Source organism: Lepidothrix coronata, unplaced genomic scaffold, assembly GCF_001604755.1.
Source record: "Lepidothrix coronata isolate B3197 unplaced genomic scaffold, Lepidothrix_coronata-1.0 Scaffold50, whole genome shotgun sequence".
NCBI classification, from domain to species: domain Eukaryota; kingdom Metazoa; phylum Chordata; class Aves; order Passeriformes; family Pipridae; genus Lepidothrix; species Lepidothrix coronata.
In genome coordinates this window covers 5,192,747-5,264,835 of record NW_016690230.1, presented here as the reverse complement: position 1 = coordinate 5,264,835, position 72,089 = coordinate 5,192,747, and positions in this window count along the sequence as shown.

The following is a 72,089-nucleotide window of genomic DNA, read 5'->3' as shown; positions in this document are numbered from 1 at the left end:
TTTACATGTTTCTCTTTCGAAACACACACCTCAAGGACTACTTGCTAGTTGAAGTGAGACATTTCTAAAGGAACAAACAGGAGAAATTTGAGATTCCATGCCCTCCAGATGCCAGTCCAGAATTCCATTGGTTGCCCACGTATCATGTACGTATATACAAACATGTTTCTAGCTACATGTGGATACCTCAATTGCTAGACATCTACAAGGTATTACATGTATTTCAGAATCAATATTCACTGTAGGAATATATGAGTGAGTGAAGTTTCTAAATTCTCAGAGGAGATTTAAGCCTAGATTTAGTTGCCCAAAGAAATGCTTTAATTGTCATTTGATGTGCCCTGAGATATTCTACCCAGCCTATAGTTTTCACTGTGGAAGGATAAATTATCTTCTAGAAGTCTTGTGCTGTATCATCCTTCTGAGTATGCCTTGAATTCCAGAAAGTGTTTCAAATTACTCTACATGACAATGTCTAAACAATAAACGCAGTGAATAAATTTGTTTGCAGTCTAGAAAACTGCTCATCTCACTAAATGTAGTATAAAATTAAAAACCCTCTGGATTCCAAGGATGTCCTGACTATACCTTCATTGCCTGTAATGGTGGTTTAGCCATCTACCCCAAATGTAGAGAGCTCTCATAGTCATGTAAAATTAGGTCTCTGAACATGGGAGAAAATTTCATCCTAAATGGATTTCCCTTATTACAGGAATTATAGAGATTTGTCAACAAATTAAACAAGTGGTATATTTATTACTTCAAACCAACACCCTTTTTATGTCTATAAGAATTAACAAACCTAACTATAACTATTTGCATTGTAATGTAGAGTTTTTGTTACATATATATGAATTACTTTGGACTATTGGTGCTACCACAGTTTAAGTAAATGTTCAAGTAATATAGAATTTGCTTAAAATTTAATTTTTCTTCTCTAAACCCATATATTTCTAACTAAACCTAAACATATATTTCATTATATTTAATTAATTTAATTCTGCAATTCTTGATAAATTTACATTTGAATAGAAGATGGAAATCAGTGTTTCAACTGCTTGTTAGAAAGTAAAATTATGCTCCATGTGTTATCCATAAAAATTGCCTTACTTTAACAGCAAAACCAGGAAAATTCTCTAAGGGGTTAAATGCTTAACACTGGCCTTTAATACACAATACTCTTGAGTGAGTAAAAAAACAGAGGTATTGTAGACATTAGAGGAGTAATATATATATATATTCTCCCTCATGTCCTGTAACTTGTACTCATCGTAATATCTACTCAGTCAGACTTGCAATTCTGAAGGAATCATTACAGGTCTTATAGTATAATATTTTAGTCCTTCACAAATCCTGTAGGACAATGTTACATGTGGTTTAGTCTTATAGGATTACCTCACAGTCATCTAGAAATCCCTTTAATCCATCAGAAAAATCCTTAGGATTGTTTTGTAAAGGCACAAAGAGACATAGCTCTAACCAAGCCTCACTCACAGAGCAGTTCTCTCAGGATGTAAGAATCACATCACAGTTTCATGCAATGTTGGTGGCATTTTCCATTTCAGTTTAATAAAGGCTTTTGGTTTTATGGTTTGAATTCAAGCACAGAGAATATGTAAAGGTTTACATTGGCTCAATTTATTGAATAGTTTAAGGTGATCTGCTGTATGTAACATCTTAAAAAGAAAATTCATTTGCCTAGTAGTTGTAGCTACAATAAGATTCAAGTTTAAATAAAAGTGATCCCTCTAACATCTGGAATCATCATCAGATTGAATCCTAACCTAGATTTCTGAGTAAATACCTTTCTCAAATATAATTGATGAATTCAGCTACCATCAGTCTTTAATAGAAAAAAATTATCTACAGAAAGAGTCTGGGAAAACATGGCAACAATGTGCAGGTGTATTATATATATGTGCACACAGTAAGAGAAAGGTGATTCGCTACGAGGAAAACTCATTCCTATAATTAGATGAATTTTTAAAGTTACCAGTAGAAAAGTTTGGAAGAGTTTGAGAATATATGTGTATGCATATGTACATATATTTTCATCTTTGGACAGTGTCAAAGTGTGCAGGGCTGTGGTTTGCAAAATCTATCTGGAGTTTCAACTGTTGAAGGATTTGAAGAACAAGAAGAATTTCTATAGGTACGAAAGGAAAACCAAGAAAAAAGTAGGCCTGCTGCTGAACTGGGCGGACAACCTGGACAAAGACACCAGAAAAGACTGAAGTGCTCAACATCTTCTTCAAATCACTCTTTATTAATAGACTTGCATCCAGCAGCCTGATGTTCCTGAGGCCCAAGCACAAGTCTGAAGCAAGGAAGACTTGCTTCTTCTTGAATTAAGCTAAGGAAGGCTTACTTAAAGGTGGAAAAAGATCAAGTTAGGGAACATTTACCGAAATTGTCTGTAGAGAACTTCATGCATTTTCATAATGTACACCAACAAGTGCAAAAGAAGCTGACCAATGTCTTTGTGAGGCCACTCTTGATTATGTTTGAAAGAACATAGAGGTCTGGATTGATTCCCAAAAACTAGAAGGTGGCAAATAACACGTCTGTCCTCAGGAGTGACAAAGAGGAACTACAGAACAGACAGCAGCATTTTCAGACACATGAAAGACAAGAAGCTGATTTGGAGTAGTCAGCATGGATTAGCAAACGGAAATCATGTGTGGCCAACCTGATAGCCTTTTATGATGAGATGACTGTCTTGGTGGCTGAGGGGAGAGCAGTGGATGTTGTTTATTTAGGGAAATATTCAGGGAAATGTTTTAGACTGTCTTCCCTACTACCCTTATTGATGAAGTGGTGAAATAAGGACCAGATAAGTGGACAGTGAGATGGACTAAAAAATGCCTGAACTAATGAGCTCAAAGGGCTGTGATCAGCAGCACTAAGTCCAGTTGCAGTTCGGTCACTAGCAGTGTACCTCAGGAGCTGATGCTGGAGCTAGCACTTTTCAACATTTTCATTAAACACTTTGGTGTACCCTTAACAAATCTGCAGATGTTATAAAACAGTGAGAAGTGGGTTACACATCAGACAGCTGTATTGCCAACAGAGGGACCTCAACAGGCTGAAAAAATGGAATCAAAGGAAAATGCAAAGTCTTGAACCTTGGAAGGAATAACCTCTCACACCATTAGTTGAGGGCTGACTAGAGCACTTTTTGGAAGAGAAGGCTCAAGGGCATCCTGTCAATGCTTGTAAACTCCTGATGGGTGTAATTAAATTTCAGTCCAGACTCTTTTCAGTGGTAGCCAGATGACAGGACAAGAGGCAATGGGCACAAACTGTAGTACAGGGAATTCCACTAAACTTAAAGATTTTTTATTTTTTTTCTGGTTTGCAGATGGTCAAACACTAGAGTAGGTTACCCAGAAAAGCTGTGAAATATCCATCCTTAGATATATTCAAAACCCAACTGGATGCAGCCCTGTATTATTATCAGAAGAAGGAATTACTATGATTTGAGTGCCAATTTATTTTTTCTATTTTGTTTTCTAGTCTCCAGATTTTCAATAATTTGGTGTAGAATTATTTATTATTCAATAACGAAATATTTACCTCTGTTGCAAAAAACCCCAACAAAACCCAACCAGATAATTTAATTTATGTGAGGCTTTTTTATAAATGCTAACAGTCAATAATAATGTATTCATTTTTAGGAATGAGATTGGATAATTAAGCAACAAATATAAATTGGCATGAGTAAGAAGACATCAAATTTATAAGGTTTAATATTCGATCTTAATGTTACTTATTTTAGTAGGAAAACAAAATTTTAGAGTCATAAATAATTAACTAAACATTAACTATTATATTTATCATTCAGGGTATCTGGTCAAGATTCCTTTTCTAGTAAAAAGGATCCACTTCAGCAGTGGATCCCCACAAAGTCTTGCTTTCTTAGTAATATCCATGGTCTTTATTCATAAATGCAATGACAAACTCCAAAACTTTATACTGCCAGAACCACAATTTAACTTAATTATGAGATTAGAGATGACAACAAAGCCTCAGCGGCTATAAAATCCGAATTTGTAGCAGTATATTATTCTCTATTATTATAAGTTTAACAAAATAAATGCAAATGCAACACTGTATGCCAGGCAAGTCTGAAACAGTTTATAATTTTCATTCCTCTTCTGAGATTGGCTTCTGGCTCAATATTTAAACTTTATTAAATCACTTCAAGTGTCTGAACATTGGTTCTCAAATACTTGAAAAAAAATAAGTGTTTATCTATCTTTTCTGCTGGAACTCTTTAAATAAAATCTTTTACAGGGATAAGAAGTTCAATATATGTTCTGCATATTATTCATGGACATAGATGGTATTGCATCCACCTACATGTCATCAATATTTGAGCATGCTATATAAGGCATTACAGAAGTGAAGCACAACTTGTCCAGGTCAGAAATTTCATTCAGGATATTTTGAAATCCACAGGCCCCTAACTCCAAGCAGCCATGGTCCAAGGTCCCAGCAAGACAGTTTTTTCTGTACCACAAAGGAAAAGTATCCAGGTCATGGATCACTGGGTCTTGTTTTTTGAGCCTAATTTTGCACACCTGTCAAGGCGGAATGTAGCTGTACTCATTATTAGAAAGACACAGAGCAGTGCAGGGTTAAAGGTAACACATGAAGGTGCTGATAAGATGTCAGGCACAGATGTCCCTTAGTGCAAACAGTACAGTTGTTCAATGGGCTAGTAAAATTTTTCTCACTGCATAGTGGGATTCCAAGTATTAGCTGAGCTATGTAAGTGTAGTTGTTTAGGGAGAAATTGAGTGATTTCAGCTGAAGGTGATCTTAAAAGTTACTCAAGTATTCAGTCTTATTCTTGTCTGTTTTCCTTCACCATGATGTGGTTTGTTCTGGGACAAATGCTGTACTTTGAAACCTTAGTCAACATGTTAAACATAAATTGCATATTTATCAGTGGCTTGCATTGGAATGGAGACAGCCATCTGAGTCTTCTTCTAATAAAGAGTACTTCTGTTAGCATATAGTCAAGAGACTATAAAAAGTGAAATTAAGCTTCCTAAGCATCTGACTTAGGTAAAAAATGTCACGGTTTAGTGGGCCAGATAAATGTACATCTGAAGTCAGAGAAATTAAGTATCTTTCATGGTGCTACCCTGAACAAGATGTGTAATACAAATTTGCAATATTTGACCATTTACTTCCATGTTTATGAGCTGGAAATTTGAATTTGTACTGAGATCATCAACCTACAAGAGTAAACAAAGGAGAGTTCTGCTTGCAAAATCGTAAAGATATAATTGTTAAGATTTGAGGCTTTTCAATTGTTGAACTGCAATTATTGAACATTACTCAAATTAGGAAAATTTATTAAATTTCCACTCCTTTAAGTCTACTTTTTTATCCTTTTACTAATGTCTCTATCCCGAGTTTTACCCTAACCTCAACCTTGAATGGGATAATTTTTTAAAAATATATATTTTTTAAAAATAGTCATTTATATGACTTTTCACATTATAAGGAGAACCATACAGTTCCAGAACAGAAATTATTTTAAGATCTTCAGAAAGCATGAACTTATGAACATTGTGAATTTCAATGAGTCCAATGTACAATAAAGTGAGACGAGAGAATAAAACCAAGTCTGTTGTTTCATCTATATGACTCAGACAATTTTCTTTTCCACTTCAGGCAACAGTTATGCTAAACATATCCTGAACCATGACCTACAGGAAGAGTGATCTCTCATTCTTTTTCTCAGAATTAGAAACCCTTGGTAGCTTTCCAACATGGGTTGATGTCCACCTCATTGATCTTGCATCAGAAATATGTCAAAAAGGACATTGCAAAACTCAGGATTTACCCATCCCTCAGACTATCTTGTCTTTTTTTGTTTTGGTTTTTTTTTTTTTAATTCAGAAATTTATTACTTCCTTAAGAGGAAACCATTTTTTTAAAGCAATTATATTTGAGAGAACTGTCCAAGCTTCCCACACGTTTACATTAAAATTTCTTCCTTTCAACACCAAATCTCTCAAAGCACAATTGTATGTTCTGATGTTGCTGGTCTGTCACACTAGTTATCACTTTGGTTGCTTTACTAATCTCACCACCTTTCTCCCCCTCTTCCCTTATACTTTCCAACATATCAGGACCAAGCCTAGTTTTTTAAAACTTCAGACCTTCACTGACTGCACAGAATTCATGTCTTTTTCTTCAGGTGCCCTGTCATGTTTCAGAAATATATCTTCTATACAGAAAGCTGTTTACATGAATGGCTGCCCACAAGCTTTCAGCTTGTTCCTGTTTGAATTCTCATGTTTTGGGTAAATACACCGTCTTTTCAGAACTTAAAATGGAAAGTGTGAATCTTCTGTTTCTGGTTTTGTGGGGTTTTTAAATTTCTTTGTTCTTGCCAAAATGACTATACAACTGAAACGTAGGGGCCTAATCAATTGCTGGATTACTAAATACTAATATTCAAGGTATTTGGTCTGGCATCTAGACACTGTTTCCAGGAGAACAAGGTCTTTCTCAGCTCTTTGCCATACTGTCAACTCCATGAAGATAATTTGCTTATAGTAAATGATTCCAATGGTATGAAGCTTCTGAATTTGGGTAGATAAATCTGATAGAAAGGATTTGGCACATTCTCACGAATGAAAACAATACTCAGTGTTCAACTACCTTAAAACACAGATATATACTATGCACATGTCATTAAAGCATGCAGAGTTTGGATTTCTTGCTTAATATTTGAAAACAGATTTGGATTTGGATTAAAAAAGAATGTTTCAACTTTTAATAAAGGCTTCTTCTAAAACCATTTGAAGTCAATTGCAAGAGTCCAAAATTACTTCTGCTTTGAATCTAGTCATAAATTGCATTGCCTATATATCTTGGACCATTTATCCTACTGTCTGTCAACTTTTCAGTCTGTAAGAAAGTAATTTTTCACTGTTCTTAGTAATGTTAATTCCAATCAATATTATGTTATACACCATACATGCAAGCTTTTCCTGGAGAGATGCAAAGTAGTAACAAGTATTCATGACAGTTGACACTATCTCTGAAAGCCATGTTGATTACTAAGAGAGTCAAATATGGATTTATTAAATATAAAATTAAAAAAAAAAACAAACCTTGAAGTGAAATGTCATATTTCATACAGACACTTAATACAAGCAGAAATTACTTTTACTTCATGGAAAATTAAGGAATTTTTTCTTCCTATTAGCATTTCAATTGAAAACATTTTCACTCATTTCCTTCTTAATGGAAGTATATAAATAGCAATAGCCTTTAAGTACTGCTTTTTTTTTTAAGCAAAAAAAATTTTTTTTTGCATTAAGAACCTTAATAAAGTTTCTAAATAGTAGCTGTGCAAGCAGTAAATCAATAAAATTGTTTGTTTCAGTTCAACAAATATATATTGATTTTCATGCTGATACATATTTATGCCCGGATCAGTTCTCAGCACTATTTACTGATGGTCATTTTGAGTAGAAAATTCATGCATAAAGTGTAACAGATTCAGATAACTTTTTTTAGGCTAACAGTGCCATATTTTCTGAAATTGTGTGGTTCTACCAAAAAAAACCAAAAAAACCCAAAAAACTCCTTCATGCAGGGATTTGGATATTAAGAGCTTATGTTTTGAAAAGAAATTTGAGTATTGCAAGAAAAGTAAACTACCAAAAGCCAGGAAGATCTTAATGAAGGCTAAGTGGCATGAATAGATAACTGATCACAGTATAGCTAAAGCAATGCTTTTGTGCAAAAAACGGGAATAGTTCACACGTGAGTGGAATCATTCTGCAGACTTCAGGACTGATAATGAATTATAGGTTGTTATTGAAGAGAGAATTAGTGGATATGCTTAATTCTTGTCGATTTTATTTGAATTTCACCAAGTAGCAGATAAACAGCTTGCAGAATGGATTGTCAAAAGTAGTGTACCTTGTATACCAATTTAACTCTCTTTATTTTCCTGAATTATCAGGTTTTTAAATATGCATAACTTCCCAATATACTCAACTATTGAGATGCCAAAGATAATTAAGATATTTATATTGTTTGAAATGGTATATGAAGTGATATATGAAGGTGTCATTTTAGAGTGGATTTTTAGTTGTTTATTAAAATCCTTTCTCCTAAGGCAGAATGTTGAAGTTAGAAAACTGCTCTTCTATCTCCAGTCAATGACTTTCATTTTATCAATATTACATACATTTAGAATATATTTTAAAATGTGGATCCTAACAATTTTTACTTTAATGTATAAAATGTTGTGGTTGTGTTTTTAACCATGAAATCAGAAGTTATTGCAGTAGTTGCTCTAAGCTTATTATGACGGGCTCCTTGTGTATCATGGCATTAAGAGTCAGAAAACTCCCAACTAGTAATATTCAAATGATGAAAGAAGTGTTTCTTACTCTTATATGTGAAGCAACAGAGAACTTAATGTAGATTCACAGAATTACGTTATTTTAAGAGGATAGAAATAGACATTTGTCAGGGACATTGGAGAAATGCGGATATTTTGAATTTATGAACTGAATTCTTTTATGCAGAAGAAATTGCTGATCTATGTAGAGGCTCAACCTTCCTCAGCTTGTTTTTGGTTTTGGGGTTTTTTTCCTGTTTTGTTCTATTTTTTCGTTTTGTTTTGTTTTTTTTTCTAATCTAAGACAAAATTTTCCAGAGTTTGACATAGTTTTGAGGGGGACCCTCTGCTTTTTTTTCATTTCATGCTAAATATAGAAATGAAATAAACCTTGACCTGTAATCAACAAAACCAAGTAAAGGATTAATGGAATTGCAAATGTAAGGTTATGATTCTTTGAAATAAGTTAAACCAAGTATTTTTCCACTCAATAATGGACTATGTTAACACTAGGCAAAAAGCCAAGACAGGAATAAGATGAAAATGCTCTCCCTATTAAAAGAGCATCTAAAACCACTCTTAATAGTGACTATAATGTATTTGTAAGCATTTCTTCATCTTTCTTTAGAAAAATTAATATAAATATAGGTGCATCTGCCTGACATCAGGGAAACAGGAAAAGATCTACTCATTCTGGCTTAATCCTGGCCTGGATGAGTTAGGGGATCACCAGATTTACACAAGGATTTACACATAATTGCTAGTGAAAATCTCAGGCTAAGACACATTTTTAAAACTAACAAAATACTTTTTTATGAGGAAGAACTTCTTTACTGTATGAGTGACCACACTCTAGAACAAATTTCCCAGAGTGATTGTGGAGTCTCCCTCACTGGAGATATTTGTTTTAGACACCAGATCAGTGTTTATAGGGGCAGAACCACCTTGTAGGGAGCGTGTGTGCATGTGCGTGTGTGTGTGTGTGTGTGTAGGGGGAAGGGATGGGTCGAACCTCACAGAAGTAGGGTGGCATCATATCCCTCATGGCAGGCCTCTGGAGCCTACATGGGGAAGCCCCGGAGTAGTTGTCAGTCACAAACTGCCTGGGAAAACTACAACACATCACACCTCCTGGAGCCCCTAAGCCCGGCTCAGATTGGCAGGGATAGTGAGGACACTGCCCGTCACCCTGGCCTGGAACCCCCAGAGTGACTGGTGGGTCAGAGACCTGCCTGGAGGGATTGGCCATAGGGACCAGAGCAGATAAAACCAAAGGCATGTGTTTACCTTGTGTCACAACCCCGTCACTTGGACTTGTGAGAGCTGGTCTTCTACAAGGTTTCAGTGGTAGCTCTCTCTCCCTCTTCTCTTTTTGCTCCCTCTGCTTCTCTTTCTCTGCTCCTTTCTTGATGCTTAGGGTAACTTGGAGTTGGATGGATTGTATTTTAAGTGTTGTGGTTTTATTGGATTTTGACTTAAGTGTTTTAGATTAATATGTACTGGGTTGGTATTGTCGTGGAACATTTTTTCTAACTTCTGTAGCACCCTTTTTGAACCTTTGCCAAGTCCTCTTATTTTCTTCCCTACATTAATAAGGAAACCCCTTGGGAAAAAGTCTGTGGCTTATTCTCTTGATGCTATCTCAAGGTATTGGGGCCTCTAGTGGTCTAGTGGTTAGGGTGCAGGACTCTCACCGCTGCGACCCGGGTTCGATTCCCAGCCCCCCGGGCAGATGGAGCTCGTTAGCCCTGTGTGGCAATCCATCTAAGAGAAGGTCACTCTAAACAAACCTACATTCTGAGACCCTCACTGCCACTGTCCAAGCTTGCTCGGCCCCAGCAGATGAACCTCAGGATTAAAGGGTGGGCTCAGTTCAGCGCACGCTGTGTCTCACCTAAAAAATCCACTGCGCAGGCTCGAAGGGTTAATGACCCTTTCCAAATCTTCGCTCGCGAAGACTGGCCATTATTATTATCTCAAGGTATTAAAGAATCCTGTATCTATATTTTAAAGTAAAACTCCCAGCTGAGTCCATGAGCCTGCAGCTCCGGGGCTGGAGTCTTACAGATATTCAAGAACCATCTGGACCCAATCCTGTTCAATATGCTCTGTAATGACCCTACTCAAGCAGGGAAGTTGGACCAGATACCCCACTGTGATCCCTTTCCAACCTTACCCATTCTGTGATTCTATGATTTTTGTTAGGACACATCTATTACTCTTTTACAAATATAAATGTACCAGACTGAGCAGCTTCATTATAGACAACTTTGAAGATATCTAAAGTAATGGAAGATTAATTCCACTTCGGCTACTTTTAGTGGTAATTTCCATAAGCATTTGTGGTATGTGAAGGTTATGTAGACACTTGGAATGTAAAGTCATATGATTTGTTAGCCAAAGACATGTTGGTTAATGATAAAAAACAAATATAAGGTAGGGAAAGTAAAGAAAAACCAACAACTAACCAACCAATGAAACAAACAAAACCCCCAAAACAACCAAAACCCAAAGAACAGCTGCATACACAACTCCCAATGAGTAGAAGGCAACAGAGACAATGAAAAGGACTGTAAACCTCATGCCACTGACTGTAGGGCTGTCAAAGAAACTCCTCAATCATAAGCCTTAAGAGGTTCACACAGGACTTTGCAAATGGTAAGAAGGGGGAAAAAGACTGTCCTGGGTCTCATGGAAAACAGCAAACGTGAGTACACATTCAACTGGTCTGAAGTTCACGTGCTGTGACATGCCAGTGGCACAGAATCACGTGCTACCATCACACTTCTTATTCTAAATAATAAAACTTGAAAAGCAAGTGAGCCTTTACAGGTGAGCAAATGCAGAAATTCAGTCAGGACTTCAATCTTCATTCTGGAAAGAATGGCTTTTTTCTATCATGTTTCAATTCTGCATAAAACTAAATATCTTTATTATAATTATCTGGTTTGACTTACTATGTGTTTTTTATGGTTTTAAAAACCTGTCTTCTTAGCTCTGTATCTTCAATCACAATTCAGAAGATTTTTGCTTCTTTTTTTTCTTATCCCTTTGTGGGAGGGAAGAGAGAGAGGGAAGAATTGTTGACCCTTTCATATCTTAGCAAAAAATAGATCAAAACCCCAAAGGTTTTGAAATAAATACCTCCTTCTCAAATTAAGAATCATAGAACAAATTATTTTATAAAATCTTTAAGTATTTAAAATTTTCAGTGCATTTACATTCAACATTCTTCAAAACATAGGCATACACACACACACAAATCCAGCTCCATGCAGGTACTTTAGGACCTTGCCTAATGTCAATCATCCTTTCTTCAATAGCAGGGAATGGAAAAGCAGGATGATGGTTTTACTTTGGCTTCTGTCTCCTTTCAACTACCCAGCTGGAAGAGCTCCTCACTGTCCTTGAGAAACTTCTGGACTAATTCCAAGTTTCTATATGCATAAGAGGAGAGCAAGAGCTATAATTAGTGGTGCGATTACTGAATGAAATCAGAGATTTGCTGGATAGCTTACAACTAGGTGACAGAGAAGGAGCAGATATGATCCTTTTATAACATAATAAAGATCACAGGAGCAAATTTTTGTCTTCTTTCTTCTCTGCACACCCTCTATCTTCCTCAAGAAGAGAGAATGTGTTAAGAGAGAACAAGTTCACAGGTATACTGCTTCATTGACCAAAAGATCACATAGCAATGTCCACTGAAATTCACCCACAAAGCTTTCAGCTCCTTCTTGAGAAGAATCCATATGACATAGCACCTAGCTCTGGATCTCCACTAGGCTCTATGTAGTGCCTCTGTAGCTGTATAATATGATACTGTTTTCTGCACTTTCCTCGCTTCACTGTTAGGCATAAAGGTGTCACGGCATGGCAACCCACGAAGGCTGTTCTTATTTTATTTTTTTTATCATGAATCTGAATGTATGCACTGCTTGCATCTTGCTGTGACATAAGAGCATATAAGAGATAGAGGTATTCATTCGAGAAAGCTAAAAGTAGTGTTGTCTTATCACAATTGTCTTTGGAGGTGAAGCAAAGTATCCACGGAATAAAGCCTACACATTGTTTCAGAGAAAAGGAATGGACAAGCTGGTGTAGGGACCAAGTGAACAAGTAACAGGAATTATAAGAGTGTGGCAGGGAGGTTGAGAGTGAAGTGTTACTTTTTCCTTTAATTCTCTTTTGCTTAGTAGGATATATGTAGTTTGAGAAACTCATTATACTCTGTACTTGTCTGCACCTCCGTACTTGTCTGCACCTCCATACTAGTCATACTAGTGCTCATAATAAAGTTTTAGAGCATTAAAATGCTTGGTGTTAATGTCATACTTTTTGAAGTATCATAATTGCAATGTCATTACTGCTCCTGGCTGGGCAAAATACTGTCACTGATATAAATAGTTCAGTCCTAATACTGGTTGGTGTAAATTGGTACAGATGCAAAGACTGGCAAAAACTTAGCTGCCAAACAGAGCAGATGACTGTGTTCTCATTCTGTCTTTTTGTCAGTGGGAACATATGTAGTTTTTCCCAATGCAGCTGAGAATTTCACTGAATGTAATTCAGAAGAATACTGAGATTTTTACCTCTCCCTTACATGTTTGGAATTGGCCAATGCACTGAAAAGATTTTAGATGAATGCTGACAGAAAGGAAACTGGATCTCCTTAGGTCTCATGATCTGGCCAAAGGCTCAAAATATTAATTTTGACTGTTCAGGATGAAAGGAACCAAAGCTGTTTAGTTTACCTACCTTAAAATGAGATTAGTTTTAACTATGGTACATAATGTGTATATACATCTTGAGCTCAGTCCTCTCTTTAAATTTTCATACCTGAACTATGTCTAAGTCCTGCTGATTCTTTCTGCTTAACAAACACACTCTGTAGACATCTATAATTTGATATATTGCATCATAGTCTCATATTTGCCACCTATTTTTAAAATATTATCAAAGAAACTTTTTGATTGGTTGTACTTGGACTGATTTGGTGTAAGCTGGGTTCCTAAAGACATCTTCAGGTCCTTTCTGGCTACAGGATTATGCCTATATAGGAAGGAATAATTTTAATTCCTCCAACCATAAATTTAAGTCTACATTTGAAAAAGTATTTTCTTAAAGGGGAAAAGTTAATTGTAAAGGAAATTATATGTTATAGAAAATTACTGTTGTATTTGCTCATCTTTTCTTTCCCTCATATATTCTGACTTGCTATTACTGCCCTGCAACTCTATTTTTTTTTTATAATCTTTGTCTTTCTTTAAATTCAAACTCTTTGTGACAGAAAATATATCCTTGCAAATGCATTTATGTCTGTGTCTGTTTACACAGAACATCATTAATGTATGGACCACATTGATTTATGTTCTTCTAAAGAAGCACGGTTTTTTTTTAAGTTTTACTCTTTGCTGCAAGCAAAGAAGGAAGGAAGGGATTGAAGGGAGGAAAGAAAAGAGGAAGGTGGAAGAGGAAAGGGTGAAAAGGGGAAGAGAGAGAAAAGAGGGAAGAGAGAGAAGAGAGAGAAGAAGGTGAGCAAAAAAAGAGAGGGAGGGAAGGAAGGAAGGAAGGAAGGAAGGAAGGCATGAAGGAAGGAAGGGAGGAAAGAAGGAAGGAAAGACATCTCTTCTCCCTCAGACCACGGGAATAAAAAAAATCCTTCACGGTTTTGTTTTGGTTGTTTTTTTTTTTCTTTTTAATTTCCCTTCTCCTCATCATCTTCTTCCTCACTCTTTTTTTTCCTCTCCTATTTTCTATTCTCCTCTGCTTTTCATATTACCAACTTTACCCTCATTTTACTTTATTTTGTGACTCCTTCTTACTCTCCCTTTCCCCCCAGTCTTAAGTCCTTGTTCTGTAAAGTGTGAAATGTGTGTACTTCCACCTAGTATCCTCACAAGAAACAGAAACACTAAGAAAAGAAAGACTAATCAAAGGGAAAAAAAACAACAAACAAACAAACAAACACAACAGAAAAAGATGCACTAATATTAATGAAAACAGTAACCAGACAGGCAGAACTGATATAGCTTTCTTTGCTACTGACCTTCTTCATTCCTTTTCATTTGTGGAGTATTTAAAATAGTTTTTCTTAGTCAGTAGTTTCCCCAGGCACATCTGGAATCATCTCTGCAACATCTTTTCATTGTTTTTTCACTGAGTTCACTTTCAACACCCTGAACTCCTTGTGGTAGTTTACTTTACCTAGTTTACTTGTCTTTCTTTTTTAAGTCAAGTTATTCACATTAAACTGGAGTTTGCAACTCCAGTGTGAGAACATGGAGCAGGAGAAGGAAAGTAATGGGATTTCAGCAGGAAAGATGCCTGTTCTTCAGCTTCTTTTCTCTCCACTGGCTCTGAGCTTGTACTTAAGTAACTGGAAAGAGGCTGTGGTGTTTGCAGTGTTCTTGCTAGTGCTGTGAGCAGGAGATGGAAGGTGTGTGGTTCTAGATACCCTGCATTCCCCTGCTAAATCCATATGTGTCTATTTATATTGTTATCCTATCTTTAACGGAGTCTTTTGTGTGTGCATATAACATGAGTGCTAGCCACTTTATGCAATGCACTTTATTGTAGAGTACATAAATTAGATCTGTATGTGCTAGCCAGACTGTCAGAATCAGCCTAAAGTAAAGGGCATGGAGTTCTGCATGGGTAGATCTAGTCTGCTTCTCATCTTGGCATTATAGTCATATTCAAGTCTATTAAAGTTGGAGAATCATGGGTCACCAGACATGGGTCATATTGCAGATACATCAAAAAGCATATTTTCTTCTAAGACCAAGATGTGAAATCTCTAATACTAACAGTCACACATCGCTGGTTTCCACTCACAAGTCAATCCACGGACCCAAAGAATAGAAAACTGCAAAGATGTGGGTAATTTGTGGAGAGGTAAAAGGTGTCAAAAAAATTCAATATGATTATTCTGTGGTGGCCATTAAATATGGAGGTGACCATTTCATATAAAAACCCTTCAACTGCCCTACTACAGAATAACTTATGCTTGGAAGAATGAATTTTTATGTTTAAATTTATAACCATTATAACCTGTCACTGTAGTACAAGATGTGCCCTCTATACCTCTTACAGAGTGGTAATCACAATTTAAATTAATGTGATAGTACATATTTTTTTTAGTAATTGATATATAGATAACATATTATACTAATTTAAATATTATTGTTATATTTTCTATTTTTTGTCTATTAATTCCTCTTTTTTTTCTAGTTTCTGAAATTTATTTCTGTATTTTTTTCCCTATAAGCTCAGGTTCTTTTTTCCCATGTAAGCCCAAGTTCTTTTCTCTCAGCTTCTCCATTTTTTTCTCTTCCTTCTTTTTTTAATTGTCTTTCTTTCTTCCACTCTCTTATCTTAATCAGGCATAACATATGAAGTTATAGATATGAAGCTAGAAAATAGATATCTGGCATATTTGCTCCTCACTGATGTGATTCCCCATATGATAGTACTGTTCTACATGGAAAGGAGAATTTAAAAAAAAAAAGTGCGTAGTACCAGAGAAAACCCAAAGACAGGTGGAAAAAGAACTATTGCAAACACAGGATTTTCTTACTTTCTTTGTGTGATTTATCATTATCCCATTTGCATGTGGAATGCTTTTAAAATTAATCTATCAGATGTTCTATTCTGTAACTGCTGGCCAACTAACAAATTCCAGGAATTTGGAGAATCTCCATATTTGATTCAGTGTTTGCCGCCAAACAGTTATTTGGCATGTCTGTAATTGCATATAGTTTTGATTTGAAGGACTGGGAATCGTATGGACTGCTGATGCTCACTCATAAACAGACAAAAAAATGATAACAGTTTTTGATATAAGACTTGAATTTATTATTTTAGTTTTGATGTTGCTTTATATTTAATCTCACTTTCTGAGAAGCAGTTAAAATTTGTCTAAATTTGGTCAGGCAGTAGCAGTCATTCTCTGATTTACATCAAAAAATCTCATTCTCTGTACATTTTCAATGCTAGGATATGCATCCAAAGCACGATGACTCTATACTATGGAACAGGACTGATCTGGGATCCACTTCATGATTCCTTGTGACCAAATCCTGATTCCAGGAGACATAAAGACTTGCACTGACACCATTTCTACCTTTCCAAAGGAAATCAAAGTTTATGAGAAGCTTCATTGCCCTTCTCTGGACACGCTACATCTTTGATACTCTGATGAAGACAACCAAAGGATAAGAAGTGAGGGGAGCTGCAGGAAGCAAAATTCCTGTGAAGGCAGAGCATGCCCAGAGTGCTCCTCTTGTAACCTAGCTGTCATGGCACTCTGTGCTGGGATTCCACCCACAGGGTAAATGCAATGTTTGTGGAAATGGATGACAGAAGTTGTTGGGTTGTTTGTTTGTTTGTTTGTTTGTTTTAATTTGGACTCTAAAAACACTCTGTATAGTATACATTTTGTTAAAAAGACTCAGGAGGAAAGATACTGTTCAGTGAATCAGTAAGGAAATATTTTAAGGAGTTGTATCTTTTGGTTTATTGATTTTCCACTGATTTAAACTAACAGGATTTATGATGGTTCTTTTGGGGTTTTTTTTTGTTTCTGTCTGTTTGAGGGTTTTTATCTCTGTATATAAATATAGATGTCTTCAGTACTTTTTACAAGGTGGATATCGATATAAGTCAGTGAAAAGTCAGGAGAACTATTCAGTTACCTAAATGACTATGTGTCAAATGTCTTCTTAGATACCCTAGGGAACCCGAATTACATGTAAGGAAACAGAACCTTGTTCTTTTGTTCATGGGAGAGCAGGATAAAAAATAAAAAGAAACCAAATTCTCATTTGCATTGACATCTATAGTGTTTCTCCACTACCACTGAATTAAATTGAAAAAGAAGTGAACCAAATACAATATTCAAGGTAAAAATATCACTGAAAAAATGAGTTTTCATGGAAAGTCAGAGTGAAGGCTAAAGTACTCATTGGGGAGATAGTCCGCAAATTAATTCAAATGTAGTCAAATTGAAAAGAGCAGCATACACATTCTGAAATGTTATATTACTATCAAAGCACACTTTCTTATTCCTTCTGGACAGCCCAAGATATTTCTGCTACTTCTGCTACTTCTGCTATTTTTGCTATTTCTGCCTTCAGAATATGATGGTAAGCGGAAAGAAGGAATAAAGAAATAATTTCCATTGATATTCACTTTTTTGTTGTTTGCTGCCTAATACATTCCTCCATACCAGCTGATTTATTGATAATAAATCTGGGTAGAATTAAAATAAAAAGCAAAAAATCACAAAATTCCTTAGTAAAGGACTGCTAAAAATTTATACATTTTTAACAGTATAAACATTTGAATAAACACATTTTGTCTGCCTAAAATAGAAAGATGAAAGTGTGTAATTTGATATTGCTGCTTCTTTTCACATAGGTTTTGCATAATCTATGAAATAACAAATATATCAATATTATGTAAAAATAATACAGTTTGTATATGAAACAATCAATTACAAAATATAACATTTAAAGTCAAAATTTTCTATTAATTTAGAACCTATATTAAATTATTGCAGATTATAAATGATACTGAAACAGTCTGAAGAATAAAGATCAGTCAAAATGATAATACAATATACCAGAAAGATGTCCCTTTAAACAAGTAGTTTTATTCTTCTAGTATATGTTGAAGATTTTTTGTAAAAGAATACAAGCAGCACGTAGTTTACAACTAACATTTCTCTTGATAGTGCATTCCAGTCCCCAGCCATCAAAACATTTGGGATTTCCTCATATTGAGGATCCATGTGTCAGCGCTCACTGCTTGAAAATACTGAAATGAACCTGGCCCTACAGTAATGACTAATACACTAAAGATTCAAGAACTACAAATTAATTAATTAAAATATCATTTGAATTTGGGTTGTGAGAATTAGGAGTAATGGATACAGAAGAAAATTTTAAAAAAATTCATACTAGTGTATTATATCTGTCCTCACAAACAGTTTTATTTTCATTCTTAGACAGGCACAGTGTTACTCTCAAGTAGGTCCCTTTTATTTGGGAGTTTTTAAAATATTTTTAAGACCTGAAAGCAGGACCATACTTCTTACGAGCTTGCAAGAATTACCTAATAACCACTTTAGTAAGTTAAGCATTAATATGATTGTTATTCTTGGTGCAATTATCAGCACATTTCAGCTGAATGGGCTAAGACACTGTTATTTAGTATGAATTCAGTTATCTCACTTCAGAATTCTTTCTGATTCCTTGCCTTCTTTAGTTTGGTACTTTTATGCTGCCTTGTTTACAGAATAAAATAATAGGAGTGGTTAGGGCTCATTAACTTGTATAAAAGAGGACCTATGTCAGTGCCTATTACAATATTACTACTGTGCTATGGATAGTAATCTTTTCTCTGTTAAAAAAATGTTCACAGAAGACCAAGATTTAACAGTATCATCTCAAGAGAGATGGAAACCTTTTTTTTTGAAGTTGAGTAATAAAAACATCTTTCCTGACCTCAACTCCACACTCAAAATTGTTGCAGCAGTCAAAATTCTTCTGCAATATGAGAAGAGAGGAGGTAATAGAATAACTGCAGATTTGGCTAACATTCTTTTTTTGTCAGTGATGTAGAAGTGGCTTGACAGATTATGAAAATGATGAGGCATAGGTAGAATATGTTACAGGTGTTTAACCTGTCCTGAGTACAACTTAGAAGGGATATATTCTAAAGAAGCTCAGAAAGGTAACTGGCAGTTTTGGACAACTGAATTGGCACACTGGGTAACTCTAGTGCATTATGCCAGGTAGAAAAAATAAGTGTATTATCCTGTCCTGGTTCTAGCCAGGAGAGGGGTAACTTTTGCAGTAGCTGGCAGGGTACATGGCTACGACTCCAAGGTTATTCTATACCACCTCACTTCATTTCTAGGGGCAGAGGAAAGGGACTGTCTTCTGGGGAGAAGGGGTTCTTTCCAGTCATGATAATGTGGTGCTGATCCTAAGCCAGAGGGAGTGGTAAGGGATTGTGGCTTCTGGCTTTGGTCATGTCAGGTCAGGCTCAGTGAGCATTTTGCATTTGAACCATTCTCTCTTTTGTACACTTTTGTTATTAACAGTGTTGCTGTTGCTGTTCACTTTCTTATCTCACTGCTGTTTCCAGTAAATTGTTCTTGCTTCATCCTGTGCTCTTTACCTTTTGTACCTCCAGTTCTCCTCTCCATCCTGCCACAGGGGGAGGGGGAGTGATCATGCAGCCGCATGGTTTGGAGAGTGTCAGTGGGAGACCTAAACTGGGAAGTAACATTCCTAAACCATGACATATCTCTACCGAAGATTTAAAACTAGGCCGGGCTGACTGTCAGAAATCAGCCAAACCAAAAGCAGCTTTTAGTAAAAAATTAGACATTTGAACATTCATGCACAAATGCATTAAATCTTACAGGAAAAAAAAAGGAAAAAAGTTAATACTTCTAGAAAAGACAGTAACTGTTCCACAATAGAGTCCATACACATTGCAATTCAGGGAGAGTTTTATGACTCAATTTAGTTGAACTACATATATAGACATATAGATATATACTATATCTACCATAAAAATAAGAAATCTGTGGATTCACACAGAAATTTTACTGACATACAGTAAAAGCTCATCAAGTCAAATAGTTTCTGGGTGGAAACTTTGCAGGTTGGAAAGCCAGAATATTCCAGCAAAACAAAGTGAATTTTTCACTCAGCTCAGTTTAGTAGAGATTATAGGTAGGAATATTATGGTCTTTGACAGAAAGTAAACCTTTCATGTTTAACAATCTAGCTCCAATGCTTGCTAATATCATCATCTTTAGTATGATTCTAAATGGGTCTTAAACCATAGTGCAGTAGAATGATAATGTTCAAGCAGAGGTGAGTGTGAGAAGAGAGCTAATGCATAAATTTGTAAGGTCAAGAGACATGAAGTCTGAAGTTGGACATAGTGAGTTGATCAAACCAAAGAAAAAAATGTGGACTACATCTGTCATAATGTAGGCATATGCGATTTAGATGTCTGCATTGACCAAAAAACTATGATTCCCATTTATAATCCTGATGCTCTAGGTACTTCTCAGATATCGATATTTATTATCCAAAGTCAAGTGAATCCCACAAAAAAACCAAAACAAAAAAACCCCTCAAAAAAACCCACAAAAAACCTCCTGAACAAATAAATAAGCAAAAACCAAAACAAAAACACTTTTAGAAAAGCATTTCTTTATACTGTTTTACTTAAGATTTCATCTACAGAGTATGTTTCTTCTATTGTGGATAGTGCATTCCAGTCTCTGTTCATTTTGACCCTATTTCTGTTGAACATCTCTGTTCACATTGCAAAAGCATAATTATTGCTATTATCACCCAACTGACACTGCCATAAGTTGTAGGTCAAAAGATATGACTGTAGTTTGTCAGAAAAAGGTAATGGAAAGAGGAATACAATAGCAGGGATATGCCAAAAGCCAAAAATAAACTAGAAGGTGACTTACAAGGTTTTTAGTCTATTTTAAAAACTAGTTAACCCTAAAATTACATTGAAGCCCACAAGTAACTAAGTTTGAATTTATGTATATATATTTTTATATATACATAATTTCAAATCACTCATATGCACATTTTAAATACATAAAAATTTCATTAAAAATTCTCTTCAGTAAAGGTCCATATGGCATCAGACTTAAAATCCTTGCTACATTAATATTATATGTAGATAATATATTTACTGATGTATCATAATGTCCTGGTTGCAGAGAGGAGTTTCTGGTTGCTATTTCACTAGAATTAACTATCATTCCTGATGTTAAAATACACCTCTCTCTTGTATCATCCCTATTTATCCAGGTAATTTTTTTCCCTGTAGGCATGTCACTTTTAAAGATTTCTGTTTCTTCTGTTTACTGTTATCAGGGTGATCTTATGAACATATCTACTTTTTTTTTTATTCTTTATATAAAAATGGAAAACAAAAGAAAACTTTTTATCAAGCATCAGCTATTCATGCATCAAGCATCCTTCTATTCATGTCTCTGTTTATTTCTGTCAAGGCTGCAATATATTCTATTCTCAGCTGTATGAAGTGAGAGAGAAAATAAAAGATTAAATTCTGATATAATTGAAACCTATTCAGAGCAGACATCCCTTGTCTTGCATAAGAAAGGAAGCTAAGTGAATACAAATTATTATTTTCAAGTATATGAAAGTGGAAAGTGCAAACTTATCACGTAGGATGTTTGCATTGTTGAATATCCTTCCTAGTAACTCAGCTAAGGTGAAGAACGAGGTGGTTTAATTAGCAACAACAGCTAAGCATATTTGGGTTAATCAGGTCTCAAGGATATTGCGAAGAACTTCAAAAGGACTTTGGTGAATAGGCAGCATAATTCTGGATGAAATAATTTTCATTGAAGGCAAAGTGGTGAATGTTGGAGGGAATATTATGACCTACTTGTGTATGTCTGAGTTCTAAAAAATGAGAAAAAACAAGGCACCAACAATAGATTTTTAGCAAGAACATTCCCTTGTGATATGCACCTGGACTGGAATAAGAAGAGATATGGTAGATGACACAAGCTAGAAGGCCTGAGATACTCGGAAGAACTCCAGTGGGGCAGTTCTGAGGGTGGTACCGGGGAAAAAGGGGTCTTAGGATTGGATGTCCCCATTAGATATGATAATTGGTAAACCATATAAAAGTGTAAGAATTCTGTTTGTGAACACACGAGCTGTTGTACTCCATGAGCCAGAAGGCCTTCATTAAAAGAGCTGCTCTATATCTTATCTATACTAATGGCCTAGTGAGTTTTTTCTCCTGATTTTAGGCAACAAAGTCGTGGTTAAAAGCATTATGGTTAATAATATTCTATGCTAACAATTAAATAAATTTTCTAAACATTAACAACATGTAGGGCAAAGGAGCTGGTGTAGGGTCTGGGGTACAGGTCTTAAGAGGAGCAGCTGGGGTTGTTTAGCCTGAAGAAAAGGAGGCTGACAGGAGACCTTATCACTCTTTATAGCTACCAACTTGAGGATGTAGCAAAGTGGGGGTCAGTTTCTTCTCACAAAGAAGTACTCAAGTAGTTCAAGTGAAGGTTTAGGTTATATAATGGGAAAAATTTCTTAGTGGAAATGGTTTTCAAGCATTGGAACAGTCTGCTCAGGGAAGTGGCTGAATCCCCATCACTTGAAGTATTTCAGTGACATATACCTGTGGCACATAGGGACATGGTTTAGTGGATCCTTAGATCTGTGAGGGGTAGCCCTCAAAAGTTCATTTCAAGATTCAAGCGTACCCAAGCTCTGTACTGCAGGGTGAGCGTTCCAAACTCTGGGAGATCAGAAAACCTTAAATATATCTCACATCTTGTCAATTTTATAACTCTTCACCAACCAATTGTTCTCCAAGGACAGTATAAGTGGTATACCAGTATATAGAGACAGAGATATGTGTATGTATACATATACTATGTATACATACTATATATACATACATAAAAATATAGAATATATATTAAAGACAACCTGAACTTTATTACACAGTGATAGATTAGTTCTAAAAGCCTTTCCAATATATAGTCACATTAGCTCTGAGCAGTTGATATCTGACTGGAAAGTAACTCCCATATTTAAGGTAAATATGTTGCTTTACTGTGTAGCCCAAATGGGACTATTCTGCCACAGTGAATCTCGTCATAAAAGATAAATGAATCACAGACACAAGCTAATTTGTCAAATATGCAGTTAAATTTTCTCTTTTAGATTTGCAAATATTGAAGATTACTTCTGTAAATAGAAACAAGGCTTTATTATTCAATTAAATTTATAAAATAATTTATTTTTCTTCTTTTAGTATGTTTAGCAAAGCATTTCTATCCAAGCAAAGTCTCTTTTTTTGAAGAGTGTTTCACTGCTATGTTAAATATTATATAGTTGACACAATTATAAGTTCTCAAAAGAGAAAACGTATTTTGCTGGGCATAGTGGTCATTACTTTGGATCTAATCACAGGTGGTGATGTGGTAGTTTAAGAGTTAGAGGGAAAAGTGCAGATCAGAGTAGACTATAAAAGGGAAATTTTTTTCAAAATAAAAGAAAAACAGCAACAGAGGGTTTTTTATTTTTTAGGGATATGTAGGATAAGGAAATACATATAAATACCTCACTAATGTTCTTATATCACACATCTATTCAGTCTCATATCATGATACAAAAGAAAATTATGAAATCTTATTATCCAAAATCTTTTATGTTGAAAATCTAAAATAAACAAATAAAATGCCCCTGCAATTTAACTTAACAGCAGACTTTTATTTTTTTGAGAAAGGTCAAAACTCTCATGGTAGGAAAAACTGTTGTAAAATGAGTCAAAGGATTTCAAAACTATATAGAATTTGGAAAATGCAGTGTCTACCAGATCTGAGGGAAGCTGAACAACTATAAACTTTCCATTTAATCCTGTAAAATTGGAAAGACTAGGCCCCTGGGCTTTTAGAGCCCCAAAGACTAGCTACATATACCTGCCTAGAAATTATTTCTGAACAGCATAGGCACATCAGTATGATAACCTTTCAATAGACTGATCAGCTTGTATTTTGAAAGTGACGTTCACTGGAGATCTAAAGCAAGTAATAAACAAATTAATTAATAATAGGCTCAGAGCTAGCAAGTTATACCATTGGTTCTGTTTCAAAAATGACTCTGAACTGGCTCAAATAATTTGTTCTGTATGTTTATAGCACTTTCTATGTTTGTCTATGATGCAGACCCTGACTCACAATAATGTCTGTCAAATTTCTCAGTGTCATTTTTCATCTTTGTAAGATGAGGAAACAGAGGAAAAAAGAGTGAGAAGACCATCTGAAATTAGTATTGATGTGAACCCTTGAAAAGGCTTGCCATAAGATTCTAAATATGAATGATTCTGCTCCCTTTCCATCAGCAACTAATTTATTTGTTGTGGATATTTAAGAGATCATCTTAGCAAGGAGTCAGTCTGAGATTGCTAAACTAGATTATTTTGTTTAAAAAATGATCAAAGCCAGAACAACTTGTTTTCTTGCTGAACATGAGTCTTAGAAGAACTTTATGTAGTAATATACTTTGTCACTTAATACATCAAATGTTGCTTTTGCTAATACTCAAAAAGTTCCTATTTCTGTAGACAGTCCAGATGGTAAACTTATTTTCTCTAGGACTTGGAAAAAGAAAATTCAAAAAAATGGGATGAACAAAATCTGAGTAAATTAATTTAAAATTTATAATGGGCTATCTGCAGGTTGGTTTTCTCTGATACTTGCTCAAATGTCTACTACAAAAGAAGATAAAATAGGATATGATTTTAAAATTTGCATTCTAAGTGTACTAATAAGTGGTAGCTAACAGAACTCTGAGGTCAACTCTTTATGCAGAAGAGGCATATGGCATATTCCCTCTTAAGATCGATTACTTTTCCTTATTTACCAAGTACATCAAAAGTACTACATGCTTACTACCATACCTGCCGCTTTTTGGGGGGCCAAGACTGATGCTCTTTTATAGTTTTTCTTCAGTGGTAGCTACTTTTTTAGTTCTTGTATTGCAAGATAGCTAAACATCTGACAGGAAACAGAGGCTCTCTAGCACTTTTCTGATGGTATCATGCTATTTCCTCTAATGAAATTTCAAATTAATGACTGATTGCATTTTTACTTTATCAGGATAGCTATTGGTAGGCTTGGTAGACAGCCATAGCCCATGTTTCTATTATGAGTACTTATTAGCATTTTATGTTACCACATGCAAGTAGTGGACCTTACCATCACAATAGTGACAGCAATAAAATGTCTTAGATGTAACTGTATTTCGTGTACTAAACTTTATTATGGTAGCACTTATTTTCTGAATAAATACACTTTTCAGCATGGAGGTGTTTACCTGTCACCATTCATCATGATCCTTTTAATAGTATCTCCTGTTGACCTGATCATCTGGACTGCCTACTGCAAACCCTTTACTATGTTGCAGCCCATTAATTTTACAAATTTTAATTGTGTCTGGGTTTGATAGCTTTAATTTTCCTGATATCCTGGAGATGTCTTATCAAAAAGTGGGAAATTATTTAAATTAGTGCTGCAATTGATGCGTTTGGTAGGACTGCAGCAATGGGAAGAGAGGGAGACCAGGGGGGGAAAAAAAAGGGTTAAGAAATTATTGTCTGATTCCAAATGCAAGTTTAAGGTTAAATGGTGACATTAGCCACAGCCTTCAGAAAGAGATAGCAAATAATCAGTGTTACTCTCCATGACACTATGTTGCAAACATTTCTTTTCAGATACAATTCCTCTGGGAAATTTCTCTTCTGATAAATTGTGGATGAAGCAATTTAGTATACTTATAGCACAGGTTTGGTTCAACTAAGCCAGGAAAAAATTATCAAAGCTTGATTCCTCTACTTGTCTCTTGTTCCCAGTCTGAGGTTCATCACAGCTTTTCACTTTAAACTGTTGCAGTCCATGTCATCATCCCTTCTGGGGGCAATTGAACAAATCTAAAATAAGACAATGTACTAATATTTTTTGCAACAGCTTTCAAACTGAGAGGAACAATATATTAAATTTCTTGAGGAAAGGAAGTGAGCACTGTTAAAATAAGGTTAAATGTATGTGTTTTGGGCATTAATCTCTTAAAAGCCAATTTGGCTTACATCCAGTTGGTTTTGTACCATTTTGTACAGGTGACATACTTAGTTCTCTCACATCACAGAGGTAAATCAAAGCCAAAACAGTACTTACAGAAGACTTTTGATTTTGCCTTGTCATGTTCTTTTATTTCTTTGTCATTGCAAAACTTTGTCCTAATCTTTCATGAGAGCCTATAACCTCCCAGTTCCTTTTTTGACACCATAGCTATTTTTCTGCCAGTGAAGTTTAATATTCATAGCTACTGGAGCTTCAAAGTCGTCAGTTGACAAGCTGGTGTTTGAGATATATATGTGAACTGCGAGGAAGGAAAAAAGCTCTTAGTTCAAAGGAAACAGAAAATAAATGTTCTGTTAATCGAGAATGATTTAAAAAGCAACCTCTGCATATTTAAAATAATAGAATCATCCTGTTATAGTGGCAACCATGTCAATCCAAAGTGCTTTGATTTGTTTTCATTAAACAAATGCACTTTGTCTCATTGATTAAGTACTATAAAATATTAAAAAAACCCCAAACAAAATAGTCTTGCATCTTTTATTTGAAATTAAAGACAGTTTTTAATAGACTATTTAGAAATGTCATAAAGATTCAGGTGAAAAATTCCACTTATACTGATGCATACTGACATTTTAAGTCATGAAAAGGTATTGAAATGGCAGAATTAACTTTTAAAAAGTGCACAAACATTCTCTAAAAATGATGATGGTTGTTTGCTTGTATAAAACATAACAATCTTGTTTTGCTGAGCAAGCTGGCAATACCCCATAATATGGTATGAAAGACTGAAAGTTCATTGAACAATCATACCCTCCCATTTCACATCCACTGTCCCCCTTGCACACCTCTTGCAATCACATTGTTGGTCTTCACCACATGGGCAGCAGTTCTCTGTTAGAGGATAGTAGGTAAGGTTAAGTCACATTCTCTTTCTACAAGCAGGGTTTTTTGGGACATAAAATTCCTTAAAACAGAATACACAGTCATTTGTTCTTCCTGATGGTAGTGTAGAACACAGATCATTTGATCTCTTCTTCCTCATGAAAGAAAGGAAGAGCACTGCTAAGTAACTACAAAATGGTCAGTTATTAGATTAACAGTATTCAAATAATAAGATCATTTGAAGGATCTGTTCAAACTTCAAATTTCCTTACATCTTCCCCCTTCTGCTGAACTTCAGAAAATGCTTTAGTATTTTGGCCAGGACTATTTTTTACCTTTTTTTTTTACTTTTTTTTTTTTTTTTTAAAGTAGGATTGAGTTGGTTGAAGCTTTTGTGTCTCCTATGAAGTGAGTAAGCATCCTGATAAAAAGGAAAAAAGGACCATTATTCCTTCTCTGGAAGATTGCAAATCATGTAAAGTTCCTAGGTTGTTTTCAATCAAAATTTATCAAAATCAACAATAGATATTTTGTGACAATAAAACTTTCTTGAACAAATATGTCACTAAAAGAATTAAAAAAGCCAAATAACTTAATGAATAACTTTCCAAATGGCTGCATTTGTAGGAAAGGGAAATTGCCAATCTGAAATGATGATACCATAATTTATAAACAAAACTAGATAAGTGAATATCATAAGGTCACTGATTAGATTTTTCAGACCATATTGTGTACAGATTAAGGAAGGATACCACACAGAAGTCCAGCTGATATAGATCCTTTGATATTTCAAATTTCTACTAAGGAAACTAGTGTTGTTATTATACTGCCATTAAGATTAATGTATTTCCCTTAAATTATTTTAATCTTCTTTTTCCTAGCTCTTTCAATGTTCGTAGGATGTGCCCTAGGTTAAGTTTTTTGTGTTTGTTTGTTTGCTTGCTTGCTTGTTTGTTTATTTCTTCATATTAAATGCAGTAGAATTCTGGAAACTCGAAGAAAGTCCCAGAAAATGAACAAAACTGGAAAAACTGTTATTTTGGGGTCATGCACTTCCCCTATTAAACTTTTCTCATTCTGTGACAGATAAAACAAATTTGTGTCTTTCTTTACCATTGCTGAATGAGAGAAATAGGTTAATAGTTTAAAAACATCAGTGTCACAGAAATATTTTTGACAACTGCATGGCTACTTATGGTTTAACTAGTGGTATTAAGGGACTTTATTCATGCTTTCATTTAAATTGTTCTTTATTTCAGTAATCATTATAAACACTAAGGGAATAAATAAAAACAGAGTATAAATAGCGATCTTAGTAATTTATATTTCATGGCAACATTCCAGTTAGATAAATGTATAGACAAACTCCACAGTATACACCTACCTGAAGTATATCAATAGCTAGATACACATATAGAACCGTTAACACAGATTTCATTCCCATGGAAAATTTCAGCAGTTCCAGAATTACATCTGGAGAGACCAACCACTCTGCTTAACATCAAGAACTCAGTTTGTCTCAGAGATATATTTTCCTCTTTTTTAGATTGGATCGAAACCTCACTTGAGGACCATCAACAGTCAGTTCTTCTAGGGTATGATCACTGCAGCATTTTTCTCTTTTTCCCTGTAAGGATATTTCTCATCACCCATGATTTTCCCTTTTACTCCTGTTGGGCATCCTTGACTCTTTTTCCCTTTTCGCTTATGCATCCCATAGACATCTGAACACCAGAAATTCTTTTGCCATAATCTCTTTATTCAATAATTTTTTTCTGCACTCCCTTTTTTTTCTGCTTTGTCTCTCACTATTGACTCCAGGGACATGACTGTCAAGTCCTGTAATAAATTCAAAACATAGCTTCAAATGATACTTCTGTTAATTCCTTTCATCTCACTTTTATGTGAGATGAGTCTCTTCCTCTTCACTAGCATACATTCAAGAGACTTGTCCAGACCTCCAATACTGTTCAAAATTCTACTTGTCCTAGCTTTCCAAGCTCTTACCTTGCACCACATCACTACTGTGCCAAGGATGATGTTTCATCAATGATGCCTAAAATGTTGCTAAAGAAAAAAAACCTCCGGAGCAGTTAATTGAGGGTGAGATAAGAAAAGGGTTTAATTTGTGCCTACGCATAGATGTTACAGGACGCATGTGCTGGCTGTGCCTGAGATGTTACGTTTTATAATACTATCTGTCCAATCCCAAGTGTTTCCACCCCGTAGCCTTTGCTCTGGTCTGCCCTGGGCCCACCCCCTGGGAATTGGGTCTGGGGACTTTTTGGGACCACTTCTTCATCACCATCACCATCTTCAGAGCACAAAGGGTACATGGTCACCCAGTTCTTTACTGTTTTCTTGTGGTTCGGGCCAGGATTAGATGTCCTCGAGCAGAAGAGGCCTGCCTTGACAAAGACTAAACATTTTCTACTGAATTCAGGGGTAGAATTGATATGGGGAGCATGGAATGGGGTAAGAGGGTTGAGGAATGTGTAAACTACTTGTGCTAAAGGGTGAGGAATATAATATAGCTACTTCTAAAATCTACTATAATTACATATAAAGCTTATAAAAATTAGCAAAATCAAAAAACTAAAAGGGTCTTAAGGTATCATCAATCTCATTATATCTGTCTCACAGAAGTTGCTGTGTTTCTTGCCATATTGTGTGTCATTTGCCCCAGTTCATTCAGACAAGAATTACCTTCTTTCAGAGTCCTTTCATTGCTGTGAACCTAAAAGAAATCAGTTGATGGAAATTATTAGCTTGTAACAGGAAAAGAGGAAATAATAACATAGGTAAACAAAAATATGTGCTAAATAATAGACCAATAATTAACTCGCATACTCATAGGTTATTATTAGCACTGGTGTTCTGTATGTGGTCTTGGGAATGGAAAGCTGCATTGGAAATCAGAAAACATAATTTGTGGTTGTGGCAAGATATGTTCCATAAGGTGCAATTTTAATCTAAAGTAAGTATATAATGTTGAGTGGGATCATAGTATAACTAGCTTTCAGCATGTACAGGTAATTACTTGGAAAGATTTTAGACGATATCTTACCTTACATGTAATGCACATCAAGTACCACATAGAGTTTTCATGTGAGAATCAAACACAAATATGTATTAATGAGGCCGGTGAAGGGACTTGAGCACAAGTCCTTTGAGGAGAGGCTGAGGGAGCTGGGGTTGTTTAGCCTGGTGAAGAGGAGACTCAGGGGAGACCTCATCACTCTACAGCTACCTGAAAGGAGGTTGTAGCCAGGTGGGGGTCGGTCTCTTCTCCCAGGCAACTATCAGTAAGACAAGAGGGCGTGGTCTTAAACTCTGCCAGGGGAGGTTTAGGTTGGATATTAGGAAGAAATATTTTACAGAGAGAGTAATTGGACACTGGAATGGGCTGCCCGGGGAGGTGGTGGAGTCACTGTCCCTGGAGGTTTTTAAGAAGAGACTGGATGTGGCACTTAGTGCCATGGTCTACTAACCACGGCGGTGTTGGATCAAGGGTTGGACTTGATGATCAGGTCTTTTCCAACCCGGCTGATTCTATGATTCTATGATTAAGATTAATCAAAATCTACTAGGGGAAGAAAGCGAGGGCACATTTAGCATAAGCAGACTTTCAAAAATAGGGGACATGAAAAATAAACTTTATAGATGATCATAGAAATTGGGACAGTTCTCAAATTAGAATAAACTAAAAATCTGATGTGAAATATGAAAAGTATAGTAAAAAGTAAGGAAAAGAAATAGAAAGCTTCAACGCTGTAGATTAAAAAAAAGAGAGAGAGGGAGAAAAATAACTGCAACAACCGAACCTGGTAAAATCTATTATTGAAAGTAATTATTGACGATTATACTACCTAGCATTGTTCACAATAAAAAGATAGAACTTTGAGCAGTAAGAAACTATTTTAACTCATTTCTGTCATTGGAATCTGTTAGAATTATTTGAAAGAAGTGAAAAAACTCAGGAAAAAAAAATTCAGGATATATTCATCACTGTGGCCTTCAAATTAGTTGACTAGACTATGCAGTTCAAGAAAAACAAAGCTTTTCTTTTTTCAATGAGCGAAATATCTAACCTAACCCTGCGTCAATGTTTGTCCTTGTGTAAAGAGTTGCTGACAGACAACAGATGTATTTAATTTTATATACAACAAAGAGAACGAATTTTTTTGGTAAACAAGATAATATAGATATAATTTTCAAAATAAGAGTAGAAATAGTATGCATAAATACACTATTCCTGCAAAACAAGAGCTTGTTAGAGAGAAGTATTAGAGTGTGGTAAAAACTGTGATTCTCAGACTTTAGGAGAGCTAAGCTTGACATTCTTGCTGGGAAGCTGATACATGTCCTGTTGAAAAATCATCCGTAAAATATTGAAAGTGGTAGTTGCATCTTGCATAGAAGCTTTATGTAGCACATTTTCTCATGTTCATATTCCAGCTAAACAGAGGTAACCTCTGCAGTGGCTGGGTCCTTTCACCCACTTGGAGATTTTATACTGTGATCCACTCAATGGCCATTGTTTCAATGGTCCAGAATACTTAAAAGTCACTCTAGGTAACAGTAAACCCTGAAAGATAGGGAAAACAACATCAGCAAAAGCCCCAACACCAACATAAGTTAGGTATCAGCAGCTCTCTGCTTATAGAATATATAGAGATAAAAGATTACAAGCTTTTTTCCAAACCAGTAATAAAACATTGTCCTACAAGTTTCTTTAATTTAAATAGATATTTCTTGTTTTAAATAAAAATACTATGCTTGAATTGACTGTTTGTATGCTGTTTAGAATATGAAGTCAAATGGTACAAAATGGATACATGTTATTAGAATATTAGCTTCACTGCTCTTTAAGACAGTTTAAAATTGCATAGCTTGAAACACTATTTTTTTATATTTTAATGACAGATGTTATTATATAAAAACCATGAAGACAGTCATTAATACCAATTGCTCTTCTTTGACAGATGGAGTTAAAAGTTTTATTTAAAAATACTGGACTTGGGCTTAAGTTTTGCATTAACAAAGAATGTGATTAGGCTTAGTCTAAAGATGTTATTATCCGTAATAGCGTGTGTCAACTGTTAAATTACATTATGTTGCATCATCTGTAATCAGCTACATTAGATATTTTTTCTCTCTCATTACCTGCCTACATAAAGTATTCAACACAAAAATAGCTGAATTCAATCATTATGTTTTAAACTATAATGCAATAATAGTGACTATACATTTAAAGTCACAACTTTTCTGGTGAAACCTTGTTACTAATTAATCACTGATCAAAATTTTATTGTAGTGACTATTTTTTTCAGTTTTATGTTAGTGACTGTCTAACACTGGTAACTAATCCAGGCCCAGTTATGGACTTAGATCCCATTGTATTAAAATCTGCATGCAAACAGAAGAAAAACTGTATATTTCACGAAACTTAAAATTTAAGAGTATTATTAAACTTAGTTACCTCTATCTGTCTAAAGCTAGACTCCTAGGTTAAGCTTTGCTGTGTATGCCAAGCTAAGCTCCCTCTGTCAATTCTGGAATATGATGCAACATTACTGACTTAGATATCTCTCTCAACTAGAAAGGAAGTAGGCTTGCTTAGAAGAGGTGTGTATTGGATTTGTGTTGCCAGGTTTTGGTAGCAGAGGCTGGGCTACAGGAGTGGCTTCTGTGAGAAGTCGCAGAAGCTTCCCCCATGTCCTGTAGAGCCAATGCCAGCTGGCTCCAGGACAGACCTGCCACTGGCCAAGGCTGAGCCAATCAGGAATGATAGTAATGCCTCCATGATAACATATTTAAGAAGGAAAAAAAAGTTATTGCACAGATGTAACTGCAGCCAGAGAAAAGCAGAGTGAGGACATGTGAACAACTGCAGACACCAAGGTCAGTGGAAAAGGAGGAGCAGAAGGTGTTCCAGGTGCCAGAGCTGAGGCCCCTGCAGCCCATGGTGCAGCCCATGGTGGAGCAGCTGTGTCCCTGCAGCCTATAGAGGACCAAGGGGATGCAGAGATCCACCTGCAGCTCATGGAGGAGTCCACACCAGAGCAGATGGATGCCTGAAGGAGCCTGTGACCCTCTGGGAGGCCCGTGTTGGAGCAGGGTTGTGGAATGGACCTGCTGACCCATGGAGAGGGGAGCCCACACTGGATCAGGTTTTCCTGGTAGGACTTTTGGCCCTGTGGGGGACCCACACTGGAGCAACCTGTGCCTGAAGGACTGCACCTGTGGAAAAGTGGCCCATGTTACAGCGCTTTTTGAAGAACTGTTGCCTGTGAGATGTACTCAGGTTGGAGAAGTTCTTGGAGGGCTGTCTCCTGTGGGAGGCACCTCACGGGGAGCAGGGGAAGGACTCCTCTCCCTGAGCAGCAGCAGAGACAATGTGTGATGGACTGACCAGTACCCCCATTCCCTGTCTCCCTGTGCCATTGAAGGGGAGGAGGTAAAACTTGGTACAGAGGATGGGGTGGGGGAAGGTGTTTTTAAGATTTATTTTATTTCTCATTATCCTGCTCTGATTCTGTCGGTAATAAATTTAATTAATATTCCCACTTGGAGTCTGTTTTGCCCATGATGTTGATCAGTGAGGGACCTCTCCCTGTCTTTATCTTAACTCATAAAGCCTACATTATATTTTCTCTCCTCTGTCCCGTTGTACAGGGAAGTGATAGAGTGGCTTTGGCGGGTACCTGGTGTTCAGCCAAAATACCATCAGCTTGTTATTTTTTCCTAAGCATTATAACAAAAGGGAGGTGTCAACAAAAACCATGTGTGTTTTGGGCACACTTTTGTGAAATAGCGACGATGAATAGGAGTGGCAAGGGACAAGTCATAAAGAATTACTTATCCTCTTGTTGCATTTCTAATTATTAGAATCAGGAGTCAGACCTTCAGTACTCATAAGGAAGAAAGCAAGAGTTTGTGAAAGGTCTTGAAAAGTAAAATATATCATTTATGCTTGACTCAGTATAGGTACCAGTGAAGAAACATAGAAGAGTGGATAGTCAGAAGTCAATATGAGAAAATTTTATTTACAATAGCATTCTTAACAAATAAAAGTAAAACAATATAAATTTTTCAAGTAAAAAAAGAGAGGACTCAATAATCAAAGATGCTGGACTAGACTTCAGGCATGTGGATTCTCCTTGGACATGTTGGACAATAAGAATCTGTAAGACTAAAATTTAACCTGGGCATGGGAGAGCTAACATTAACTAGAAAATTATAGTTTTAAGTGACATTCAGTGGGGAATTCAATTTACCTGGCTGTAAACTTTATAAACACTTGCATATGGATGGGTTTCCTTATTTGGTTACAGTAACAGGCACTATTAGAACATAATTCATCTCACCTTAAAAGAAGAAAACAAGTGAGGTAGCTTAAAGAGAAGACTAAAAACTCTGAGTCTGAGCTGACAGCTAAATATTTGTATGAAATGTCAAGAGACAGGTGAAAGTTTTAGAAGTCAACATCTCTGGGCTAGAAAAACAAGCCAATGTAAAAAAAAAATAAATCAGAGGCACCTTTTAGAATACTTCCTTGAAATTTATTAAGAGGCAAAGCAAGTTTTCTCCTATGTGCCAGTTTTTTTTCACCAGGATAACCACAGGCTATATGGGCCATGCACCTCCCATCATTACACTGTGTGCCTCCATACGGAAGAGAAGAGTTCCAGAGAGCTTTTATTTCAAACAACAAAGCAAGATGACTCTCATTCTCGCTTCCCTTACATATGTTATGTAAAGGCTGTAGATGACCTTTCCTATTTTTTGCAGAGTTTATTATTTAACTTATTATTATAAGTTAAATAATAACTTATTATTTAACTTATTTCCTTGTATGGTAATAGAAAGATTTAGTCTAAGCTATCAGCACTTTCAAGACTGTGATCTAAAAATAAGTTGCTACATCTGAAGTCAACAAGAGTTTTGATAACAGAGAATAGTTCATGTTTAAAAATATCAAACTGATTACCAGAAATGTTTATTGTAAGGCTCTACTCCCATTTTTTGAATATATTAGCAATAAATAGGTTTATAAAGTCAGATACACAGGTACATCAACACAATGCCAGAAAAATAAAAAATATTTCTTAGTTTTAAAACAGTGCCAGATTTACTCCTTAGCTAAATTGTTGTCTGAATTTGGCTTTATTTTAGCAATCTACATTAGTTTCTATATAGAAAAATTGTGCTCCATAACATAAAGATACTACACATATATTAAGAGTTAATCTGAACAGATTTTGAAACAAAGATCAATAGCTAGCTATGCAAGAAACTAATTTTCAAAAGAAACAAGAAATATAACAAGACTGTGTGGCAGTCAACATGGAATGCCAATTTAGTGTCTCAACAGTAAGTTTAATGGAAGTCTAATCCAAAAGAGAAGAAAGGTAAGAAGCTTAACCTTACTGGAGGGTTGCTGTGATAAATACAAGGGGAACAGAGTCTCCTCTGCAGTTATTCCAGCTGGGCTCAGGGTACCAGAAAGGAATGTTGCACTCCTCTACACTTTAAAATATTTTTATTTTCTTGCTAGATTTTTCATAATTAAAAAAAAGAAAATGTTCAGTTTTAATTTAGATTTGCTTTCTAATAGCCTAATTAGGCATTTAACTATGATTAGTGTCAGATTTGTGCAAATAAAGGCTTGTTAGAGAGTTAATTCAATACAGTGAATTTAATAAATTAGTAGTTTCTTTTTTCTCTCTCTCTTGGAAAATAAATAAAACAGTAAACACATTTAAAAGTCTGAAGTTCTCCTAAAATTCTCTCAACTCACCCCTAAATTTGTAGCTGTTAAGTTGGAACCCGGCATTTTCCAAATGGTAACACTTGACCTTAAATCTGAACATGCCACAACTTCATTATGACTGGGAGTGAGCAAAAGACAAGGAACAATGTGGACAAAAAGCTTAGAGGAGATAACTAAACAGGGACAATGAAGGAGAACACAACAGAACAGTGGGTTGAATGTGACAGAACAAAGAGAAAGAGGGCACTGCTCTTGCCTGCAATGAGAGATATATAGATCATTATTTTTGAAAGAGGGTGAAAAAGAGGGCAAAAGAAAGTCCTAGAGGAGACAAAATGAAAGAAAGCAGTAAGCAAGTACAAAGTATGGGAGGGATTGGAAACCTGAAAAGTCATTAAAGTCCAAATTTCCCCTTAATAATAAATACATTTTAAAAAGGCGCTGAATTTATCAGTACAATTTAAAACTCATGTATACATCTGTGTTAGTAGTCCTAAGATTGTTCACTAACAGAGGCTGTGTGACGTGGATTGGCTCATATCCATTCTTTGAAGTGCCCTTATCCTCTGAGATAGAGCGGCAACATCAAAATTGCCTATTAAGAATGTTTCCTTACTCGTGCTCCCTCCTCAATGGTGCCTGAAAATAACGAAGAGTGTTTTTATGAGCTGAAATGATTCTACAGAACTTCATAATAATTTAGCAATAAACGTGATAGCATACCCATGTCCAATAATGTTCTTTGGTATTGTTTAATTAACCAGCACAAATTCAGCTAGAAAATCTATGAAATTCCCTCTATGATGAATCTGCCATGAGGTAGAGATTTTCAGCTGTGATACAGTGACCCATCTGAACAGGTAGATTAGGTAGATCCAATGCTATTGCTAATCTCAGTAATTTCATGAATAGGTCTATATGATGAAGTTTTTAAAAGCTAAGATTTGTATTCTACCATGAATTGCAAAGTTCACACAATTAATATTTTTCTGAATAAGAAGAGAAAAATATATTTTCCCCCATATTTTGAACTAAATTTATCTTAGGAACAAAATTACTATGACCTCAACCTCTGTCCTAGGGCAATATAAAGTTTTTCGTATTCTGTCAAAATAGTGAAAAGTAAAACACCTAAAGAAGCTAAATTGTGGAAAACTTTAAGAAAATATGTGACAAAATAAAACCAGGGTTTCCATCTTTCTTTCTCATTAAATGAGACTAACTTCACCTATGTCTCATCAAAATATACAGTGACATAAGTGAAATTAGATACAAATCCATTAATTCCCTGCATTACACAACTCTACAAGAAGTTCTAAGCAGCAATTTCTCTTGTCTGGGCAGATGCTGCAAGGATTTCCCTAGAGCTCTGTGTTAGTGTGCTTTGAAAATTGTTTCTGTATACAACTGAGTACTGCCTATATCAAAGTTACATGTCTTCAGGTTCAAAAGACGCACAGGTTCTAAAGATAGTCACTTCTCTATTTTTTAAATTGTTTCTTCTAGTAGTTTTCTCCAGTAGGGTCCTCCAGCAGCATAAAACTTCAACCAGACTACATAATAGATAATTTAAGGGCACAAAGGAGTAAATATTTCAGAAGTAGAAACTGAATGATTTTTCTCTTTCAGGGACTACATAAAAACTGAGTTATTTGAATAAGTAGTAATTAATCAAATTAATTAACAGTATATTTTCTAATTTAAAAACTGAAACAGGAAATAACCAACAAAATTATGCAAAATTTAAAAGAAGCAAAAGATGTTTTAAGAATATTGTCTGTGAAAGAACAAAAGGAAACTTTCCAAATGACAGAAACCAAGCAAATAAGGCAAAGTCCCTACTTTTATCATTTCCATTTCAGACACCTTTTCATGTTAGATATTTTCCAGTTGCTCACACTCTGGAATTTATTCTTGTGTGTATAGAAACTGGATGCATATTTTTACTTGAGTCTGATTTTCATACTTCTGGGCCACTGCACATCAGGATTTTTCATGCCTTTCTACAGCCATCATAAGATAGATGAGATATGATTAAGTAAACTCAAGGTGAAGACAGATTAAAATTCTCAAAAGGGTTAAAAACTGTTCTTGTCACCCAGGTTTAGAGAGATAGCTCTGACAGCACCAAATTCTGCATAAGGGAACTCTTTAGTGCAAACTCAACTGTCACTACCTGTTCAGCCACTACCATGCTGTTGTAAACTTTCGCTTTCCATTCAATATCTAAACTGGCAGATGAAAAAAACCCTCTAATTCAGATTTTACAGTAAGATAATGGAGTTTCAAAGCACAACACAACCAACTTAGTTTCAGATGACAGCCCCTGCTGTGGGAGCTATGTGCAAGAAGTTGTACACAGAATGAAAACCAAAAGTTAAATCTCTTTAAATTCTAATATGTTCTTTCCCCCTAGACTTCTGACCCCTAAGACTGCTTTCTGCTAAAAACAGCCTAAGAACATTGATATACATGTTACAGCCTGATGGAATAGAGAGGACGTGACCAATTCCATAGAAGCAGCCCATATCAAAAGCAAATAACAGCCAAAGGTTTATGATATATGTAGGCCATCAACAAAAAATCCAATGCAATCAACAATTCTAGAGTTGGTACAAGTTGAAAATTGCCTTAACAGGCTCAAGAGAGAGGCCTAGTTTCAGTGTCTCAATACTGATGTGAGAAATTAAGGATACGGGTACATTTGAGCTGCTGTGACGACCACAACGTGTGGTGCTAATACTAACAAAAGTTAATATGGATACGCATAACAGTTCACCACTGCAGCACACAACCTCTCTGTCTGCTTTCACAAACCATGAAGACTTCTATGAAATATGTAAAGAAGAGAGGGGTCTTGCACAACTTTTTTCTATATTAGTTAATTAATAATTAAAGGACTGTATATTTCTATACCTTTCCAGTCAGCACTTTTAATAGAGGAAAGATCAGATCATCAAAATTATAGGTATGTGGGTACCAGAAATGAGGACATCAACATATATCTCCGGGAGAAAACTTCTATAAACTGTAAATGGTTGCATCTATGATGCATTTAAAATTATTCTAATGAAAGAGATAATTACATTTTTTTCATTTTGTTATGACTGAACAAACTACTGTGGATGAGCAAAAACCTCACATACATGCTATGACTTTTCAAAATATCTGCATATGTTCTTCAAATTCAGAGCTAGCTATTAATTGGCACTGCTTCAGTGAAGACAGTGATGAAGTCTCAAACCTATTGCAGTAAATGTTAGCTCTCGAGATTTGCTAACTCATCCACAAAGCTGAATATCTGTATACCAGTGTTAATGTAGCTCTTAGCAAATCATTATAACAAACCAATAAGCAATATAGAAGAAACCTGACAAGATCAGCTTTGCTTTTGTCATCATTTAGGAATGGTATTCTCCAATTTAGTGCCTCCACTAAAACCACAGGCTGCTCTCTTGTTCTCTCCTGCCCCTTCCCCCTCCTCCCTGCAGGTGGCTGGTGAGGAGAATTGAAGGCATAAAAGATAAAGCTTGTGGGTTGAGACAAGAACAATTTACTGAAAACAGCAATGAGATAAGAAAGGAACAGTAACAGCAACAGCAACAATTTTAATAAAAAAAGTGTACAGAAGAGGGAGTGATTCACATCCAAAATGCTCACTGTGGAGCTCACGACCTGACTGCAGCCATGCTGTCCTGACCAGAAGAGAGCCCTTCCTTCTGGAAAGAGACTCCCTTCCCTCTGCTCCCTCACTCAGGCAGTGATGTGGGGGGTATAGAATAACCTTTGTGTCCTACCCATGGCCCCTCCTCGCTACTGCAAAAAACTAACCCTGTCTTAGCTGTAACTGTAACATTCAAAACAAACTTGAGCCACTGGATCATAAGACTAAAATCAAAACAGATAAGTAGAAAATGAGGTAATTGGTACCCAAAAAATGGCAGAAAATATGGCAAAGCAATGTTGTGGAATCGATTTGGTGCTTGTAACAGCCTTCATTACATAAAAACAGGGGAGCTTGTTAATTTGAAATTGACTGTTGATAAACTTAATTTAATGCAGTAACAAAACTTAAGACACCCTACTGAACAATAATCAAATACGAAAATCTAACAAGTGTTATCCTTTCCTACTGTTTTAGAATACTGAAGATCCTTTACTCCTTATAAATAAAATAAATATCTTTCATATTAAGTTTCAACACAGTAAAACAGTTTAAATTGTTTCTACAAGGACATAACTTCCTATTTACATTTAGGCCAGCTCATACATTTTCCATTTTTTTGTGTGAACGTCAATTCGAGCTGTGCACATTGCTAATAAATCTCACAGTAGCCTTCCTTTCCTAGTAATGATGCTTTAAGCAAGGCCTGTGTGGACAAAAAGAAAGGTTTAAAATATATAATATTGTTTCCTAAGTTTTCTTCTCTCTTCCCTCAATAAGGTACCACGCCTTGAGACTTCCAAAGTCCACATGGTTTTTAACCCTCCTTGTAAATGTATAGGTTATACTTAACCAAACAATACTGAAAGGTGTATCTAAGCAACTAACAAGGCTTCAGTTTTCAATAACAGGCTTTAAATATTGTATCTACCAGAACATACAACAAACAAAATCCTCTTACCATTGCTAAAACACTTCTCTGGTATACTTGAATAATAATAAACTTCTGAAGACATTACATTGTTTTCAGATTTGAATTTTATTTTGATAAAAGCAAAACCAACATGTTTTACATATATTTTAGCTTGGATTCTAAATTGGATTGTACAACATGATCTACCAGTTCTTAGGATCAATACTATACGGTTGTCACTTTTTTTAAATTTATACTTATAATCTCAGAGTATATATTCAAAAAAGGAGCAGGGAGAAAAATAAAGATCAAGAAAAAAGTAATTACTCAGTAGTTCCAGTTTTGTATATATAAAACCAGTCTCATTTCCTCCTCTATGCCTTTTCTGTCTCTTGCTGAGGCAGAAATATATGTTCTATAATGTTCCTTTAAATTAACATATATTGCAATATTTGAGTATATGTTTCAGTTTTTCTTAGTTAATAGTTCAAGTTATAGTCAAACATCCATCAGCGTAGTAATTTATTATAAATTCCCACATTAACAACACATTTAAGGGCACATTCAGTTTACAGTTCTATGGATACTTGAGTTCTTTTATATCTTATTTAAAGGGAAGTAGGAATTGGGCTGACATTTGGTCAGCAGATGATGTATGCAGCAGCCTACAATATGTATTTAAGAAGTACAAAAATTCTTGGGATAAACACTGTAAATTTATTGTTAAACATTCATTTTTTTTATTATTGGAAAAAAAATTCCATCAGAGGAGGTTCAAGACAGCAATATTACTAGTGGAACTACAGACTTTAACTGAAAGGTTAATTCATTGTGAGAATATTTCAGGACTCAACAGTGGTTATTAGATACTGAAAAATGTCTGTGGACCTACCATTGATTTCTTCTACATATTCAATCATTCTTCCTCCAAACAGAAGTTAATATATACAACACATACAACACAGACATGAGCAGTGTTTTCCATAGATGACAGCAAATTTCTGTTCTCTCAGGGGTCAAAAGCTCTTCATTTGTTGTCATAAAACAGGCAATGATGCTTTCAGGAATTTCCTAGCATTAGGAGTAAAACTTTTGTGAAGAGATTTGAATGTATCAGAGTTCAACAAGAATTTTGCTTTTTTATGGAGGCTTTACAGTACAGTGTATAAAAAGACACTTGTATTTGGGGGACAATGTAGAGAATACTATCTAGTGGCCATTTGGGGGTTAAATAGGGCACAAAACCTCATCATTTTAGAAAAAAAAGCCAAAACAAAATAAAATATCTTGCACAGGGAAATATTGAGGGGCAGGAGATAAGGAAGATGATAAAATAGAATTTAACCTAAGAGCTTGTGTCATATGTCTTAGTGTCCCTAGGAAATCTCTGGGAGGATTTCCCAGTAATTGGCATTAGAAAAGTCAAGGTAAAGAATGTGCTAAAGCCTATGACATCTTGAATCTGTTTAGATGCTTATTTTTAAAAATGCAGTGAATGATATTTTACTGCAGAAAACTAATTTTAATCAGTTTAGTTGGTCCTCTGCCTTCCTAAATTATCCAGTTGTTGTCATACTAAAAGATGAAATGAATGCTGTTTTCCAATACATTGAATTAAAATGCTACTTTAAAACATAAACTAGCTAAGACTCATGTTATAAAATGTTCTCTTCAGCTTACAACAAAACTGAAAAAAATAAAATGAGAGGCAGTGATGCATAAGCTCAATATATTCTTACAAACTAGGGGTATGTTAGCTTTGCCTTGTTAAATATTTCTTAAGCAATTTTTAATTGACAACATATGTTGAACATCACATAGCAATGTGTGCAAAGTACTTTACATCTGTCATAGCCTCCTGAAGCTAATCCCTCTTTAATGTGCTAGCTTTCTTTGTATTGCTGCAGGCTTTGTTTCTGTTTACTGTCTTTCAAAAGGAAGAGGGATAAAACAAGTTATCTGTCAGTGAGAACAGGCTTATTTTGCGAAGATTTTAATTCTATTAATCTTTTGACGGGCTATATGCTAAGAAATCATTATCATCAGGCACAATCACAGACAGAAAAAGTCAAATTCCATTTCTTTCAAGGTGCGAGAAAGTCCATTTCTTTTCCAGGCTTCACTATGGGCAAATGGTGCCTGATAAATTTGGTGGCCTTCAGTGTTGAGGTTAAATTATTTTTTGGTAAGGGAAGAGTGACTGGTTCCATCTACCTGGATTTGTGCAAAGCATTTGGCACTGTAACACACAACACTTTTGTCTTTAAACTGGAGAGGTATGGATCTGATGGATGGATCACTCAATAGATAAGGAATCAGCTGGATGATTGCACTGAAAGAGTTGTGTCAACAGCTCAGTGTCCAACTGGAGACCAGTGACAAGTAGTTTTCCTCAGGGGTCAATACACTGGGACTGGTGCTGTTTAATGTCTTTGTCAGCTACATAGACATTAGGATTGGGTGTACCCTCAGCAAGTTTGGGGATGATACCAAAGTGTGTGGTTGACACACCAGAGGGAAAGGATGCGATCCAGAGGGATCTTGACAGGCTTGAGAGGTGGGCTTGTTCACACTTCATGGAGTTCAACAAGGTCAAATGCAAGGTCCTGCACCTACTTTGGGGCAATCCTAAGTACAGACAGAGGCCAGGCAGAGAATGGATTAAGAGCAGCCCCGGAGAGAAGGACTGCCTATACCACAAACTGTAATCACTGCTGACTGGATATCAGATATTCAATTTAGTTTATATCTTACTTGCAATGATATAGAGATCAAGACAGAGAAAGGAAAAAAAGGACTGGTAGCAGGGACAGCACAGTAGGGCATAAGCAATTCAGGAAGTTCCTGTAATGCTTTGGCAATAACTTTCTCTCATAAGTGACAGAGGAGCCAACAAGGAGTGTGTACTGGACCTCTTACTCATCAACAAGGAGGGACTCATTGGGAATGTGAAGGTCAAAAAAAACTTGGCTGCAGTGACCATGAGATGGTGGATTTCAGGATCCTGGGGACAGGGAACACAATGAAATGCATGCTCACAGCCTGGGACTTCAGGAGAACAGACTTTGACTTCTTCAAAAATCTACTGGGAAACTTCCCACGAGATAAAGCCTTGGAGAGAAGAGAGGTCCAAGAAAGCTGGTTAGTATTCAAGGATCACCTCCCGCAAGCTCAAGAGAGCTCAACTCCAATGAATGTGAAGTTAAGTAAAAAATGACAGGTCTGTGTGGATAAACAATGAGCTCCTGGCCAAACTGAAACAGAGTAAAAAGCCTACAGAGGCTGTGTGAGAGTCCAGATTTGTACCTCACTGGGTTGTTTGATTGTTGGGTAGAATCAACCATCTTGTTGGGAGGGGGCATGGCGAGGAGGGGGCCAACCTCATGGCAGTATCAGAAGGCACATGGTAAGGTCTGCAGCCAACATGGCGGAGTGCATGGAGAGTTCGTGGTTCGGGAGCCCTGTGGCTGGCATGTCAATCAAAAGGCCTGTCTCATGTCCCACCCACACCATGCCCCCTGGAGCCCCTTATTGGCTACAGCACCCCTCACTTTGGCTAGGAGGGCACTGAGTGGTCAGTGAATCAGATGTCCCACCTGAGAGGGGTGGCCACAGTAGCCAAACCAGATAAATAGAGGTGCACAGGGCCTCCAACTTGTTCTGCCTTCTCTCCTGGAAGCTGCTACCATGTGACTCTTGGCAGAAACTATTTTTTTCTCTCTTCTCTCTTTCTTCACTCCTTTCTTCTTCTCTCTTTTCTTCCTTTACTTTGTCCTTCCTCTTGTGGGTAACTTAAAACCAATGGGTTGTATTTCACTAAATTGTGTGGGGTTGGTATTTGCTGAGCACTTTGTGGAGTGCTTCTTGGTTGTTTCTTACTCCTCTAAAACTCTTTTGCCAAAATGCTTATTTTGTCGCTAAATTAGAAGAAGTACGGAAGGGAGAAGTGTGTAACTTTTTCTCTTTGCACTAGTCAAGGAATTAAAGAATGTAAAGTCTTTGCAAGAGTTCGTGTGGGTGAAACACTTGGAATCTTAAATATAAGTAAACTGTCCAGGCAAGCGTGTGGCTTAGACCTGGCACTTTACAGAAAATGGCCTACAGGTCCTGGTGGACAATAAGTTAACATGAGCCAGCAGTTTGCCCTTGTGAAAAAACAACTAATGGTGTTGTCAGCTGCTTTTGGCAAACTACTGCCACAGAATGAGAAAGGTGATTCTTCCCCTTTACTCAGCACTGGAGTGCTGTCTTCAGGTCTGGGCTCCTCAGTACGAGAGAGACATGAATATACTGTAGAGAGTTCAAGAAAGGGTCACAAAGATGATTAAGGGACTGGACCACCACTCATAGCAGGAAAGTTTGAGAGAGTTAAGACTGTTTGGCTTGGAGAAGATGAAGCTCTGGGGATATCTCATCAAGGTGTATGAAGGGCATGTGTAAAGAGGACGGAGCCAGGCTCTTTTTAGTGGTGTCTAGTGACAGGACAAGAGGAAATGGCCACAAACCGAAACACAGAATCTTCTATCTGAACATTGGGAAAGACTTTTTTACTATGAAAGTGACTGACCCCTGGCACAGGTTGTGCAGTCTCCCTGTTGTGGTTTAACCCCAGCCAGCAATTAAGAAGCCCCACGCAGTCACTCGCTCACTGCCCCCACAGCAGGATCAGGAGGAGAATCAGAATGGTAAAAGCTAGAAAACTTGTGGGTTGTGATAAAGACAGTTTAATAGGGAAAGCAAAAGCCACACACTCAAGCAAAGAAAAACAAAGAATTAATTCACCACTTCTCATGGGCAGGCAGGTGTTCAGCCATCTCCTGGAGCCAGGGCTCCATCACACCTAACAGTTACTTGGGAATGATGTCATTCCAAACATCCCTACCTTCCTCCTTCTTCCCTCCACTTTAAATACTGAGTATGATGTCATATGGTATGGAATATCCCTTTGGTCAGTTTGGGTCACCCGTTGCAGCTGTGTCTCCTCCCAACCTCCTATGCACCTCCAACTTCCTTGTCAGTGTAGCAGTATGAAAAGCACGCTGTGTAAGCTCTGCTCAGCAACAAAAAACCATCTCTATAATATCAACCCTGTGTTCAGCACAAATTCAAAACATAGTCCCATACTAGCCACCATGAAGAAAATTAACTCTACCCCAGACAAAATCAGAACACTCCCTTGAAGATATTCAAAATTTATCTGGACGTGGTCCTGGACAATGGGCTGTAGAGGCCCTACTTTAGCAGGGGGTTGGACAAAAGTATATATAAGATAACTTGCACAGTTTTACACGACTTATTAATGAAACAGTTCTCTTTCTCTGAACAGAAAAAATCTCCAAAATAAAACCAAAAAAAACAAGTAGGATTTTTCTATTGAAGCTGTAGTCTTTACTCAGTACTTTTTGTATGCAATGTTTGCCCAGGATATAGGGTTTTCATATTTGCACTTGTTGATATTCTCCTTTTAAATTTTGTTAAAGAGGCAGGAATTATGTCACAAAAATGTAGAATGTAGTGTGCAATTGGAGACATTACTTTTGGAATTTGTAACATATTGTTTCAATTTACTTTTCCAGTCTATCTACAGCTTGTCAGCAGTTTGCTTCAACTGAAGTAAAAGAAGAGTTTGTTAATCACAATAGAAGCAGAACTGACTGCAGGGACAATGTGGGAATATATTTGTCATCATTATGCCTTTGTCATTGTTTCTCTTTCTCTCTACATCTCAAATAAAGGAAAGAATGTGCTAAAAATCTTACCTTGTGATGAGAGGTTGTAGGTATTCATGGTAGTGTATGCAGAGCTATTGGGAATTCAATGGGGCCGTCCTATCTGAGAAACTACATGTTCCTGAAGTGAATCGAATTTTCAACTGCGAGACATTTGTTTTAAACGGTGAATACCCCCTGGAGGGAGGAACAGAAAAACAATGTGAATAGAAGTTGTATGTAAAGAAGAGAGCAGATGGAAGACTAAGAACATAGTTCCACATATATTTTCCTTGCAAGTGAAGCTAATTTAAGAGGTCCTCACTCCCTACACAAACACACACACCTTGACCCCCCACTGCTTTTTCTCATTCACCATTCTCTCTTTTGTGCTGCAGAAAACATTTGTAAGGCCATAATGTAGAATAGATCCCTGAAGTGAACTATATTAATAAAAGAGTCTCCAAGGTTTGTTATTCACGTCAATGATTCACTTTACAGCACCGCATTAGAAATAGCTGCACTGCTACATTTGAAGAAGTGATGAATTCTAACACACAGGCAGAAATCAGCAAGTGATGTTAGAAAAGTGATTTTTTAAACCAGCTTTGCCACTGAAGAGCACATGAACCTGCACTCTAGAAACCCATGGAGAAAGAAAAGGTCTGCAGGTCTCCTATGCTGTTCTGCATAATAAAGGCTTTCCTCAGTGCAGTTGTGCTCTGACTTCAGGACTTTGGCTTAAGATTAACTGTATAATAAATTCTGGCTTGTTTTAAGATCATTGTTTATTATTTGTATTATTATTAACTCATGCTAAATTGTATTTAGAGTGTTCAGTTCTTGACTGGAACTGTTTATATTTCTTTGGTGGGGTACAGAACAAATCAGGATGCTGTAATTCATTCTCTTCATAAAAGAATGAACACGTTAAGTCTGGACCACATAAACAACTGTATAGAGCACTTGATTCAAAAGATAAAGGGAAGTTACATAAAGGTCTGATCCTTGCAAAAAGGTAAAGAAAAGAAATATTTTAGTTATGTCCAAAACACAAGGAAAATAAGTGTTCCCAAATCCCCAAAGAACAGGAATTTGAATGTAAAGCATAGATCATCAGTTTATCCTCCCCCTCTTTCGCCTATTTTATACTGCATACTTTTGGCATCAATAGACCAGAGAGTCAGATGTGAAAAATTCAATGCACCATGATTAATGCTAGTAAGACCACAAAATATAGTCACTTTGTTCTCTCTGAAATGCAGTAAATTTACTACTTCTATTCTATTTTTAAATATTAACAAACCCTGAGAAAATGCAGATTTATTTCATGCCATCACTCTATACACATATTAATAAAAGAGATGAAATCTCAAATCTGGACATAATACTAAGGACCAATAAAATACTTTTACCAAATCAGATGTCAGTATCTTTGTACAGGCATGTTATTGTAAGAGATATCCAAATGAGAAAAAAAAAGTCAATATTTTAAAGTTCTTTTAAAGTTACTTTGGACTGAAAAAAAGGCTTCACATGTGTACAAAAATTTATTCAACATAAGGAAAAGCTTTAGTTGTTCTGCTGTTAAAAAAAATCAAATGGTTTCCACCAGTTATCCATATAACTTCCTTCCTGCTCTCTATTGAGGTTACTTTCCCGTGCCTCTTACAGTAAAGGGAGAAACAATATCTACTTAAGTTCACACAGCTAAACCCAGAAATTCTGATTTCAATTCACTTCTCAACAAGCGAAAAGTGCAGTTTTTGTCTTTACAGTTCAACAAATCATATTTTTAAGATGATTTTTAGTAACAGTTTCCAATATGGCTTCAATGTGAAATTCTGTGATTTTCTTGATTGGAATTTACATGAAGGCTTTCTGCATCACCTGATGACTAAATAACACCAACATGAACAGATATAATAAAATATACATGCAATTCACTTCCTTAAAAACATTTTGCACAAAATGTTAACTAAAATGTCATAATATGTGAACTAATAAGAAAACCAAACATAATTTGATTTAATTCCTATGTAAACATATATCAAGATTTTTGATATCAACTTAGAAAAACATCAAGTTGCTGCCTTTATTCACTGTTACTGAAATACAACAAAGATTTCCTTTATTTCCAATAAATACGAGACTATGAAATAACAGGATTCAAAGATGTTAAAGATGGGGTATAGTCATGAAAAGAGAAAAGCAACATTATGATGACCTTGTGTTTTTCTGTCATCTTAACTTTTTTTGAGTGAAATCTTACAACAGCATGTGGTCTTATTAGACATTATCACCACCAATTTTCCCAGAAATATCAACATGATGGCAAAGAGATCCTAACTCACATTATTTTGATCTAATACAGGTCTGATACAGAACAAATATTCCTATTTTTCTCACTCTATTGACCCAAAAAAAGAAAAAAAGAAAGAAAGAAGAAAAAAGCCTACTGAAAACAGAGAAAATAGCAAGGAAAAACAAAAAAATGTGTCAAATTTTCTCAATCATCCAAGTATTTAATTACTCTAGTTGGTTCATATCTGACTTACTAGTAAACTTTTAAAATTACATAATGCCAAGAAAACACAATATCAAGGGGCAGTGACGCGTTAGAAGACAACCATATTTTAGCACAGTCAAATCCAGTATCTGCGTTTCCCAACTTTGCTTATCTTGAATTATCATTAAATCAACGGGAGTTCAGTATTCAGTCTATAGAAATTCTTCAATGTAGTAATCTTCTTCTCTTGGAATGTCTTCTAATTGCAAATGTAGAGGGAGACGAAACAAACATACCCCAACACAGCACCAGGTTTGCTCAAGATTCTCCTATCATGTCAAATACATGCAATGAGCTTTCAGTCACTTCTGTTTTGCATAGGTATGCTAAAAGTGACAACTGATTTTTTTATAAATAAGTGTGCATTTTTTCCATGGCTGAAGTAAGGGATTCTTACAGTTTTTCTTTGTCTTAAGTAAGCTATATTCTCTTTCTCTTTCCACTCCTCATTGGTTATCAGACAAACAAAATTGCCATGAGACTAGACAAGGGTTTTGAATGTTTGAACATCATCTTGCTGAGACTAGACAAGGGTTTTGAATGTTTGAACATCATCTTGCTGAGTGCAGTGAGAAACGTTTTTGTCAGATTATTTTTTCAGTTTCAGGAAAGACACTTCCCTGAAATGCAACCAAGCACCCAAGAGAAAGATTCTGTCTTCTGGTGCTGCTTTTAAGACACTGTGATCCTGTGCTACGTGAAACAATAAAATGTAATTTTGTACCTAGAACTTCCCCGGAAAATGCAAATAGTTGGTTTGATAAATACTCCTAGAAATACAAAAGCCTTGAGACTTGTCAACACCTTACCCTGGAGAAAAAGTCAAAGAGAGTCAGAAACTACATTCCTGATAGGCATGGAGTTTCATAGAAGGAAAACAGTGTAGAGTTGGAAGGTTTATTCTATTCAGATCTTATACTTTTTAAATAAGTTTAAAAATAAGTTAAAAAAAAAAAAGGAAGAGTTTGAGTTTGAAAACTGTTAGGAAAACATAATCCTCTAGTTTGGTTTTTTTTCAGCTTCTCAGTTTTTTGTTAGGTCATTTATGACTTTAGTAATTTTTGAGACAGTGGCATCTAGAGGAGGGTGGAGTGCTCATTTACATCACTATTTGAAAGGAAAAAAATGTCTTGGATACTGAATTGGAGCCCCTTGAGACTAATCAGAAAGGACTTGCTGTCATTTTGGAAAGTTCCTCCTTAAATGAATATGCCTTAGGGCAGTTATCTTTGAGTGCTAATGGATAAGAAGACAAAACTGATATATCTGTTCAAATTATGAAGGAAACAACCAAAACAGGTGATGTCAATAGAATTGCAATTCTTTAAATTTTGTTGGAAAGGTGGTTTAGGGTTTTGGGTTCCATTTTTCTGTTTGTTTCTTTAATTTTATTTTTTTTTTGCTGGCTAGTGTACAAAATATTATGAAGAAAACAAAATGAATTAGACAGCTCTCTCACAGAACAATTAGGTGGAAAATAGCATGTCTTGAGACTCAGATTTTATTGGTTTGTCCTTTTCGAAATTACCACACCTGTACTCATTTGAATTGGATAATAAAATAAAAAGGTGGGGAATGGCTAATTAGTTGGATTTTTGAGCTACAGATATTGGGGCCGGGGCAGGGAGTGAAAGGGTAAGAGGAAGTGAAGGGAGGGAAGAGAAAGTGAGGGGAGACAAGAAGAAAATGTCTTTCCTAATAGCTATGGTCAAGATCAGATATATTCTCTTTATCTCTATTTTACAGGAAAAGGTGGTGAATAATTCTGAACACATGGGTTGTACTCATACTGGTTTGATTTTCCCTTTCCTCACAAAGCCATTTTTCAGGAATTAGTTTTGTTTGTTTGTATACTTGATACTAACCTTGCATTTATAATATTTCAAGTGACTAAAGTTGTGGCTTTATATGATGATCACACAATAGGAGAATCCTCCTGTCTCATCCCACCTTTCCCTCCCACTTTCAATACATCTGTGCTACCTCTGGTGCTCATCAGTAACATAATATTGCTGATTTTCATTTAGTTTCATAGTGTATCAAAGGATCCCTTGCTGGAAAACTGCATTAAATAATGGAGTGTGAAGGTTCACCATACCACAAGATTTGTATACTACTAGTCCCTAGCAAAGCCTTATTTAAAAGTACGTGATGGCTGGTGACCAATAAAACACACTGATGTGTTTTCATTTTTGTTGAGTGGGACAAAGGGGGAAATGCAAGTGCTTCTAGAAGCAGAAAAGGCTTTTAAAAAGACTTATGATCCTGGGTAACCTGATAAAAACCTCATTAAAATCACTCTACTAGAAGCAGGGTAATAATGTGTCAATCATGTGCAAAGTTAATAGAATTTAATACTACATTAATAAATTGTGAGGCATCATATGTACTTGTTCCAGCTAACTCTGCATTTCTTGACACAAAAAAGTAAAAATGTGGGATACTAATTGCATGTTTGTTTGTAACTATCAAATTAAATTACCCTGACTTTTTAGAACATAACTCTCTGCTACCAGCTTTGTCTAGTTTGTAACACTATATATATATATGTATGTATTTTTATTTACTATCTAAATTGACTTGTTTAATAATCTGATCCATGTCTTCAGGATCTATTGAATAATTATAATGAGTACTACGTAATTTGAATGAAGTGACCATTTTTCCTGCTTATGACTTTCTTTTGGCATTATAGAATGTATCATATATGTACATAATGTAGCCTGGTATGGTTTTGGCCTATACCAAATGACACACAGTGATTTCTGGGCATGAATGAGAAAATAATATTGGCTTTGGATCAATTCCAATAGGTAGTGCGGTTCTATGGGAGAAAAAACTTAGACTAGCAGAAAAATTATGGTGTGCTACCTAACCTCAAGACTGAAAAATGGTCATGAAACTGTAATATTTAGTAATACAGACATAGCCTAAGTGGCCAAATAGCTAGTTTACAACATACATCACATCTCTCTTAACAGAGTAATTAAGCCAAAGATACCAAACTCCAAGTGGAGCTTCTTTTGTGATGCACTTCAAATAAGTGACATTATATATTAAAAAGTAAGAAAAAACAAATCACAACTTTCTTAAAAAAATAAGTGTTAGGTGGAGGTGTGCATTTCAATAATTTGGAATTTAGGTTTGGTTTGTAATTTTAAATGCAGATGAAGTTTTATTCTATATAATTTGTGTTCCATAGTGCATTTCTGTGCCATGCATGACATATTATACAAAAGTATGAAACAAATTAAGAATAATGGATTCTACTCCAAGAGTCTAAACAACTGAAGATGTGACAGTACAATAATTTTTAGAAAGTCAAGTAATTCCTTAAAGGTTACCCTGATAAGATTAGATGACAAAAGGAGCTAGCTAAGAAGTAACGTTGTTATGCCAAATGGACGTTGGCTTACTTACAGGATTTCTACACAGATGAAATAATTTCACTCCATAAAATAAATGCCAAACAATCATGAGTTTAAAGTGGGGAAAGTGTAAATTTTTTTTATATTTTTTCTTACACTAATATATCACATTATTTAACACTGCATATCTGCTTTGTCTGAATATAAAGCTCACTACTAGTTGGCCCACACAGGGTTTATTTGTTGGACTGGTATGAAATTTAAACTCTGCTCCTGCAAGAATTTACACATATGATTATATGTAGGTGCAACTCCACGGTCCAATGTTATTGGAATGAAACATGACAGTCTTCAGCAGGGCTAATTAGTTCAAACCAGTGTAGAAGGAGGCAGAGGAGGTATTCCAGGTACCAGAGCAGAGATTCCCCTGCAACCTGATCTACACCATAACAAAAATTTGCACTGCAGGCTGTAAATGACCCCACGTCAGAGCAGGTGGATATTTCCAAAAGATATTGCCACCTGTGGTGAGCATACGGCCAAGTAGGTTTTCCACACTAGGCAAAGGAGTCAGTAATGAAGGAATAAAGTTAACCCTAGAAGAAAGATGGTAGTGAAGGAAAGGTTTTGGTTTAATTTTTCTTAATTTCTCGCTATCCAAATCTATTTTAATTGGCAGCAAATTTAATTCATCTTCCTCTAGTTAAGTTTGGTTTGCCTATGACAGTCCCCGGTGAGTGATTTCCCTATATTTATATCAACCCATAAGTGTTGTCACCTTATTTTCTCCCTTGTCCTATTGAGGGGGGAAAGTGAGAAAGTGGTTTGGTCGGCACCTGGCAGCTAGCCAAGGTCAACCTATCACATAACGATACTATTACTGACAATGTAAATTTTAAGAGAGATTTTGACTTTTCACCAGAGTAGACAAGCAAGCGTGTATCTGATTTTTGAAAAGGCAAGAAAACAAATCTTGAGGATTCTGAGAAATATATTCCATTTACTAAAGAATGTCTAACAGCGATTCTGAAGAGAGAGATTTGGAATCACTAAAGATGCCAACTCTTCCTGGGTAATTTACTTAAAAAGGCAAATTGGATATTTAGATGATCACCCTAAGGACAGAGCAGCAATCAGAATAAATTTTGGTACAGTGTGAAGTACTGATTTGACCTGCAGTTTTCTATGGGCATTTCCAGAATGGGTACTTCCAGATTCTGAAGTTTTTTTCAGTATTCAGACTTGTGTTACCATTTTTAGGTGGGAGTTTTTAGATGATTAAAACTAAAGGTTATGCCTGGATCAAACCCTTGTAACACTTTACAAATCCCGCTTTTCTTAAGTGTATTCTGGCATGACTATACAGCACCTCTGTTTTGTTCTCTGGTTTTTCCTCCCTACTATGTCAAGAACTTGCACAAAAAGAAGCCCAGATGTACTGACCACCTGTGAGGTTTGAAATACCGCAACAGATAGGTTAGACAGCTAAAGAGAGCAGAATTTGTCACTTGTCAGTTAAAAGAAATCTCAAATAAGTAAAATATGTTCCCTTCTTTCAACTCTGAAATAATTAGTTTTACAAAAGAATTACATTATTTTTTAAATAAGTCCTAAATATGACCAGTGTAATTGGTTATGTTTCATAGTAATGTCTAAGCTATTATGGTGATTTCATGCCTGTGGGAAGTAATTCTTGATGGGAAGCTCAGTAAATAAAGATATGAACATATTTGCCTAGAGACTGCTCATCACTTTTCATTCAAAAATGGCAGAATGAAAGTGAAGCAGCGAAAGAGCAAACAACTGACACCAAAAGAATGTAAACATATTGAAAATTACAAGGAAGGTCTCTATAAATCAAGTGATATTACTGCAGACAATACACGAGCATTGACACTGGTGGTTGTTACTTGCTTGCATTACAGGAGCTCCCAGAACGTCTCAAAGAGACAGAAAGCTGTAATGCACTAGGCACTCCACACATCAGATCTTCATCTCTGAAGTGTGTACACTGTAAATAAAGAGTGCAATCAGAAAGTGAAGGAAAAAAGGCAACAAGTAACTAAACTTGAGTTGGCCATGTTCTAAGTGTCACTGAACTGATGGGTCACCAAACTCACCTCATCACCCCCCACCCCATTTCACATATAGAAAAAATAAAAAGGTTTTGAAATGCAGAAAACAGAAGAATTAACATAATACTATCATAATACCCCAGCCAGAGCAGGGACACCACTGAAGGATTGCAGCCTGGGGCAATCCACAGTGCAGTAGAGGAAAACTAGTTATAAAGCATAAAAAAGTGGAAACCAGAAGCTCCTTCACCACCTGTCATCTCATCAAATGATTTGGGACATACTGAGTGTAACCCAAAAAACCAAGGGAGATTGAGACTATGAAGAGAGAAGGAGAGATTTTTGGCTTACATTGAGCTTGGGGAAGGAGGAAAAAAATGTATTTACTCAACTGTGTGCTTAACTATTTATATTTTGTCGTTTCTAATTGTCTCCAAGTCAGTGATTAGAAGTTTGTGTTAATTGACAATAAAATAAATTATGTAAAATGAGTTGAGATTGTTTCATTAGTGACGTGTGTGTGAGATATTTCTTCTGAAGCAGGAGCTTTATCTGGTGAAGACCAAGGAAGATTATTCTGAACATTTGTATCATTTTGGGTCTGATTTATCTTGTTCTATGTGTCAAAATCCTGTTTTGAACCTTCAGACCTACTAATGTGTGACACAATCACATGATCAAAAAGTTAAACACCTATGTTAGATTACATGTCACATTGTATTTGACCAGTCAGAATATTCTGAAGAATTAAACCTGTTAGTGATGTTCTCTGAGTATGTTCAGAAAAATATGTGGAAAAAAGTACAAAATCAAATGCCATGTAAACATTGCTATAGATTCTTCACAGAAGTTTGATTTAAAATCTGGAACATAATCTCCTCAAGATTTCATATATTGTAAATAACAGCATAATGCTGAGATGAGTAGCCTGGGCTTTTACCAGTAGTCTGTGAAAAGACCACTGTTCTTGTCATCATAGAGTTGAATAAATGCATCTGTTCAACATGTACATGCCAAAAGGCAATTTATATGATATATATGACTTGAAACAGTTATATTTGAGATGACCAGAGGGTCAAGGCTCATCTTTGGTATTTTATATTCAATACTTGAGAAAGTACATTTCATTACTCACATGACAGAAAAACAAAACTTTGAGCTTTATTTTGCTCAAATTCATAGTGCAATGTCCATTCAAGACAAAAAATAATTGGCAAGTGCCTAAGATTAATTTCAAGGTGTCTGGTTCTAAGCACACTAATAACCAAAACCAATACTTAATCAAACACACTGTGCCTGATCTGCAGTCCTTTGCCCAATCCCAAGTGGTGTAAAAGGACTCATAGTTACTCCATAGTCCTTGGAACTAACTATCTCTACAGGTAGATATGTCTTAGAAAAGGTAATGTCCAGCAGTCCAAAAAATACAAAAATAATGAGCAATCTGACAAATGTCCTTTATCTCCCAAAGCCATAAACACCTTATCACCCATTCAAAACAAATGCTTTTTCCAAATTTCTGTTTTTTTTCCAGACTGCTCAGTCTTGTGTTATTCTCCCATTACAAGACCATTGCTTTCAACTGTGAGTCAACATTCACATAACTCTATTCTTCATGAACAAGTACATAAATTTGAAAAATTTTCAGAAATCTTGTTATCCTCCATGATTGATATTTTAAAATCTAGGTATTTATAGCTATAAAGAGTTTGAATGAATGTCACTCCTTAAAAAATTCTATTAAAAATTACAGTCTTTATGAGAAGTTATATATATATTCATATATCTGTATACAGAAGAGAGACAGAGGGAGGACTATACAGATAATCATCAACCCAAAGCCTGATGTTTAACATAGGAAAAAGTTACACTTAAGTATGAGGGAAAAAAATATTATTTTGCTGTCTTCTAAAGACATATAATACACCTCAACAACTATGTTCCAGTTCCAGGATTCATTCTACCATTCCATTAAAGCACTTTATCTACCAATAAAAATAGCTATAAATTTAGGGTATCATTCTGCAAGATACATTAATCTTATAAATTTAAATATGCACTGTAATATTTTGCTGAACTGGGCTAATTAATCCTTAGGTTGTCTAAGAAAGAGGGTCTGTGTTTTAGAATAGAACTTGGTAATTTTGTCAAGAAATATCTGTTATGTCCCACAGAACAGAGGACAAAACTCTGTACCGACATGTGCAATCAGGATTTTATACTGTGTTTGATCCCCTGAAATGTCAGTTTCCAGATATATAGGTGGAAAAAACCAGGCAGATAATGTGTCAGCTTTGTTTTTATACCAGCAGTGACACTTTCACAATTAAGTCATGGAGAGCTCACTTTACTCGTTTCCTGGACATTAAAAACATAGTCTGATGAGAACTACTTAATTTTCTTTTTTTTTTTTTAAAAAAAAAAGCAGAATTCTTGTTCTCTGCAGTGTGAGATAAAATGGTTCATTTTGTAAATGCAGCTTCAAAAAGAAGTCATACCATGTTCCCCTATTATAAGCAGGATTAAAACCTACAAAAGCGAGCTAGTCCACTAAATGTACCACTGATCTTCTAACTGCAAGCTGGGAAATATGTCCATTGTCATCCTCTCATCCTTAGTTCAGAGTGTACAAAAGTATTTAGCATAAGTAATATATATTAAAATGTCAATAAACTGTCTGTGGTATTTGAGTCCTAGTTAGCATTTTTATTGAGCTCTCGTGTTAACATTTTCAGAAATGGACTTTTATTAATTACCAATTTAAATCCATTCTTTGATACCACAGGTCACTATTAAATGGGTCATTTCAAAATTAATAGCTCTTACCAAGTGCAATACTTCAATTTCAGCAGATTTCACTGTTAGCAATTAAAGTGTACATGTTCCCAACCTATTTATCATGGCGACTAGACAGCTTAAGACATTTACAAGATAAGGCTCATAATAAAAGACAATATTCTGCTCCATTGCTGTTTTCAAAATCACTTTTATTTTCCATAATCTAGTCTAATAAGGGAAACTGATTATTTACCTGTCTGAGAAAAAAAAATAATGTTAGATCTCAAATACAACCCAGGGAGATATAATTGCTACAGTCTTCACTTGCTTCCGTCAGTGGTTTTTTGTTGAAGTCACTGATATTTTTCAATTACTGTATTGTATTGTATCAGATATGTATTATGTATCTACTATAGCTAAAAGGCTGTGAGATTTTCTGCTACAAATCTCAACATTAAAAGGTTATAATTGAGCCTGAGCAAGTTTAGCCTGACCAAAATTTTTCTAGACAGTAGTTTTTCTCCAAAACAACAGCAAAAGCATAGCGTCTGTGCAATAGACTATTGACCAGCAAAAGTCAAAGTTCTTCAAGATTTTAAAAAGCATGTGAAAATTAATATTTATGTATTTTAGGTGAAAAAAATGAAACACCATAAACTGATGTTGATTTAGATAAATGGCATTTTTGGTGGCAAGAAGTTATTGTTTAAGTGGACAAGTAACAAGCATTCACTTCTGAAAAGTACAAAGCTTTATATTTACTTTCTGAGGAAAACAACTGAAATGGTCTTCAGAGGTCAAGCTTACAGAAATACCATTTCGAAGGAATAAAAAAAAAAAAAAGGTGTGATATGACAATTGACTTCTATTATAAGAGAAAAATCACTGGTGATAGTGTTTCCAAGAAGAAAGTAATTTCATATTTACATATATATAGATATATAGCATTTATTATCTTTTTCCTGATATTCATTGTATATTTTGACCATAGGATAAAAACTAATTGATTATTATGTGAATTCTTAATCTCCTCTGTTGGACAGTCACTTCTTTTCTTTTTTTTTCTCCTTCCCGTGCTTTTTGTCTGACTTGTATTTTTATTCACTTGCAATCTAAAAACATCTAGCTAAATAAGTGAGGGACAGAACCTCTTAATATTTTTTTAAGGGTTTTGTTTCTTCTTTCCCCTCCTCTCTTTTTTCTTTTCTTTGACTCTACCTATTAAAGTTTCTGGATACTGCCACATTAAATGGTCTTATATTTCTGACTATTTTGTACTTAGGTGAATATTACTGGTTCAGTATTAGGAATAGACTGAAGGAAAAATTCCATATGTCTCAGAGGTAAAACTGATAAGAAGCCTCTACAAATTCTTCTGTTTTTCCCATATGGGACATCAACTCCAACCCACCCTCTTTTTACAAGGAAGAAAGAAAATTTCAGTTACTATTTTTATGAGAAAGATGAGATAAGATTCTTTTCCATTTTACCCATAGCTGCACTGTCTTTTTACTAGGTCTTTAGAAGGTCAAATTACCAACAGACAAATAATCACTCTTTTGCGAATATTTCACATAATCACGGAATATTCTGTGTTGGAAGGGGCTCACAAGGATCAAGTCTAACTCTTAAGTGAATGGCTCATACAGGCATTGAACCCACAACATTGACATTATCAGACAAGTCTTTCTACAGTAACAAGTACTTAGCTTTGGCTCTTCACCAAATGAATTTCTCAAAATTATGGAAATAATAGGTGTGGTAAATGAAATGTAATGGGGAAGTGTAAAGACTCTTTTTGCAGAGGGAAGAAATATTTCACAGACTTGTTAGGGTTTTCGAGGTTTTTTTATACTGTGATTGGAAATAAGATCTTCTTTTGTATTAATAACTAGTTACCTAATATGAAAAGAGTAGTAGAGATAAATGGTTGATTTCATGGGTAGCATGAGATTGTGTCATGAAAGGTATACCAGTATTTGTGCAATTCAAATGAACTACATGAAAAACCTAGACAGAACAATGAGTAGTGTCATGATAAAGACATTTGGTAATACTAAATGATTAAGAATAGGTAGAAATAAACAGATTGAAAGAGTAGAAAAAGAATCTCAGTCAAAAATATGCTGGTAATTAAAAATCAGTATTGAAAATTGTAATGTACAGAGGAAAGTACAATTCTAACCATACATTTTGATGGGCTTAAAATTGGTTTTTAGTTAGTCAGGTGAAAGATCTGGATCTGAACTTAGGGAAAGTCAGTTCGGTATTCACCTGAGGTCAAAAAAGCAAATTGAACATCAAGAGTTATTAGGAATAGAGAAAAGAACAGATAATACTGCTGTGTCACTAATACCTCTGTGGTATTGCTATGTCTCAAATATTCTGGTCACTTGCTGTCAGGAAGGATATAACCGATATGAAGAAGAATGCTCAGAGGTATAAAATGGTTTCTGTAGGAAAAGAAATTAAATAGAACAAAAATCATCAGCTTCAGAGAACAGGTGGTGCAGTATGATAAAAGTGTATAAAATAATGAATGACATGAAACAGATGAAAAAGAAACCATTCTTCACTATTTCTCATCACACAGAAAGTAGGGACAGCAAAAGAGATTGTAAGGCAACTGGTTTAAAACAAATCAGGGGAAGCTGTTTTTCACCGAATGTTTAATTAAATTCTGGCACTCATTGCCACAGGATATATTGGATGCCAAAAGTACAAATCGGATCAAAACTAGAATAGACAAATCCATAAGAGAAATGTCCAGCAAGGTCTATTAAACAATGTGATGCAGAAGTAAAATCTTCACTACAGAAGATCTTAAGTAGGAGCTTGCCAAAATCTGATAATACACTGGTGGAAATATACTGACCTTTCATAAGCACCTAGCCAAGGACAGGGAGATAATACTAGGTTAAATAGACCTCTAGTTTAACCAACTATAATACATCGTAATTTTTTATATTATTCTAATTAGCATCCATTTGTCTGAAAAAAAAAAAAGAAATAATTTGCTCTAAATTTCCTATTTTTGGCTTACATGAGGTCAGAATGAAGATATTAAATCTTTTCTAGCCTTTTTCAGATGCCTTAGGAAGGGCTGAATTATTGTATCAGACCTATGGATGGATGAACCGATTCTGAAAAAATAGGAAGTGACCTAAACTTTGACCTAGAAGTTTCAGTGAACTGAATAGCTTTTTGAAGTTCAAAATATTCAGCTAATGATTTTCTATGATTCTGCACACCCTACTTCAAGTAATGAGTAGAAACTGAACAGCAAACACACTGTGTTCATATTTCTTCCCTAGATAAAAGTAGAAAATAGTAGAAAGCTCATAATTCACCATAATAACCAACATTTCCCTATTTTGTTGCCAGATTAATGAGCCTTGATTGACTTGGCTACAAGTTGGGGTTGGAGTAGATGGCAAAGAAAAGAGGGGAAACTACATTGCTGAACTCAACTGAAGCTATAAACTGTAAATGTCAATTTTGGTTAATCTTGCTTGTTTTGGTTAATCTTGCTTGTTTTGAGTAGTTCTCTACAAAAAGTCCTCATCTATATGAACAAGGTACTAGTTACTGCAAGTTAGAGTACATCTTTGCTCCTTGATCAGGTCTCATGGAAGTTTCCTATTGCAGCTTTTTCTAAAAAGGGAATTCCACCTATGAATAATTGATTACAGGAAGAATATTTGAAGAATATTCTTCAAATACAAGACATCTCTGTTACTCTTTTATATCATCTATGATTTGCTTCTGATATATAAAAACCTCTTCATAATTACATCATCATGGCTAGGCTTCGCGACCGAAGATTCGGGGATAATTACATAAGAAATAAAAAAATATACTTTAAAAGATAATTAATTTGTATACTGAGGATTTTAACCTAATATTCTTTTATTTTCATTGTAACACATGCCATATATCCTTATTCCTACTTTTAATCTCCCCATAGTTGTTTTTCACTCTGCCTCCTCTGGTCTAGCATAATCCTTTTTTTTTACTATTTTCTCTAATTTTTTTTTTTTTAAATTTAATTTTTCTCTACTCTTCCCAATTTTGTATTCATCTTTCTGTAGATATCATTAACACAAGATTTGAACCAGAGTTTTAAGTGGGTCATATTCAAATATGTCCCAAATTGAACAGAAAACTATATCACATCCAAACTAATAATGCCTTGGGAAAACCAGATATTTCAAGTATTTTATTCATCCATGGCAAGTTTTATTATGTCTACTGCTAGATGACAAATTAGACCATTTTGATCTTTAATTTTATACTTCCGTTCTTGATACCTTATTAGGTTGTCTTTATGGTGTGTACTCTGTACACAATAAAAGATATTTTCCTTAGTATCTAGTCCTGGTCAGAGTTTTTTGCCCCTCCCAGAAGTGATCTACATCTTCCTAGAATGAGCTCAAGTTTCATGGGCTTCATTTAGGTTTTTTTTTCCTGACAAGACCAACATTAGATAAATTTTATTACAGAGGTTTAGCACTTCATTTCAAAGTTGTTTTTACAAATTCTAATTTATAGTGATTATTACAGTCACACACTCTCATGTCTGAGAATTCTGAGGCACCTCCTCTAAAGATGGAAACAGAAATTGTGCTAAGGATGAAACACTGTAAAATGCTTCAAATTGTTCTTTTTTTATATAACATCCCTTTTTTACTTAGAAAATTCTTGTGTCTATTTTCTGTTTTGTAAAAATAAAATCTCATTTCCAATGCCACTGAAATTACAAGTGAATGACTGCAGCCTGAAGATTAGTAATTTAGAAACTAGTCTTATTTAACAAAATGTTTTCTCTTCCTTTAGCCTAACAGACTGCTTAGACTGATGTCCCTTAAAGCAAGCTTGTACTGCATTGTATTTCACTGAGTTGCAGATGAATTGCATATGCTAAAACCATGAGCTTTTTCAGAACTAACTATTTCTATCCCAACTTCAAGGTTTTCAGTTTCTTTATATATATATTTTTAAATTAGTTCTGCTGCATACTGCAATCAACCTTCTTTTTTTTTTGTTCAAATCCAATCATAGCATTAAACCACTCTACCGTGGCAATATAAATCACTCTTTCATGGTCACCAAGTTGAAGAAACTGAATTTCAGGGAAAAAGAGAGTTCCTTTTTTATAGAGCAAATTGTGACCTTTATCTCAAAGAAGCACCCAATTCAGGCAGATATGATTCATCTTTTTATGTAACAAACTAAGAAAGGGAAAAGTCCTACAAACTCCATCCTTCTCCTAGAGAAACATGAAGAAAGTAAATATTAGAAAATGAGAACGACAAAAAAACCCCCAACTAAATAAAAATTGTGAAGCTAAGAACATGAGCACTTAATTTCATCTAGTCATTTTGAACAAGACAGTTGCCTTATCAAAACACAAGCCAGTAAAAACAAATGCATAAAGTTGGTGTCCCCATGTACCTTCTTAAAACCTTGTCTGTGTGCACCCCAAAACTTCTAAATGTAATCAAGAACCATGAGATGGGATGGAGAATCCATGCACCACCACAGACTAATATGAGAATAGTGAGATTAAAAAATTCTGAGAGGAAAATTTTGGACTGAAATCTGCAGAGATGAGGAAGAGTTTTACTGTTAGAAAAATCTTTTAATGCCTTCCAGAAATCCAGGCAAAGTCTCAGATATGCAGACATCTGAAACTAGAAAATAAATTGTAAAATAGCTGAAAAGATGTATATTGACCTACATTATAGACAGTCGGGATGAGTATGCTATTTTGTCATTGAAATTATTCCCCTCCTGGTTGTTTGGGTTATCTATGGATCCCACAGCTACTTAAAAGGTGGTATTATAGTCCTGAATCTACTTAGCACTATACATGTTCCCCAGACTCTTGTATCAGTGGTAATTTCTTCTGTAGTTTCTCTGTAGTCATATTCATGTAGTCTGACACCACCAGGAAAAAAGGGTAAATTTGCATTAGTTAAATCATGATTGGAACACTCACCCTTCTTTTTTCTTCATATAAATGGATCTTTATAGAGGGACAAATACAAACAACCATAGTCAGACTTAAACAATACAGCTCCAGGACTGAATATTAGACTGAGTACAGTGAGACTGTACTCAGTTAGGCCCTTGCCTGAAGTAATTTTACAGAGAGAAAGAACTTTTTGGAACTTTGAGTTATGCTTGCAACTTGGGGGATTAACTGCAACTGACACCCAAGCAGATCTGATATAGATACATTTTGGACTCTGACTGTCACATGGCAAACAGTACTGGCTACCATCTCTGATCAAATCTTTTGGAATCTATCCTATGATAAAAAGACACAAAAAGGTGATGACAAGCCCTGTTTGGGAGGAGAAAAAAAGTCAGGAGACTTAGTGCCCTGCAAAGACATGTAGTTACTGACTGGATGTTCAATAGACTCCTCTGTCAGTAATGTAAAAGATGAATCTGGATAATCTAGAGCTTTTCTGCTCCCATTAACTGTCTTTAGAACTGTGAAATCTTGAAAAATTATTTATTTTGGAGTAAAGGAGCAGTTTTTCTCTTGGAAATAAGTTTAGTAGACACCAAAAGGATTGTCTCACACCTCAATCAGAGGTAGTTTTCAGTAAAGTTACAACAGCACTTGGAAATAAATACTGGAAATACCTTGAGGTTTCCATTTGTCACAAATCTACTGCTTGCATGTCGTGTTCAAAGTTCAAAAAAGGCAAATGTAGGGTCCTGCGTGTGGGGAAGCTGTACCTGCTGTGGGGAAACCTGCTGCAAAGCAGCTTTGTGGAGGAGGACCTGGGGTTCCTGGTGGACAACAAGCTGTTCATGAGCCAGCTGTGTGTCCTTGTGGTCAAGAGGGTCAACAGAATCCTGGGATGCATTAGGAAGAGCATTGCCAGCAGGTCGCAGGAGGTGATCTTGCCCCTCTACTCAGCCCTAGTGAGGCTTCACCTGGAGTTCTGGGCTCCTCAGTACAAGAGACACATATCAAAAGAACAGTGTAAATTCCATTATATTTTCAGAAAATATAACTTTCTGGCTAAAAATCTATATTGAGATTAGTTTTTTAAAAAATTAAAAAAAGAGCTTGTATTTTCCAGGTTCAGAAAGAGATTCTTCATCTTAGCCTAGTATTTGGATCATTATTGAAGCCACAATTTGCTCTTAAAAGTGTTGTAAATAATTTCTAAATAATCTACAAATTATTAGTAAAAAATATATTATTTTAGGTCAGAATGTTTTACAATTAATTGGTTTTCTAATACAGCAATTAAAAAAATATAAAGAGGAATATATACCTTTCTTATCTTTCATTCCCTAAATAACAGTCTTCATTAACTTTGCATCAGTAAATTCAAAGATATATGCACAAGCATTCAGAGAAATCTATCAAATTTACTTGAAGATAAAAGGTATATACAATCACCTTACAGAATATGTGATAGGCCCAGTTCTTCATTAAGCAACAACATGTTGCGCAGTATTTCATAAAGTTAGATTATAGGGGTTTATTAGATAATGTCAGTTTTGAAAAAATATTGTTGTTAGAGCACAAAAGAGTCCCAGCTGTGGATAATGAAATTTTCCCACATCTATAATTAATCAATGTTTCAACCTTGCATTATATTCTGAAGTGTAAAACAATTAAAAAATAATGTATTCAAAGACCCTTATCTCTTATATGGTCTTTTAGAACTGTATTGACTTTTTCCAAAGGTCGATTAGGAGTAATTTTCATCTAAATAGCACTTCACGAATTAATTTTAAATCAAACATTTCTTTTAGGACTAACAAAAAACTCTTTTGAAATCTCCTAGGTTATATGGGAATCTCTCCCTTTTCGCTTTGTCGCTTTTGACTCCTGTCTGTTATTTGTTCTTGTCCTTGCCACTCTCTGCTTCACTGAAAACCAGTACATGTTTTGTTTTGTTTTGTTTCTAGCATTAATCTCAGATGTGTCTTGTTCTTCCTCTCTGCTCTCCTCGTTCATCACTACTAGGAATGTGAACTTCTGTCTTGGAAAGAGATGGGAGTTGTAGAGTACTTATCCACAGTCTGAGCCCTGCAAGTAACTCCTGTAGTATTCTGGGTTTTGCAGCTGTACGACCACAGGTGCTGATAAGCTTGAAGCAGGATGGAGAGAGGAATGTATGTGAAGAGGAGGAATAGCAATACTGACAGGCACCAGGACCAAATCCCAGAACCACTTTTAGTAAAAGGTGGTTATACTATTCAGTAGGCATCTCATAGTACAGTAAACAGAGCATTATGTGTCAAAGAATGATCTACTGTGTGGCAAGCGTTATAAGACTTGAATTATAAGTATGAAATTATGTTCTATGACATAGCTGGACATGTTCCGTAGCATACTGGGATTGTGTCTATCTGCACAGCAATTGCTCCTGAGCCATTAATTCTTGGGTGGTCCAAAAACTCTCTTGGTAGTCACCTGTATAGATGAGATGATAGATTGTACTGTGACAATGGACTGACTTAAAACTAGATCATTAACTGAACCATTAGAATTAAATCATCAACTGATTACTAGAGGAGTACTCCTGGTAAGAATTTTGGACAGGTTTAAAAACAGCTTGAGGCAATTCCAGCTGTGTCTAATCTAATTTGTATGCTTTGAAACGTAGATTAACACCCTGGCTGGTGTGTTCCAAAGACTCCCAGAGGTGATTCCTGCTATAGAAATCATGAAATTATATGTAGACTCTAAGTCTTTAATAAAAACTATTCCTGCAGACATTGTCAGGTGGATCAGTCTTTTGTATGTAGCTAATTTATTTAAGAGATGCTTTGCGCATTATTAAGACATATAAAAGGCAAGGAATTATGCATGTGCTGGAGCCAATTGAATTGAAAGAACCACGCAGAACAGTTTTTGAGGAGTTTCTCCTAATCCAGTTGAAGATATTACTGCAAGGATTCTCGCAACAGATTTCTCTTCAAATACAGAACACCTTTCACCAGCAAAGATTGAATAACCATGCTGTTTTCGAGACTAAATTCCTCATGCAAAACGTATCTCTGCCAAGATCCCCCCAAATTAGTTTTTTTTCTGTATTATCCCACATAATAATAATAATAATAATAATAATATTTATTTGCATCTCAATAAATTGTTTTTTCTTTAAAAAATGCTGTCATGACTATGAAATGAAGAGAATGTGCTTTGTGTATCATTCTGATTTACACCAAATTATGCTCTAATTGTTAATTTTCTGTGGTAAAGAACTGTGTTATTTCTCACCTATAAATAAATAAATGTAAGTTTATTGCTTATATTTTCTTGATCTTCAGTCTGAGTAGTCTGAATCAACACAATCATCTCTGCTTTTTAATGTATCAGCAATGCAATTATTTACAAAAAATCATACAATGCATGGAGTATGCAATAAATAAATGTATCTGAAAATTCATAAAAAACATAATTAGAGATATTTCATGGAAAACATCATAGGAAACAATTACACGTCAATATATGAAATAGTTTCTAGAGTTCATATACAACTGCTGCAGTATCAACATGTTGTAGAGAAACTTCAAGAAATGTTTTCAATCAGCTGTTTGGTGTGAGAACAGTGCTTTCTCATCTCTTGTCAAAAAAGCTCAGTCATGTCTTCTCTCAGACATAGTATTACTTTCCAACATTCTTTTTTTTAAGGCACATTATTGGGGGGAAGTGGAAGAAAGCCTCTTCACTGTCAAAGAAGTCAAAGTGAAAATGCATTTCTACAGGAGAAAGCCACAACACCTTCATCAAAATAGGACCAGAAGCACTTATAAGCCTATAGCAATCAAACAAATCATCAAAGAGAATAGGAACACAAAATCTTTGGTTTTGGGTGTTGCAGAGCTCCTTTGGAGTTTATAGAGAATCCCAGGCTGCCACTTCATATCAGAGCTTCCACAGATCTCAGCAGCAATTGGAAATACCTTCCTTCCTCTTGGAAGTTCAGGGTCTCAGAAGTTCTTGTTCCTGGCAGATGAAGCATCACTACATAGAGCATTGTCTTATCTTTGAGAAAGTGCTTTTATTCATGATCCTCATTCTTCTGTGTTAGGTAGAAATAACCACAGAATGTTTTGATACTATATAGAAAATGTTAACAATATCTCAATTTGATAAAGATTATTAAGGAATTAAAAAAGTTATTTTTCAATAGAGGCTGTGGATGACGAAACAGGTTACTATTATTGACAAATGGACTAAAAAAATCCATTCTGAAGTGACTTTTAAATAGATTTAGTAAGAAAACATACCTACTAATTTAAACCATGCAAAGAATACGTATCCTAGTCTGCAGACACATACTCCATATCTTCAGAATATTGCTGATTATAAATATATAACAATATATATGCTCCAACATGTGCATACAGCAAGAGCAAAAAGTAGATGAGTTAAAGATATTAAACTGATAAGCATGACATTTTCAGTTTATCCAGATTCTTTATAATTCATTGTTAACATGTTAAAAAGATTATTATATTAGTTTCAGAAAAGTTTGTAGTCCTTGGACATTTGCCCAACTCTCGTCTATTTTAAAGTATTTTTCTGTTCTGATACTACTCTAGACCTATATGGTTTTAGCATTTTTTTACTGTTATGTTTAAACAAGAAAAAATAAGAAAATAAATTTATTTCCTTCTGCCAACTATCTAAAAAATATTACATAAGGCACTCCAGGTTGCATAGATCTGAGAGGAATGCGGACTCAGTAAAGTTTTGTTGTTCTTGGAAAAATTCTTTATTTTCGCTATAGTAAAGACGTAATTGTCACCTTTGTGTGTCAGATTGGTTTGACATAATTTAGGAAGCAGATGCAGTTGCTCACATTTTAATTTCATTCTGCTGGGTTTTTTTCAAACAAATTTTGATAAAAGTTCAGATGGACTGCAAAATTAAAATCTTTGTTTTATTAATTTTACGACCATACATAAATTCTTTTGTGACTTTAGCAATTGTGAGGGTCTTCACATTTAAAATTTCATGTCCAATTAGAACAAGTTGGAAGAGCAAGCAAATGAAATATGTGTGGACTTTGGAATGAAAACTTGAAACAGCTTGTGGCAACATTCCCTCACTTGCCCTTGCAGAATCAAGGACTGAGTTGCAATGCTTAAAAAACAGAACATCTCATTTCATGGGTCTGCACATTTACAGGTGGGTGAGAAGTAGTTAAAATATTTGAGAAAATTCTAATTATTTGCAATGTAGTAGAATTAGTGACAGCAAATCTTGCAGTACCATATGGCAAGTGAAATCATACTCAGGGTAGGGCTGGTCAGAAACTCATGTATAGTATTTCTTCAGCAACACTGGGTCTTTAAACAAATAGAATTTTCATAAAAAGTTGCTAATACTGTTGCTGAGAGTACTCCTTACTTATTTTTTATGCTATCTGATAGGACTCAAGACCACTGTTGGGCAGCTACAGAGAAATAGCAGAGGAAGGGCAACTAACACAAAAACTCAAAGTGATCAGTAAATGGTAATATACAAATAGTTTTTTGACAGAAGCTATGATTACAAAGATAGATTTTTATCTAAATAATTTATTTCTAAACTAATTTCTCATAAGAAATTTAGAAGTTTAGTCCCTTTCCAGCTTTTTCTCAAATGGGAAAATAGGTGTACATGTACCAGTTTCATATCTGAAAGAAGCTCTCTATTTTGCAACTTGTCTTGTGGAAAAATCCACAGTCATTTCAAAACTATTGATTGACAGAAATATATCAAAGTATATCAGAGAAAAAGTGATTCGCAATTTCTTTCATTTATTATATTTTTCCTTAAGTGTTTGCTTCTGACTACCACTGAAGATAGAATTTTAAGAACCAAGACACACCAAAAATCTTCACTCATAAAGCGATCTGTTAAACTTCCCAATATAATTATAGCAATAAACCTTTGCTGATTTCATATTCAATGTGTAATCTAAGATTCAGGTCACAATATTTAAAGCACATAGTATTAAAACATATAATCTGCATTCAAAACTTGAACTCTCATTACTGATGGCTGACAGACACTACCCCAAAAGGGCAATTACACCTAAAATCATGGATTTTAGGATGGAACAAATCACCCTCTCAAGGTGCTCACTATTTTCATTTGCAATAGAGGAAAGGGCAGCACTTAACTCAGACTATAATTCCAACTTTTACATCCCAAAAGTCTGACTAAAATAATTCAAACTTTTATGCATACTATATGTGAAAATTCTGTGAAACCTTTAACTTTAAAATTAATTTTTAACTTATGAAATACACAGTGCAATTTATTCCTTTTCAAATCTGAAATGCAATACCTCAAACTAGACTTGAAAAGAGAGAAGGACAAAAGGATTGCAATAGGTATGATGAACATGACAAAGGACATATTCCTAGAAGATAGAGTTACCAGGAGGTGCACTGCCCAAAGTACAAATGTCATTTGCAACTTCTGCTGTCACAGGCTTCCCCAGCTATGAGAAGCCTGTCTCTCCTGGCAGAGACCCTGTAGAAGTAGCAGCATGGCAGCAAGTGTTCTCTGTTTCTCCCTTAACTAATCTGTACTTACACGCATAAGTGTCTCAGTAACACCAAATCTTATATAAGTAGGGATGCCACTGCTACTGTCCTGGTAAAAAAAGCTTAGTCTCCCTCAGCCCACAGCAGTGTGTAACTCAGAGGGATTCCACATGATTAAATTTGTCCAATTGACCCCTTTTCAGGAAAGAGAGTAGGATTATTATAATATTTATATAAGATATACATTACCTTAATCAGGGATGAACAGAGTGGAGGCAGATATATATCATATTTTCCATCTTTATATCTGCTACTGTTTTATCCATTTGTCTTTATATAAGATGTATTGAGACAAGTCAAATTGAAAACTAGTAAAAAGAAATGCAGTTTTACAGGATGTGTAACTAGTAGGTAGACCATGAGAAGGGAATGTGAACTTATGTTGGTGATCTAGAAAAATGATTGAGGTGTTTGTTTGCCTTTTAAAGACTATAGCTAAACCTTTTCTTCTCACAGCATACAGAATAGCTAACCAGCAGATTAAAGTATTTATGTTTCTAGGTTGCTTTCTCTAAAATATACTTTTTCTTCAAATGAAGCACCAGGCCCTGATTGCTCCACAAGAAAGGAGAATAATCTCTGAGGCACTGTTGCACTTGAAAAAGTAACTCTTTTGTTTAGAATATGTTGTGGGAGAGGACTTAAAATGTCAAGGAAATCAATTTATTGAGATAAAGTATTACCTTGTGATCTTGCTGTGAACTACCATTTTCTTTATCCCTATAGAACTGCAGGATACATCATACTATACATACTAAAAAGATAGGAATTATTTTCCATAGGAAATCTATCATTGTAAAAACATATGGGCCACAATTCAATTCTGTCCCAGAGAAGAAAAAAGGTTAACAACTATAGTTTACTCTCAATTCTTAGCTATACTAGTTAGTGTATTACTTTGCACTATATATATACTTCTTATGTAGTCTATTGTTTGACATTTTGTACAAAAAAACATTCTCTCAGACTCCTCCACACATACAAACCATAGAATTATACCATAGAGGAGGTGTAAAGAAATTTCTGTATAAATAACTTCACATGAAAAGGAGAGAAATTGATTTCACAGTCCTGCTACTGTACGTATAACAACTTTCTGCAGTTGCATCTCTCATTTTCCATCTTAAAATATAGATAGGGAGCAGCTCTAAAGGTAACTGAAAGGTAAAATTTTCTTTTATCCTTTCTCATTGCATAGTTTGCAATTACAAATATTCATAGTGGTGATTACATATTTAAATTGGTTTTGGTTTTGTTTTTTACCAGAACGAATTGAAAGTAAAGGATTTTTTAAACTTTCACCCATCTTGCAAAATGTTTTGATTACAATATCTTAACACTCCAGTTCTAGATTATAATAATAAAATAATAGATTAGCTTTCTTATATTATTTGAGGTTTTCAGCTCTTGGTTATGTTTCTAGTGTTGTAAACATTAAGAAGTGTTCCCTTAGAGATACAAAATTATCTTTTCTTTCTATAGACAGTACGAAATGAATGTCAATCCAAGTGTGCAAAACTAATTGATTCAGTGGGAGGTTGCAAAACGGAAGTTACTAAGTATAACATAAAAGTTTCATTATGCATTGTTACTTTTTCAAGCAATCAAGTAACTTTTCAAATCAGTCAACTGAAAATTTTGCTTTAATATCACATATGTAACAATCCATACTTGAATCTTCCAAATACCAAGAATGAAAACAATTTGCAATAGATACGTATTGTGGGGGGACATTTGCACCTTTGTTAGCTGGAGAGCATCTCATATAGCACTAGATCTTTGTTTAGGGAATTGAACACTCTAGATGTCTTAAGTTGGGCTTTTGTTTGAAGATATGTATTTACATTTCCCCTATAAGCAATAGAAAGAGATGGGCATATCTTTAAAGTGAAATCTCTTTATGATAACCATTATGACACTGGATGTCCCCAGTCGCTTGTAAGGAATATGCAGTTGAAAAGAGCTCAAAACTGTTGCTATCTTCAAAATATATTGTGTTGTTTGCTCAGACTTTATATTCAAAGGGGCTGAGCCCATTATACGCTTCCTCTATGATGGTCTGGACAGTTTAGGAAGACATTTATACTTCTTGATTAACTCAGGGACAGCCATTTAAAAAAACACTGAAATTATGTAGCTGTTTATATAAAACAAAAGCCACCCTCTGGTTAATGTTTTTTAGACAAATTTAGCTTTCTTTATAACAACTGTGGTTACTCCTCATATTTTTTCCTGAGTTTTGTGAACACATTGTCTGTGCCCATCTTCTCTGGGTCATCTTTTGTAGGGATTTGTTGATCACCTGTGGTGAGTTTTGAGATGACAGTTCCCTGAAACTAACTACACAGTGATTACTGCTCACTTTTGTTCAGTTGATGACATTGATGTTAAGCTGGATTCCTAAGAAATCACATATTTATCCTCTTTTCTCCCTGCAGAAATTTACTTAGAAAGTAAATTTAATTTACTTTCATATTGGTAAAAACATAAGACTTTCATAAAAGATTCTTGGATACAATTTAACTTTGAGGAAATTGTCAGATACTGAAACTGCATTTTATTCTCCCTTGTGATGTACAATACTATTTTCGTCATGTTGCTACTTCTTTTTCCATTTTACTCAGACTGGGACTTCATTTAATCTACTGGATATTGAAGACAAGACAGTGCCCCAGTGGATCAGTTAATCT